The sequence below is a fragment of the Mercenaria mercenaria genome, chromosome 11 (assembly GCF_021730395.1).
Source record: "Mercenaria mercenaria strain notata chromosome 11, MADL_Memer_1, whole genome shotgun sequence".
Taxonomy (NCBI): domain Eukaryota; kingdom Metazoa; phylum Mollusca; class Bivalvia; order Venerida; family Veneridae; genus Mercenaria; species Mercenaria mercenaria.
In genome coordinates this window covers 58,978,411-59,050,499 of record NC_069371.1, presented here as the reverse complement: position 1 = coordinate 59,050,499, position 72,089 = coordinate 58,978,411, and the positions used below count along the sequence as shown (strand labels likewise).

At 34.0% G+C, this 72,089-nt stretch overlaps 3 protein-coding genes across 4 annotated transcripts; 1 reads left to right on the top strand and 2 right to left on the bottom strand.

Moving 5' to 3' along the window:
- The first annotated feature begins 9,379 nt into the window (after positions 1-9,379).
- On the top strand, positions 9,380-14,251 carry LOC123531894 (protein yellow-like). The gene has a single exon (XM_045313191.2). It carries the CDS (start codon positions 9,936-9,938, stop codon positions 11,262-11,264), a length of 1,329 nt encoding a protein of 442 aa, XP_045169126.2. The 5' UTR covers positions 9,380-9,935; the 3' UTR covers positions 11,265-14,251.
- Positions 14,252-37,760: 23,509 nt separating this feature from the next.
- On the bottom strand, positions 37,761-62,777 carry LOC123531963 (uncharacterized). Of its 2 annotated transcripts, none has more exons than XM_045313284.2 (4): positions 62,190-62,777; positions 40,268-40,327; positions 38,204-38,475; positions 37,761-37,950 (listed from the first exon to the last, which is right to left on the bottom strand). In XM_045313284.2, exons 1-3 carry the CDS (start codon positions 62,322-62,324, stop codon positions 38,242-38,244), a joined length of 429 nt encoding a protein of 142 aa, XP_045169219.1. In that variant the 5' UTR covers positions 62,325-62,777; the 3' UTR covers positions 37,761-37,950; positions 38,204-38,241. The 2 variants fall into 2 exon arrangements, with proteins under 2 accessions (XP_045169219.1, XP_053373487.1); XM_053517512.1 differs by lacking the exon at positions 62,190-62,777 and adding an exon at positions 53,290-54,057.
- A 5,483-nt stretch (positions 62,778-68,260) lies between these two features.
- On the bottom strand, positions 68,261-71,806 carry LOC123531607 (uncharacterized). The gene has a single exon (XM_045312717.2). It carries the CDS (start codon positions 71,298-71,300, stop codon positions 69,471-69,473), a length of 1,830 nt encoding a protein of 609 aa, XP_045168652.2. The 5' UTR covers positions 71,301-71,806; the 3' UTR covers positions 68,261-69,470.
- Between the last annotated feature and the right edge of the window lie 283 nt (positions 71,807-72,089).

Here is a 72,089-nt window from a genome sequence, read left to right as displayed (position 1 = left end):
CGAATTCACAATCATGTGCTTTTCAGATGTTGAAATATACCACCTGTGCTAATGAGATGTATCTTACAAATGTTTAACTATTTTTGTAACTGGCCTGTTATATTAAGGCAAAAACGACACTAAATGATCACACCCAGTATTTTATATATATTTAATATGTTGTTCACGGCGGCTGGTCCCCTGTTTCAGAGTATTTCAGGGTGCGTCCAGTAATTGCATTTAATGTATTTACAACATTTTGTTTTAGTATAATAAATATGAACAAAATATTTTAAATAATGTATTGAGATTTTCAGAAAATCAACAACAGAGCATTTTTTGTCAGATGTTTATCATTTACTCACCATTTAACTCGAAATTTCAAATTATTATGTCCGCAAATTTCGAGTAAGTATCTCGAAATTTAGAGCCCATTGATATCACACACTTGACAATTATACTCAACGAGATAACATTATTTATTTTCAGACTATTCCCATTTTTTTTAAATCATAAAGGTACACAGGTCTAAGGAAAATGAAAGAGCATTTGTACAAGGCGTATGTTATTCATTAAATCGAAATTTCGAGGAATTTACTCGAAATTGGGACTTACACAAGTCGAAATTTTAGTCATAAGTCGATATTCCGAGGTACGTTTGTGGAACGTTTAGTAAATAGCTCAAAACATCGACTTAATAGTTTGCCTCCTTATTTACAAAATCTGAACTTTTGTCCGTCTGTCAAAGGTTAAAAATGTTGATGGGCTACTACTGCTAAACACCTGAGCATTCATTGACCATTAAAAATGTAGTGGCCTGAACATTTCATCCACACATTTATTTATTGTACCTTACATATATTGACTTGAACATATACTATCATACATCAGCGTATGACCTACCTTAGCCTCAACAGCTACAGTAACTCTAGGTTTCAAACGGTATCCACGATATATACCTACATTTACATGTATTGTAAATTTTAGAGGTAGGGCTCGAAACAAGTTGAAAACCTTCCAGATTTGGTCAAAATAATGCAATATTTAAGTTCTAACACTACCATGTCACTTCCTATGGCCTCTCCTTAAAATCTACAGCTGTCCAAGAATCCCAGACCTTGAGTTCAAAAAGTAGCCAAGATCCAAAACTATACATTAATGTAGGTATGTCTACATTTCCTTGTTATATCGCGCCAACTGGATCGAACACCACTGTTAAATTGGTGACTTTTTTAAGAGCTCGAATTTTCTGATGGATGCACAAGGAACGCAGTCACATCAAGGACTTATAAATGAACTATGTCAATAAGTAACTCGAAATTTCAATATAAGTAACTCGAAATTTCTATATAAGTAACTCGAAATTTGACTTTAAGTTAATAATTCGGAATTTTGATTTACGTAATAGGAAAGTTTGAGGTTTGATATTTGAAGTCGATTTTTTTTTATTTATACAAGTCAAAACTTCGAGTTAATAAATAACATACACACTTTGTACTTATCCTCAATCATAGAAATGAATAAAATTACTCAAAAACGTACCTTGGATTTACTGAATCACTAACTCATTGTATAAAACGTGTATACTAATGTGGCGCTCACATGACGAAATATTTATTCCTCATAATAATTAAGTAAAGCTCAAAGTACTTTGTAGAAATTTAGTCATAATTTAAAGGCATGTCAACACTTTAAATCCCTTTAAATGATTGATTTCGTTTTACAAGGAAATTTTGAGTTAGGAAATATTTACATTTTATTGGTTCATATGTAATAAAGAGTTAGAGTGCAAATGTATTTCATCATTTAACTAACAAAACTTATTAGTACTAAATGCATCCAATATCCATCTTTCATTAGAATGTTGCATGTCTAAATATATACATCAAATGCAGAAAAATCCATATCAAATGTATGAACATTTACTAAATATACTTTATAAACTAATCATGTATGTAGAAATAATGAAATTTCATGCAATGACAGCCGATTCTTTAAAACAAATGCAGTTGTTTTGTGGTAGTACACATTAGCACTATGTTTTTGTATATATAAATCAGTTTTTATTTTTTGTTGTGATTAACGTCGCACCGACACAATTACAGGTCATATGGCGACTTTCCAGATTTTGATGGTGGAGGAAGACCCCAGGTGCCCCTCCGTGCATTATTTCATCACGAGCGGGCACCTGGGTAGAACCACCGACCTTCCGTAGGCCAGCTGGATGGCTTCCTCACATGAAGAATTCGACGCCCCGAGTGAGGCTCGAACCCACATCGATGAGGGGCAAGTGATTTGAAGTCAGCGACCTTAACCACTCGGCCACGGAGGCCCCTCATATAAATCAGTGTGTATTGTATAGAATCTACTGCAGTTACGTCTGATACAGATAAACTTGTTAATTCATGATATAACAATTATTCATGTCAACACATACTGTACTATTATACATCTAATTAACCATTGTATTGATATCAATGTTGTCAACAACATATTTCTCACTTTGGGCCTCCGTGTCCGAGTAGTTACGGTAGATGACCGATGTGGGTGCACACTTTGGGTGTATAGAAGTCAGACTGGCTTACGGAAGGTCGTCGGTTCTACCCAGGTGCCCAACCATGCCCGAAACAATGATCCCCGAAGGGCACTTGGGGTCTCCCTCCACCATCAAAAGCCGGAAAATTACCATATGACCTATAATGTGTCGGTGCGACTGTAAACATGACAAAACAAAAAAGAAAGATGTGACGCTTGATTTCAGAATGACTATGGCATTCTGTACAATAAAGAGAACTTAACCAGTAACTTGATAACATATTTAGTGGTAGACTTTTGATTTTTTCATTGTAAAGTCCTTTTTTTATTTGATCCATCCAATGTATAAAAAACTTAATTAATTTCTAACCAATTTGCGTTAGGTGTATTTTATTTATTGGTTCACATTACGAAAAATAAACCCGACGTAAAATTTGCATATGACGAAAAAATACACCTAACGCCAACTTTACGCGGGTTTATTTTGGTATTCAAGTATAAAATATGAACTAATAATTTCAAAACTTTTCAGTATTTTTAATACATTATTGATGTGTCTAATTTATACAACAGGATTCCGAATGTTGTAACAGAAGTCTATCATGTGGTCTGTATATGCTTGTCTTTTTTCAGTTACATGAAATTAGGTCGGCAAACGACTTTGGGCAATGGCAACACTGAATATAAAATTATATTTTTTGAATAATGATATTTCTTTTGTATAAAACAGCTTCATTAGCATACATTTAAATATTAATTACTGTGCTTATTTAAATAAAAACATATATAAATCACCTGTCAGTTGATGTAAACAGTCTATAAAATTCTATAAACATACATGGCTCTCAATTAGAACACTGTCAATGTATTTAAAGCCATATATATTTCGATATCTTAAGAGTAACATTGCAATACATAATGCAAAGCATTTATCATAAAAACAGTTACAAACCAACTTGTTGAATTTGTATTACCAAATCTATACAACACGACTTTTCAGTTCAGATTTATCAAAGTATAGAAGCAAGAAAAAAGGAAAGATTGGACGCGGCTGCCCAGTGGTAACGCTATCTGACTACGAAACTATTAGGGGTTGTCACTTGTGACTTTAATCCCCCCGATTCCAAACAATAAGAAAATATTCGGGAAAAAACTATCATGAAGGGTTGCTTAATACCTGACACACTTAGAAACCGGAGAAACATCTGACACAATTAGTCTGATAGATTGAAGAATTATTATGCCGCAAAATGGAAGCAATGTGACAAAATGAATTGCACTGGTTCATATCAATGAATGGAACATTTTGGAACTGAATACTTACCATCTTTCACAGTCGTTGCCACTGCATCTTTCTCTATCCCAGCCTATGATAGACCTCTTTGCTCGAAGCCACTTAGATCTTCCATCTCCACTTAATATTGATAGTAATGATGGGAAGGCATTACAGAAAACCGCTTCTTTGGCGGAATATACTACCCGGTAATTCTAGCTCAGAAAACTACGCCTAGCCTCGTTCTGTTGTATCGTTTCTATTCTGAAATAAAAGCTTTTAAAGAGAGAGAGTTGTTAGAGAGAGTTTATCATATTTCATTCCATTAGGCTAAGAAGCCCATGAGGACAAGCATTGTATGGTAATAATATGACGAAAAGTGATATTAACAAACAATATTCGAAGCTTAATGACAAATGTTCTTAATAGCTGGAGAAGGTTACATGTAATTTTGCTAATTATACAATTCTAATAGCAGAAGTGGTATCTACATAGACACATAATTATACGTAACCATACTACAAAAAAAAACCATTCTGCCATGTTCATAAACAATGTCGTACCAGATGTACATATACATATAATTATACATACCTCAAAATCTAAATCACCGTAGACCTTTCACGAAAGCAGATGATAATAACTTTACCGTATAAAATATTCCAATAAGTGTTAACCATTTCCCTAAAACGAACAAAGGTTAACATTTGGAAATAATATATTAATTGAACCATTGACATTTTAAAAATTTGTTTATTTTTTGTTATATTTAAAATATTGGCTTAATTACACTGATAGACACAAAATGAAGTAATGATAAAAAGTAAATGATAATTTTCAGTATCTTGAATTCTTATCTAAACAAATAGTCATTTCTAATTGCAAACGCATTTTGTGTGAAAGATCCTAGTTTTCTTATGACTGACTTATTTTCGGTTTTTATAAGATCGATTAACTTTATCATATTCTGCCGTTTCCAGTATCTTGAATTAATAAATCGTTTCCTTAAATCAACATGTATAATGGATATTCAGTTATACGCCCATCTACCAGATTCAATATTCAATCTATGTAACGATACCCTTAATCTAGCTAATGGCTGGCAGAAATGGTTTACAGTGAAATAATCCAAATATGACTGAAATTGAAAAGATGCAATGTTCTTATAGAATAAAACTCTACTCGAGTCATAAATTCTACTGTGCCAGTTTTGAACAATTTGATATGTTATCTGTAAGAACAGATCAACATTTTTGCGGCCAAGCATCATAAAAATCTAATGTACACAACAAATTTCAAACTGAAGAGCACCAGCTTACCCGATTCGGGTTATCTTCATAATATTTTTTAGCATATTATAAACTCGATATACATATTTATATTCTTTTGCATGCAGAATCTTTATCCATTACTTTATAACATTATAATAATGGATACAGTTATAGTTTGTTATAACGAGTTCACCATTTATAAAATCATTTTGCGTCGTTTTCTTGACACCTTACAATTTCTTACAAAATACAAGATGTACTCGTTCAATGGACATGTCATTTGCAAAACCACATACTTCACTACAACAATTTAAGATAAGTGTATCAAATAAATCTAGTTTGTGCACAGGAGAAATATGCGTAAACTTGCAGAAATACTTATTACACTAAAAATTGATTTTTGAGCTTGGCCTGACGATGTATTCTGAGTTATTCTAAGTAATCCACCGCAAGTAAAATCGATTCCTAAATATGAAAATAAATTTCTTTCAATTGACTCACCATCGTAAAGAATTCAATATTTCTAGGTAAGGTACCACCTTTTCTTAAAATCAGAACTTTTCTCTTAGAAGTGTTATTCTCCAAGTCTTATAATAATCACTTAAGACGTCGATACATTACTGCAGTTCTTCAGCTGAATTAGCAAATACAACAATACCATTTGCATATAATAGCAAGAAAACCTTAAACATGTTAAGTGCCATTTTGTATAAAAACGTCTTTATATACAGCAGTACATCAAAAACAAATATTTTCATCTGCACCTTCAACTTTTTCTTGCATACCGTATTCTTCAATTAATATCAGAAATGCTATTAAACGCATTCCTTTTAATTTACACATTTATTTATAAATTACAGCGCAAGAATCTTTTCCAGCACCGGTAAAAACATGGAAAAAACATGCTGGCATACAAGTATAAAAATATGTCATCACAGACTAAGCGAAACCATGTCTGCTATCATTTTGATGGACGTGCAATCCATAGTTCAAAAAAGGTCTTCTTACAGTCTTTTAAAATTTGAATAAATCTAAATTGTAACATCTCATCAGAGCAAACACATGGAATTGGCCAATTGCTCAGTTAACTAATCTCTAAATGGACAAATTCTGTATAATATACAAAATACAGAAATCCGAGCGATTTAAATAACTTACTCTAAATGGTAATGACGTTTAGTTAGATTATTTTCTTAATTCTCCAAGTTCTTATTCCTTAACGCAACTGCTAAACACTTAAATTATTTTCTGCGACGTTTTTTTAGGCTAACAATAAATTAACCTGAAATTATGCAAACATAAACAAAAAGGTATAAAGTTAAGAATATAATGTAAGACTTCCACATGCTTTTATGTGTACTGGAAAGTTAAAACATATTTTTGCATTTGTTTATGGTGCAAAAAATAAGCACTTAGCAAATGATATTTATTTAAGACATTTATGTGTCCTTTTAAACTTTTGCCATTAATAGAATTTAAGAATGACAGGCGGAACCAGAGGATTGATATTTCTTATAACTTTTAGTGCTAAATGGTCTTAAAGTATAGTTAGCTTTAGTGCTTGGAATAAAACGATATCAAGAAAAAAGTATATGTCAACGAGTTTGATTTAGATGTGTACACATTTTAAACAAACTAGTATTGCGCATGCCTTAATAAAGTGTTATTTATCATACTGTTCTGAGTTTCCAGTTTAAACTATTTCTTATTTGGTTATTACTTCAAGTGTAACCTGTCAACTTGTTCAGCTTACTCTCATTGTTCGTATTTCATCTGTTTCTAAGTTTCCTTTGTCTTTATTTCAAAAGAATAAAACACTCTTCAATTTATAACTTGTAATTTCTATTTGAATTAGTGTATTTAAAAGTCCGTTTAAAATCTATGACATATGACTAAAATTTGACATAAACTTAGGACTTAGTTGTTTCCATAAAATCACCACGTCAAATTTATTTGCAATACCACCTTTTTGTTTACCGTGACTTAATTAATTCATTTGAAAAGTCGGATGTCTTCTTAAAGGTATGTAAGGCCCAAACATTTGAAAATATGATAAATTGCTTCATGGCATATATGTAAAACAAACTTAACATGTGTGTGTCATAATCAGTACGTAGTGGTAAGTTTAAAAAAGTATTCTAAATATAGAACAGAGTATAAATGTGCACTACCACTAAATCCTAGAAGTTTTTTTTAGACAAATGACTGTTATACATGGCTTTTAATTGTGAGTGAAGCCCTTTTTAATTATTTAGTCGAATTAAATTCATTGGATGAGGATTTTCTACATTCAAAGTTAGTTACCACATTGGATATTTTTAATATAGTCAAAGAGATTTAACAAATATTGTACATTAGTGTGTATCAATATGCTGAAAACATGTTTGTTGTTTCAAAACACAACCTATAAAGATAACACCTTGAGAACTCCCGAAGTTCAGGGTAATATATCTGAGATTAAAGTAAATTGTGACCCATTCCTTTACACCAGAAAAGACAAAAAAAATCTTCTTGGATATGGATACACCTGTATGTCAAGGTTTAGAAATTAGAAACTAGTTATAACTGGTTATAATCATTTCTAAACTTCACGCAGATTGTTGTTGTTTTCCTCCATCATATCAGTAGCGTCTCTGACGTTCTTTCTCCCTTGCAAAACACTGTTTTTATACTTTTAGGTGAACCTTTCTCAGTTTACCCCTCCTAATCATAAATAAGCATGAAACCATCGAATTTGTCATCAGTTAACACAAGGTAAAACTGTACAACTGTACAAAAACGGGTCACAGATGTCAAGTTGTGTGAACAACCTATTAATGACTTGATTGCGATTGACAGAGTTGGCTTTTTTCAAGTCGCGTATACGCCTGAAATACTTACTCGTTATATAAACTGACACTAAAATGTTTACGCTGTTTCAATTAGACTCGCTCTTTTGCCGGCTCAGTTACTTCTTTACAGTAAGCAAGTAAGAGATTCTCATAAATTTTAAACCAAAGTGATTGATATATGCAGTTGATATATGCAGTTCACCCATTATTATTTATACCACATAGACTTGTACCGCATTAACCCTTGAGTAATCGTGTCTGCATTTAATGCTGCATATTCTAAGCAATATTTAGTTATCCGCTACAGTAGGCTCCTTCTACAGACCTTAGCACTTTCATTACGTCAACCATACGTTAGGTATGAAATATACATTATATTTATGGTATAAATGTACAAGTTTTTCATCGAATATACGACGCTGTGCTCACTTTAAAAACGTTTTTTGACCGCTTCAGCAGTATTCACAATGACGGTCTCGATTCATAAATTAAATGTCAAGCTGGAATTGTCGGGTTTTATTTTGCAGCGGCCACGGTTTCGGACGTTTTTATTACTACTGAGATAACTAAAATCACATCCGTTGCACTGCACATCATAATACCTTCTGCGATCTCATTATATCGAACATAATACAGATAAAATGAAAGGTTTAAGGGTTCTAAAATTGTTTGATATGACAGTTGAGTTTGACAATTTTATATTATTTTCATTTCATATTATAATAAAATGTGATGCTGCCGCTGTCTGAAAGGCGGAAATACAGATGCTGGTAGGGGCTTCTGTCACCGAGTGGTTTAACGTCGCTGGTATGGAATATTTTGCTTCTCACCACTATAGGTAAGAAACTTCAACAAGGGTGTAGAAATATATCACGCGATTAAGCCGTTAAAATCAGTGGTTCTTCTCAGATATCCCCCGTACTTAGAATAATGTTTCACCTGCGGTATCCCTTCTCTCCCATTAAAAGCTGTTGTCTGCATATGACAGGATAATTATGACCTAAATTATGTCTGTGTGACTATAAGTACCCAACAAAATAAACCTTTGCTAAAATGTTTTAAGTTTGTTTAATAACGATAGTTTGTGGCGTATCAAAAAGACTTTTCCATAAACGGATTACCTGATCAGTGAGAGAACACGTTCAAACTGAGAAAGCTGCAGCCTATTCCGTTGCATCCGTACGAATGGCTGAATGCCAATGTACTTTATAACTTCATGTTTTTGTAAAAGAAGGGGATACAAACCTCAGCTTTACGCCTAAAATGACATTTCCTTACTTTAATGTATTTTATTCAACTTTGCATATTTTGATGATAATTAATTCTAGACTAATACGAATGCTTATTTACATAACTGATGACACTTCCAATTTATATGAATATGCACATTAATTAAGCCGACTAAAAAGGAAATTTTGTCAAGGTAAACCATCACGAATAGAGTGTTGATGTATAAACTGTTGAGTCATATATTGTCTATATGACATTTGAGAAACGTAAACGAACCGTGATACTGGCGTTAACCAAGGCGGTGTTTTACGACATTACTTGTTGAGAGCAAGGGCGTGTTGTTGATTTTCATTTCACATGGATAGAATTTTGTCGGAATTACTTTGTCTAAAATCTGATTTTATACACAGGATTCAGTTTAATTAAAGGTTCTTATTGAATAGAAAATTTACAAAAAAATAACTGTTGAAACTTGACGTTTGTTATTTCATCAGGGAGTTGTTGTGTTTGCGTTAGAAAAAAAAATGCTGTTAACTCTTTGGAAATTAAGGCATTGACATAAGCTATCTGATAAGAATACAACTTCTGAACATTCCGGAGAATGATATGTTTCTTACGCCTGCGTCGACGGAAATAAGTACAGTTTCATTATCCTCGTGTGAAGGATAAACATCTGTTTTCTGTTTATTTAAAAAACAACAACAACAAAAAAAAAACATTCATACTGTGAACAAAGATATTTAATTTTAGTTGTTGGCAGTTAGGTTTTGCTCAAGTCTTTACACACATTATTATTTACTTACAGACAAACAAAATATGAATTCCAAGCAAATATTAGCGCTGGCGCTATTAAGTTTGATTTTCGATATAATTTTCGGTCATGGAGACCATGGAGATGCCGAGTCCCTCTTTCAGTGGACAACTATTGACTATAATTGGCCAACAAAGGCAGCAAGGGATACTGCTCTCAACTCACGCAAGTATGTTCCACTTAATAATGCAATTAACGGCATTCGTGTATACGATAATAAAATATTTGTAACGGTACCACGTTTCGGCGATGGCGTACCTTCTACTCTGAATACTCTAATCAACGCCCATCCACAGAAACGCTTTCTATCAAGCAGAACTGTGCTTCAGCCTTATCCCAGATGGGAAATGCAGCAAGAGGGAAACTGTACAGCATTTCAAAAAGTTCAAAATATTGAAATCGATCCTAAACAGGGAATTATGTACGTGATTGACACTGGCGGCCGTATGTTTGGATGCCCGGCAAAACTTATAATCTATGACGTTAAACGGGATGTAGAGCTCCATCGCCACGTGTTCCCAGATCAAGTTGTCTCAAGAGACACCAATTACCTAAATGACCTGGTCATGGATTATGTACATGGAAAAGTTGAGTACTTATACATCACGAATACGCGTGAATTCACAATTGTCGTTTATGATATTAAGGCGGACAAATCATACGCGTTCAAAGATGCTTCAATGAAACCTGAACCAGACAAAACAGACGTTAAAGTTCTGAATGATGTTGTCCATGTAACAAATGGTGTGAATGGTATCGCTATATCAGCAAATTTTCAGTACGTCTATTATAGTCCTATCGCTGGAACGGCATTATATCAGATCCCTACCAAGGTGTTACGAAATGCAAGTGCAGACTTTGCGGCCCACGTCAGAAAAGTGGGAGACAAACCTTCTCAGGGAGACGGTATGATAATGAGTACAAAAAACAGTCTTTATTTCTCTGTTTTAGCCAAAAACGCTGTTGCCATGTGGGAATTACACAGAGATATTGCAAAATACGGATCTGAGGGAAAGGTAATGATGGACACATTAACTTATGAAGCAAACGATCCAACGATGGAATGGGTAGACTCCCTTGCCCTTGATTCATTCGGATATCTTTGGTTCACAACAAGTCGTCTGCAATTATATCTGAACAAACAGCTGACCAATGACAGTATCAATTTCAGAATATGGCGCGCTTTTGTGCATGAGCCGAGTTATGCATACTTTGACATTAGGGCTCGGACTGGGTCAAATCACATCCATTATCATAACTCTGGTTCGAAGGGTGAAAAGTATACTTTCATTTCTTTCGTTCTGTTTACAATATTAACAATGAAAGTGTTATGATGCTCATAAAAGCGAGTTACGTGATAGGAGTTTGAATGTGATCTTTAATGTGCTAACCTTGAAGTCCTTTGTAACATACTTAAATGCACCATATCTCTGTTGATAAATAGAAAAGAAGAAAAACGTTCCACACAAACTTTTTTTTACATTAGTAGACTTTCGTGTGTTTATGGAATGATAACGGAGGTAAATTGAATTTTAACGAATTCACCGTATTTCTGTACCTGCGGATGTGAGGAGAAAGAGGTATACCATAAGATATATAGTTTGATTAATACTATAGTGATACATTATAAACTTTTGGTGCATCACGACGGATGAAGAGTGTACAAAACATCGTTCTGACGATACTACCTTTTCTATTTTTCCCTGTTATTTATCTATGAAATGAGCCATGCCATGGGAAAACCAACATAGTGGGTATGCGACCAGCATGGATCCAGACCAGCCTGCGCATCCGCGCAGTCTGGTCAGGATCCATGCTGTTCGCTAATAGTTTCTCCAATTCCAATAGGCTTTAAAAGCGAACAGCATGGAGCCTGACCAGACTGCGCGGATGCGCAGAGTGGCCTGGATCCATGCTGGTCGCATACCCACTATGTTGGTTTTCTCATGGCACGGCTCAAATGTCTTTTTTTCTCATTGATTAATGCGAAAAATACTTCTCATAAATCTGACGTATTGTTTTAATCACACGTTTATGTTTTATGATTCACTGTTGAGTTTGTTTAAATATGCCATACTCGGAATATTTGGAGCACCATGACATATCCTGTGCAGGATTTGATGCATTTTGAGATATATCAAATTAACCCAACCATCTATTATGACTTTGGCTTTTAAGGAAATTTTGGGTTGGCACAATTCACGCATGTGCTGAGGTCGCTTTTGTTTTTGTACATTGCCTTATCGCAAATAGATGCTTATAACATAGTACATAATTAATCTCCACTAGCCGCCATTTTGAGTGTCATTTCTAACATAAATGTGATATAGACAAGAGAAGAATTTCTCACAAATAGAAGTTTTTTTCTTGTTGTGACTGTCATTTTTAACAGAAATGTGATATAGACAAGAGAACGGAGATAAATATTACAGAAATCATGAAATACTCACAGAATTGAATTCTGTTAGCATACCTGTTTAGGAGATATTGTTTTAATTATAACTTTTCTTGTTTTATTGTATCATTACTGATTGTGCACAGTGGCCATTTGTTTCTGTTTTCGAAACTACGCCCACAAAAATCATTTCGCTCCTTGCTCTGTTGTTCGCACCCGATTTAACATTCCTTTAAACAAAGTTTACAGAGGGTACAACAGTTAATGCCGATGCGTTGAAAATGATTTAAATCGTTGATATTAACTAAAACTACTGTTCTTTTACTTGTTACTTTGGTAAATTATATAGTGTACGAGTATCGAACTAATTCGTTCTTTCTTTTCTCTTTTCCTTCATGTAATTTGTCATTTTAACCTATTAATACTCTTCATTTTTCATAAACAAAGAATTATCTATATTGCATTTCATTTCAGACTCAAACGATCCTGACAAAATAAACATATTCTGTCACTTTTGTAAAGAAAAAAATACCGTCCGCATAAATTTTCAAATTAAAAAAAAAATAGCATAGGAGTAGCCATTTTAACCGTTATGGTGTCAACATGACACATTTTAAATATTTGCCTGTGTAATATCGTTTCAAGTGGTCAATGTGCTAAAATATATTGGTTCTAAACTATACAGTAACTTTTACCAAGTTGCCTTTATTAAATGTAAATGCAAGTTTACCATGAAAATAGACTGGCTACCATTTTTTGTATCTTTTTAATATTTTAAATATTCATAAATTTTTATTGACACCTCTTTCACTGCATTTTCTTGTATACCAGACGAGGATTTCCGGTATTTTCATCGGTGCTGGAAAACTCCATCTTTCACCCCGGGTTGCAAGATGACTCTCGTGCTGTAAATGACTATGTAGTAATCTATAGTTTATTTCATAAAACGGAATAAAAATCCAATACCTTGATAGTTCCTCTTTGTTCCTTATACATTATGTAGTATATTTTTCGATTCAGAAAACGTAAATTTAGTTAAAATACATAACGTTACGCTGCAAGTGATAAAACAAAACCGGAACTAAACATTGTTATTTGTCTTTGAAAGGTCATGACGTCTTTCCTGTTTACGGACGTTGATTTTCCGCGCTTTGTTTAATTACGCTGCTGCTGTGTAGGAAAATAGTTCTAAAAAGATAGTCGTTCGTTGGATTTGATTTTTACTATTATTTCTTGTTTTGGTATGCAAAAAAAGATTCTATCACTGGCTGTAAGTGCAGACGGGAATATCAGGCTCTCGGGTAACTGTTTACGCGGTAACTCGGCTGAGCCTCGTTACCGCCTAAACAGTTACCCTCGAGTCAGATATTTCCATCTGGCATCTGCACATACAACAAGTGAAAGAATCTTATCTATCTACATCTACTTTTCTAGCATAATTTTGTAAGGATGGCAACTTTGTCAGGAAATAGCTTTACAACTTTCGAAATGCATATCAAATTTGATGTTTTGTCAAGACTCTTCGTCCTTGAACAAGGTGGAATGGTGATTCTTACATGAACAAGGTAAATGTAAACACCAGATCTTAACCTTTACCCTGCTATAATTCTAAAATGGACTGGTCCATCATTTAATTTAGGCAGTTCCACTTTTTATTCAAAGGAGTGTGCACTGAAAATTTACTAACTGAATAACGAACAATGTACACCATGATCAGTCTGCACGGATGGATGTGCAGGCTGATCTTGGTCTGCACTGGTCGCATGCTGCCAGCAGGCAGAAGGTTAATTCATAACTTTGGCTATCAAGGTTACTGTTGAACTTGCAGGTTTGGTCAGTTGTTAGCACTATCTTATCTGTTGAATGTCATTGTAAATATATTTGTTATTTTGATAATTCAATAAATTGACACTGTGCCATTACATTTTACTGTCTTTTTTGTGTGATCTTGTCTTAATAACATACTAGGTGTATTCCTTATTAAAGAAAATTTCTGCGTCACTTTGTAAGAATGAAATTATAGTTCATTATACCCTTGAAATTAAAGGAAAAGTCTTTTCTATATATTCAAAGACAGTTGTTCCCATTTAATTCTATTTATAACACCCAACAGTTTTTGTTGGTTTTTTTTTTAAGTCATTGGCAATATCTTTTCGAAAGTTCCATAACTCTTATTCTGGTACACGATCATGTCGGAAATGTTCAGAGGGGAGCTTAGTAAAAGCAAAATATCGGGATTTGTTAATCAACCAGTAGAATTGCAAAAAAAGGTTGAGGCCACACCAAATTGATAAGTTGTTCATCGGATTTTTTTCTGAAAAATTTGAGGCGGCGAGCGAAAAAATAATTTAAATATTTATTTTGGTTTTTGAGAAAATCAGGAGCGAGCGAAGAGCGAAGAAATATATTTGTCTTCATTTGGCTCTCGACTGACTAATAAAAACCTTAAAATAGAATGTATAGCCCTTTTAAATTAAAAAGTAAGTCCCCAGGGATTGAGAAAATCTAACCCGCAGACGCACAACAACGCGAACTCGTGAAAAAAGGTAATAACATTGTCATACAGTATACTGTAATCAAATATTGAATCGAATATTTACTGAGCTATGAAAATGTAGCATTCTTAGCTGACTTTACAAAGTTTTTGATACATCAAATATCTATGTGAGTGTTGCTAGATTTATTAAAGCTTCTGATTTGAAACTTAGAACAGTTATTTACTGTCAAAGTCTACACCAGGAGAAACAATACTCTTAAGTCTGAATCTTGACAGAGTTACGCCCCTTTTTAACACAGAATATTTTTAATTAAGTTTTATATAATGACCAATAGCTCTGTACTTTAATAGCTTCTGACTATTATGCCCCTTTTACTGGCAAAGGTCTGATTTAGAAAAGTCGAGCATGATGTCTTATGTACAGCTCTTTTTTCAAACTTCAAACTTTCATAACATATTAAATTTGTTGAAACAAAGTCTCAATTAAAGTCTGAAATGGAGATTAACGTGCATTAACATTAGTCTACTAAATGATTGGAAAATTTGAAAATCAAAACTGTCCTGAAAACAACTCGTAATGTAAATTCCTTACCCCACCAACTTTCGTATGCAAATGCTGATCATTTGGACAGGAAAAAAACAGAAAACAGATAAGTGACATGCATCAATAAGTATTTACCCTTACTAAAATAATGCAGATTGATATTATCAAACAAATTAGTATGTTTTCTTCATCCAGTTTCAATGAAATAAATCGATTTTTTGTAGTATGTAATTTGGTAAACATTTGAAGAAAATGGCGTAACTGCATAAAGGGGAAATAACTTTAATGCAACTAAATATAAGTATTAGGATTTATTATAGACGATGTGTGCGTAGTATGTATTTATTTTGATTAAAATCCATTTGAGAACAATCTGGGACTGGAAGTATAAGCATTTATACACTTTTACGTCCGTAAAAAGTAGCGCACCAAAAAATTTTGGATTGATTTTTTTCAGTGGGGCGAGCGCAAGCCAAAAACAAAAAAAAAATATTTTTTTTGTGTTTCTGAAAATATACGAGCGGCAAATCCGATGAACAACTTTTTAATTTGGTGAGGCCTGAGTAAAATATCGTGAAAAGGCACACGCCTATAAGTTTCCGTAGTGATTAATCAAGTATAATTGCGGAAATATTATTTCTGCAGTTTTTAATAAAACGTTATTGTTGTGTATAAAAACTTTAATATGGGAAATGGCAGAGGAAATGTTGTGCTTATTTATTCAAATTTGGACACGTGGTTTACTTAACAATGTTAATAATAATGTTATTTAACTTCAATTAACAATTAAATTACGGTAAATTTACCTTGAAAATGACGTTTGCACAAAAAATTTCCTTTATAATTGATAAACTATTTGAATGAAATTTACATATCGGTGAAAATAAAATTATGTCTCAAACAATGCACTGATTCTTCTAACCTGGGATTATGTTGGCACGACATATAGTTTATTGTTTCTTTAAATGTCATGCATATCTGGATGGTGAAAAAGTATTATGCACCGTTAACGTATGGGCAGTTTTACTATGGGTTAACCAGGACAAGGAACTGGAAGCGAGGAAATGGTCTCGTCTAGTGCTCAGTGATGCTGTTAAACCATTTAATTTCGTTGGCTGTTTCTGTCAATATGGCTGTTTTAAATTATGGAGCCGAAATTAAAATTATTGTCCTTGAACTTTATTTACCCATCTTTTCAGCATTGGGTAGGTAAATAGGTAGGAAAATTATTCTTTTGTTTTCGTTTCAAGTTAGGTTTGTTTTTTTTCTTTAGCGTAAATAAATCTTTTAACTGCTTTTCATTTCAAAGTTTATTGGATAAGACTCTAGACAGAGAATGTGTACTTGAGAAATATACACGGTCTATTCAAGTGCATATTTAAGCTATATAAAATATCTGCACCAAAAGAGCACCAAGATTTCCTCAAGTGAAAACTATAAGGACTATTAACCTGTCTAAGCCGCAATTATGTCTGTTCTGAAACATATCCCTACATCATTGAAATTCGTCTTGCTATAAAAGAACTAATAAATATTTGCTTTAATTAATGGTCAAGTATGCCTTTATTCACCCTTCCGGATTGACAAAAGAACATGAGAATCGTCCATAAATTGTCAGTTATTTGTGGAAAACAAGTCGGCACTGAGGAAGTATCCGATGACACTGGCTAGATCAACCGACCACCTTTATATAACTTAAATAATGTCGGTGGGACCAACGTGGCAGAGTGTTAAAGGTCGTGACTTGGAATAACCTAGGGATCAGCCACCGCTTGGGGCGTCATATGAGTTACGCCAAACGACCTAACTGTGTCACTGTGATTTATAAAATCAAACAAAATAGTAATAGAAGTACGTGTATATTATTGCAGAAGTAAATATTAGTGTTTGTCCGTTGTGCTGACTTCGTAAGATGTCCTAAATGCTTTTAAAGGGACTTACCGCAACAAAGAAAAATGAAAATTTAAGGTATCAGGACATTATTGCTATATTTCATAAAAAGGCTTTGAAACCTAGTGATGGACACGTGAGAATAAGTCGTTTCTACCATTCAAAATTGAAAAGCGTTTGTCACGGGTACCAAACTACAGGGCTTTATATAAACAGTACGCATTGGATTGTGTTGTACTTGTCAAGATGATAGGAAAACCACGGGGCTAATATTGATAAAACTTCACAGGGATGTTCCTTGGATGTTTTTAAGCTCACCTGAGCACATAGTGAGCTGTTGTGATCGTTCACCGTCCGGCGTCCGTCCATACTTTCCTTTAAACAACATCTTCTCCTTAACCACCGGACTAATTGTGATGAAACTTCATAGAAATATTCCTTGGATAGTCCTCTATAAAAATTGTTCAAAGAATTGAATTCCATACAGAACTCTTGTTGCCATAACAACCGAAAGGAAACACTTTAAAAAACTTCCTGTCCAAAACCACAGGTTCTAGGGCTGCGATATTTGGTATGTAGCATCATCTAGTGGAGCTCTGCCAAGATTGTTCAAATTATCCCCTAGGGTCAAATATGGCCCCGCCCTGGGGGTCACATTGTTTACATAGACTTATAGAGGGAAAACTCTGAAAATCTTCTCGTCCAAAACAACAGGGCCTAGGGCTTTGATATTTGGTATGTAACATCATCTAGTGGTCCTCTACCAAGTTTGTTCAAATTATTTTTCCTTTTTATGAGAAGGAACACTTATGGTGAACATGTCACACTTGACTGAGCAGGTAATAGATACAAGGGTATCATCAAATAATGGCGCCGCCATCTTGGACTCATGCATATTCATTACAAATAGCCTCTTTGCCAATGTGTGTTTACGCATCTTTAAGTCAATATTTAGCGAAATACAACTACGTAATAACAGACTTTCAAGAAACAATAATATAGGTTAAATCATATAACTCCTAAATTTAACTTGTCATAAGGAAGAATCGAGATTATTTAAATGAATATGCATCAACTAAAAATAGACTCCCGCCAAAATATTATCCGCTATTGTTTTGCTTGGTTTTATTCTCCAAAGGATGATTTTTACAGATTTCATTGAATATCAACTATATTATTTTGACGTTAAGTATACTATTAAAACATACTGTACACATAAAGTAGTTCGAGATTTTTTCGCTTGTTTACACTCTACGCACCGTCACTGTTTTTACAACATTTCAATACTTCCCTTGATTTTATCCAGAACTGTATAATGATTTTTTTTTCACTTTATTTAGCTAAGAAAATCAAACTTTGTAATTTCTTGCCTTAGATAAATTGTTTTATCAGAATTAAGCCGTAAACTTTTTGTAAGCATTTTTTCTAACACATTAGATTGTAAGAACCGGCTCATATATAACCCCCTTTTTTCCAGTTAAGTTTAATGGTACCAGAGGGTATTATTTTGTTCTGGAGTTGGATATATCAATCATGCGATGCATTTAAAGGTGAATGGCAGCACTTTTCTGTCCATGTATTATTATGTCAAGCTTTAAGTATATAAAGAAGCTAACGAACGGCCAATTTCCGATCTTTGCCACTAGGGAATGGTTCGACAGAGGATTCCCGATGTTTTGATAGAATGATGGTCTTTATTATTTATTGTCCGCTGATACAACATTTATGTAGAAGGTGTTTGATTATAATTATAAGTTAGATATATGTTTATTTGAAATAACACATTTTTAATAGATCTACTTGTTTTATTAAACATCTGTAACAGGATGCTAAAACAGATCCCTTAAAAAGAATTTTTAATGTGCGCTAGAAGGAACCTTTTGGTAAGCTAAATCTTGCCCCCCTAGGGTTAAAACTGGCTTCATTTAAAAGGCTTAGTCGTTTTTACCATTCAAAATTGAAAAGCTTTTGTCACGGGAAGCTATAAAGCTTTATATAAACAATACGCACAGGATTGTGTTGTACTTGTGAACATGGTAGGGAAACCACAAGGCTAATTTTGATGTGTTCAAACAATTGAATTCCTTACAGAACTCTGGTTGTCATGGCAACCGGAAAGAAAAACTTTAAAAATCTTCTTGTCCAAAACCACAGGTCGTAGGTGTTTGGTATTTGGTATGTTACATCATCTAGCGGTCCTCTACCAGTGAAGTGTTCAAGTTATCCCCCGTCCCGCCCCGGGGATCATATGCTTATAGACTTATATAGGGAAAATTTTGAAAATCTACGTGTCCAAAACCATAAGGCCTAGAGCTTTGATATTTGGTATCTAGCATCATCTAGTAGACTTCTACCAACATTGTTCAAATTATCCCTCTAGGGTCATATAAGGCCCCGCCCTTGGGGTCACATGGTTAATATAAACTTATATAGATAAAAAGCTTAAAAATCTTCTTGTCCAAAAAGCACAGGCCCTAGGGCTTTGATATTTGGTATCTGGCACCATCTAGTGGGCCTCTAACAAGATTGTTCAAATGATATCACTAGGGTCAAGTATGGTTTATGTAGACTTGTACAGGGAAAAACTTTGAAAATCTTCCTGTACAAAGCCACAGAGCTTAGGGCTTTGATATTGGTATGTGGTATGCTCTAGTGGTTCTCTACCAAGATTGTTCAAACCCTTGGGTCAATATATGTAACGCCCCAGGGTCCCTTGTTTTACATTGACTTTAAAGAACCATAACGCACAGACCTTAGATATTTGGTATTTATTATTGTCTAGTAGCCAACTATCAAGTTTGATCAAATCATGACCCTGGGGTCAAAATCGACTGCGCCCCAGGGTCATCAGTTTTTACATTGGCTTATATAGGGAAAAAGCCTTTAAAGATCTTTTTTGAAACCATAAGGCCCAGAGACATGCTCTAGTGGTTCTCTATCAAGATTGTTCAAATCATGACTCCGCCCTGGGGATCACATGTTTATACAAACGGTACGCATTGCATTTTGTTGTATTAAAAATACTTGTCAAGATATAGGAAAACCATGAGGCTATCTGTTTTTCAAAATTGAAAACCTTAGTAGATGTGTGGTGTATTTTGGCCGTAGGATGAGCGGATGGGCAAATTCATCATATATTTATTCTTGTCCGCTGTTTAACTTTGATGTGTTGAGAAAGGTTTATAGGTAGTTCATGGTATGACCAAGGATGTAGTTGCATATGGGGTCAGTGGCGTCAAAATCATTGAAAATAGAAACACAAGAGCGCCCTGAATACCCTGTTTCGCTCACCTGGCCTTGTTCTTACTCCAGATAACGTAGTATCTAATTTGGCCAAAAATTAAAATGAAAATTATTTCGGCCATGTTTTATGTAAACCAGGTAGAACATTACACTAAGGTTTTAAAAGATTTTACCATGTGACATAGTTTTTGACTTCAGGTATCACAGTTTTGAACTTGACCTAGATTTCATACAGACAAACATTCTTACAAAGATTACGATCAAATTAAAAACTGGCATATACAATGTTAAAGATTTTCTTTGATTTTATGAAGTGACCTAATTTTGTCCAAAGTGACCAACTTACAAATTTGTCTTAGATTTTAAACAGACAAACAATCCGATCAAGACTCGCGAAGATCATGTTGAAAATGTGGCCTTTAAATGTTAACAAAGCCTATCTACATCTGACATATCTTCCTAGTTTTTGACCAAGTAACCCGATTTTGAACTTGACTGAGAGGCATAAAGACAAACATTCTGACAACGCTTTATGATGATGATCAAGTAGAGAATGTGGAATCCAGTGTTGACAAGTTGTTGTGTTTATTTTTGCTATGATTTGACATTGTAACCGGGTTTAAGACTTCATGTAATCCAGTTTTGAACCTGACTAAGTTTTATGAAGAATAAATGTGGCTTCTAGAGAGTGAACGGTCTTTTTCTATGATTTGACGTGGTGACCTGGGTTCTGACCTCGGGTAATCCAGTTTTGAGTTTAACCTTCATTTCATAGAGACAAATACTGTAAAATCATTTTTATTCGCGTAGGACGAATTTTCGCGTATTTCGCGCTAGGACCGATGCGCGAATTTAAGACCGCGCTATTATTATTTTTTATTATATTTTTCATTGCTAAAATTGAAAATGCGCGAATTAAAGTCCGCGCGAAACAGTCCTTCCTCACGTTTGCGCGAAATTTCATGCCAGCGAATTTAAATGATTTCACAGTATTCTGACCAAGCTTTAAGAAGATCAAACAGAAAACATGACCTCTTGAGGGGTTAACGAGGTTTTCCTATTTATTGCCATAGTGACCTAGATTTTGACCTCAGATAACTCAGGTTTAAAATGACCTACTTTATATTAAAATATTTAGACAAAGTTTTATAAAGATGAGTTAAAAAATGTAGCATCTGGAGAATTTCTAGAGATTTTCGTATTTATTGACCTTGTGACCTAGTTTTTTCTTTTACCTCCCCTTAACACAGTTTCAAATTTGACACAGATTTCACAGAGACAAACATTCTGACAAAACCTTCAGAATATCAAACAGAGAATGTCGCCTATAAAATGTTAACAGGGCTTTTATATTATTTGATTAGTGACCAAGATTTTTTTACCTCAGTTAGCCCAGTTTTAAAATTGCCTTACATTTCATTAAGAAAAATTTCATGATAACGTAGAAAATGTGGTTTCCAGCGTGTTAACAAAGTCTTCCTTTTTAGTTACCTAGCGACCTAGTTTTTGATTTCAGATGCATCAAACTAATGCGGGATTTTACTCCGGCTTTTATTTTGTTTGAGCAAGTTTTATTAAGACTGGGCTAAAGTTGTGACCTCTAGTGTGTTAAAAGTCAAATTGTTGACGACACTGGATACAGGGTAATCAAAATAGCTCACTTTGAGCTTTGTGCTTCGGTAAGATAACAAACAATATCTGCCCGGTAACTTAAGCAAGGAGTGATACATTGAAGTGGAACTTGGCTTATAAGTAGCATACGGAAAATAGAAGCCTGGAAATAAATACATTTAGGATCAGCGTGGACAAGGTCAACGTTACTTTTCTTGATGTATTATTTCATTCTCTCTCTCTTTCCCTTCTTTGTGTGTGTGTGTGGGGAAGGGGGGGGGGGGGGGGGGGGGAATCTGTCTTTGAAAATATTTTGTATTGCTATTGTTTTTGTTTGATTAAAATTCCATGTCAAGCTGAAGGAGAGTGTCCCCCTAATGGTCTGGAATATGTAACAAGAATCAGAGTTATTGATAATTGGCCAGTGTTAAATGACATAACCGTTTAGCAGCTACATCTGTGCCGAAGTATAAATGACCCCAGTGATCATTTTGACCTAACGCCAACAAACCAAGCTTCAGTCATTCGGACAGATCGTCCGTTGAGATATTTTTGCCCTGATCATGAACCATGTAGAGAGGGGTGAAATCGGTCTGCCTGTTGTTTGTACATTGTGTTCCTTTCTCTTCTTAAATAACGTGTAAAACATTTCATGATGTAAATGTACACATATCAATCGACTGGACAAAAAAATGTTAGCTAAATATTCAAGTCACGCCTGTCTGGTTAAGTAATGTAAATTGCTTGGTTTAGACATTTATGAGGAAATAAGAAAAGCTGTAGCAATATCGCCAAACTTCAAACCAACGAGAATCGTTCTCGTCATAAACGGTTAAAATTGATAAAAAACGAGTTTTGAAAATATCCAGTGATATCTTGTATAAAGTGGTTTTGTGATAAGAGTACATGTTGAGTTTTTGAATAATTATGTCTTCAATTATTTATATAAGATATTACGTCTTCTTTTAGCCATATGACAACACAATGTGTTACTCTGCGGCTACTTGTATCACCAAAACGTTACGCACTTTAGTGACTGTACTAGTATAAACGTTAGGCGTTCAAGCGAAAACAATAATTTACGACGAATGCTGTTATTCAATGATATTTTGCTTTCTTTGAAAATATTTAAAAAAACAGGTTACTTCTTTGAATTCTACAACATCAGAAAAATATTAAAAGATCAGACAAAAATATGAGGGACCCCGATGCATTATATTGACTGATTTTTACTCACAACGCTGCCACAGGAACGTTATATTTATGTTACTGTTTTATTTTTATAAAACGAACCAATGTATTGCAAAATATTATGTAGGGAAAGCCTTTTTTTTCAATGCATGAATTATTAAGCCTCTTAATTCAGAAGTGCACAATTACCATACCAGATGCTACATCTGGTAAATGCATTTTGAATATCAAAATCAAATATTTCTTATCATTACATCATTTGAATTATAAACAACCCGTTTTTAGACAGAATAGACATAATATTTGAATAATTAAGTATGTGAAAGCAGTTTTAGTATGGCACTTAAGGCAGTTTAAGGAATATTTATGGCGGTAAAAAATTCTTAAAAAATGACATTCGGGCACATTAACGTTACAATAATATCAGTAAAGCAACGATAGTTTCTTGACGCTATCAAATTAAATATTAATTTATAGTAAAATTATGCTGACAATACCTGGATTATAGCATTATTATGAAATTATGACCTAGGATTTATGACGATTAAGACTATAAAACAAGTCAACGTAGTAGCCAATTGGTAAGACGCCGGACTATGAGTCAAGTGTTTGATACGCCACCTCCACAAATTTTTGATACTGATAAAACTTTGGATATTGCATGTCTATGTGCCGTTTAGGACTACAAACAACATACACATAAACTGCGATAATAACAAGTGGATGTACAGATGACATCACGAAACGTTGCTTTGTAAAAATATTTACCAAGTTCAAATTCAAGTTCAAATTTTATTGGCAAATCAGCAAATTACTTGCCTTTGGCCATTTACATTGTAATAGAAATAAGGCAAAGACACAATTTGACAAAATCATGTACACATAAATAATAATACTTTTACTAGGAAACAGTAATATTTGACAGGGTATTGTTGCGTTGAAGCATAGCTTCTTTTATAAATTTACAAATGTTTAAGAGATGTTTCTTTTCACAATTGACATAACAGATACGAATTTATTTAAAGAGGGCAAAGAAATATTGCCCAGATATTTAAGTCTTATGTCTCTATATTTGTCAAAACACAATAGAAAATGATACTCTGATTCAGTTACATTTTGGGTACATAACTTGCGTACTTTTTCATTTCTATCTGTACCAGTTATCTTCCTAATTCAATTCTTAATTTATTAGAAGACAGTCTTAAGGATGCAAACACTTTTTAGCTCACCTGTCACAAAGTGACAAGGTGAGCTTTTGTGATCGCGCAGCGTCTGTCGTCCGTGCGTGCGTCCGTAAACCTTTGCTTGTGACCACTCTAGAGGTCACATTTTTCATGGGATCTTTATCAAAGTTGGTCAGAATGTTCATCTTGATGATATCTAAGTCAAGTTTGAAACTGGGTTAAGTGCGGTTTAAAACTAGGTCAGTAGGTTTAAAAATAAAAAAAAATTGTGACCTCTCTAGAGGCCATATGTTTTAAGAGATCTGTATAAAAAATGGTCTGAATGTTTATCTTGATGATATCTAGGTCAAGTTTGAAACTGGGTTAACTGCGGTCCAAAACTAGGTCAGTATGTCTAAAAATAGAAAAACCTTGTGACCTCTCTAGAGGCCATACTTTTGAATGGATCTTCTTAAAAATTGGTCAGAATGTTCACCTTGATAATATCTATGTCAGTTTTGAAACTGGGTTATGTGCCATCAAAAACTAGGTAAGTAGGTCAAATAATAAAAAACCTTGTGACCTCTCTAGAGGCCATATTTTTCATGGGATCTGTATGAAAGCTGGTATGAATATTCACCTTGATGATACCTAGGTCAAGTTTGAAACTGGGTCAACTGCGGTTAAAAACTAGGTCAGTAGGTCTAAAAATAGAAAAACCTTTTGACCTCTCTAGAGGCCATATTTTTCAATGGTTCTTTATGAAAATTGGTCTGAATGTTTAACTTGATGATATCTAGGTAAAATTTGAAACTAGGTCACGTGCGGTTAGAAACTAGGTCAGTAAGTATAAAAATAGAAAAACCGTGTGACCTCTTTTAGAAGCCATATTTTCATGAGATCTTCATGAAAATTGGTGAGAATGTTCACCTTGATGATATCTAGGTCAAGTTCAAAACTGGGTCACGTGCCTTCAAAAACTAGGTCATTAGGTCAAATAATAGAAAAACCTTGTGACCTCTCTAGAGGCCATATTTTTCGATGGACCTTCATGAAAATTGGTCAGAATTTTTATCTTGATGATATCTAGGTCAAGTTCAAAACTGGGTCACATGAGCTCAAAAACTAGGTCAATATGTAAAATAATAGAAAAAACGACGTCATACTCAGTTCAAAACTGGGTTATGTGGGGACAGGTGAGCAATTCAGGACCATCATGGTCCTTTTGTTTGAATTATCGTTTGGTATCTTTTCTATATAATTTTCAAAGCAAAATGTTTTCTTATATTTGCAGTAGTATTCGAGTTTAGGCCGAGTATTAACTGAGGCTGACCAGTCTTGAATATATTGATCTTGTAATCTGTTTATAAACATGGGTAAATAATTAAAGGTTTCGTCGAAGTTATTTCTAATATTTGTAAAACCCAAATGATCAATAATTGAATTGATACGACTTGACCAGCATGAATTGTTTACTTTATTTAAAAGGTCGTAATAAATACTGTAGAGTGGGGAATCGACGTTCTTCATTATTTTTAACCAGAACCTATCATTAGACTGTTCTTTGCAGACGACAGATAGAAGAAATCTTCCCAATTCTCCAAATACAGCAACATTTGTAGTTTGGGATTTAACTCCTAAAACATACTTGCAAAATCGTAAATGTAATTTATCAACTTCTTTTGGGTTGTAGACATTCCAAACTTCGGAACCGTATAACAAAATGGGCAGAATCATTGTATCAAATAAGCGAAGTTTTGTTTTTACATCTAGATGCACTTTATCAACTAATATCAAGTTATGATAGGCTCTTAATGCTTGATCATGAAGACTTTTATGGCGTGATTCAAATTCCCAGTATATAAAAATTTATCTCCAAGATATGTGAAACTGTCAAAAATTTCTATTCTAGAAGTTATCATTGTGGAACTGTTTACGTTTTGCAAAAATACAAACTTTGATTTTGTTGATATTAATATTTAAACTCCATTTTATATAATACTGATACATGTATATACAATCAATTTGCGATTGAAGGCTTACAGGATCAGTATTGAACAGAACAATGTCATCGGCCAAAGGTGTTAAATACATAGATAATAGGTCTAGATCTATTAAAGTCTATGTGTTCTCCAATGTCATTTATAAATAGAAATAAATGAAAGAGGTTTGAGTGGTTCCCCTTGTTTAAATCCAAATGTTTGCTTCGACAAAGTAAAAAATTTGATCATGATGATCATTTAACAGCTTATTCTAGTCTGAATTAACTTATTCCGCAATGCATCATGATTGACGGTATCAAAAGCTCTCTGGTACTCAATAAACGTGCAGAAAAGTTTGGATTTATAGGCTAATACTTTGATGATGGCTATTAAGAACATCAGACTATTGTGTTCGTCAAACAAATGCTGTTTAAAAGTCGAGTTTTAGTGAAATATTTTGCTAAGATTCTGTTATTCATTCGGCTTATTCGCTGTCTTAGAAATATAAATCTTTTTCTTTTTTTTCCAAATTTCAAAATAGTCCATGTCACATCATTGTGATGAACTTTAAGGTAACAGTTGATTTACCCGTTGAAAGACACATCGATTTTGACTATCCATTTTTGTTGACATGTACACTAAGGATGAATGCCGAATTGCGTTGTGTTTAACAGCCAGACAAAACGGGAAATATTAAGCAAGTTGACCCACGGCCGTAGACATATCTTAATTCATTAAACAGGATTAGATTTGTGTAGAAGCTAGTCAGCGGCCGGTTTATTAAGCTAATGTTCAACATAACTTATGAAGTAGTATACCACCAACCAGTCATGCAAGAAGTAGAAAACTTTCATTTAAAAAGAGTCTCTTTTGTTTTATATATTGCAATAACTGGCTCTCAGCTCGACAATGCATTTAGAATTGTTCGTATAGTGAGCAAGGTAAAAGAACCAGCATAGGATTTGGAAGCTTCGGTCATTATCGTTGTTTTTACGAAAAATCCTGTCGTAATTCCGACCCGCCAAGACGATCCGGAATGAGAGCCCGATGTAGAATAATCTGTTACTGGTTATTCTGCAATATATCTGCACGTTATTCATTCTCATGAACTCTTTATTCCCTAATCTGCCAGGTGCATACAGCATTTGTAACGTTTCGTTAGCGACCATGACACTTTTATGATCGTGGTCTCTTTGATCAAGGGAGTTAGTATGCAAATGGCTCTTACTAAACTGGGATAGATATGGCATGACGTGTCGTTTTTTTATATGTATATAATTTTGAGGTAATTTGTCTAACTTTCTGTTTTATGTAAATTTTGCAAATGTTGACATTTTCTACGTTACCGCAGATTTTTGATATGGCTATTTGCTTTCTTTAAAAAGATAAATAAGAAAAACGTTCTTTTAATTCTCTCAAAGTTTGCAATATTTCTTCGGAACAAAATTTATACCGAAAATAATTGCTAACTCATCAAAATATACCTATTGTACTTTTGACCGGCATCGGCCTTCATCTGATGTAAGATGCACAGAGGGGTAGGGGTAGGTATTTTCAAATATTTATATAAATAGATCAAGTTTTGGTTCTGATATTTTTAACTGATATATATAATGATAAACTGAAATAAAAGTTTTCAACATAGCATATTATATTATCTAGGAACTATAAATTAAACATAAAGGAGCTAAAATTTTAAAATCCATCAGTTTTTTAAGGAGTTTTTCTAAATATTTCTCTTAGATGCACGGTGATCCCAACTTTTTTCTTTCCATTTTGAAGCATTTTTGTGTGTGTCATTAAAATAGCAAACATAGCAAACTATTTTTAAAATCTTAACCGCATTTTTTTTTTTTGTAATTTTAAATGCGTTTTTTTTTTCCATTGAAAAAAGTGGGTAGGGTAATTATGTCAACATGTGAAAATGAAAGAGATTTGTTTATGACATTCGTGCTTACATAATACTGATATCACTTGACTTATAACATTGAAAGAAGCATTTTAATTGCCTTTAAAAATAGCGTTTGCTGATAGAATTAACCTGCTATATGAAACAAATTCCTACTGCCACTATTATATACCCGCATAATGAAATATAATCTGTACATTTGAACCATGCAAAAGTACATGCATAAAAAATCAGCGACAATATTGTAAAAGAAGTTAGTATATGAAACACATTACAGGGAACATATTCCTTCATTATCTAAAAAATAAGTGCATGTACACTATTCGCTACATCAGTACATGCGCACGATTTTACCATCATCGTTACACGTTTTACGTGTTATGGCATGTAAAAACGTCATTAACTTGAACTTGCGTTGGTCACTCGGCCAAAAAGCATTCATAAATTAGTTTTGTGAGCATTTTTTATCTTTAGTAGGTCAAAAATCTGACAAGCAAATCTTTTATACAGTTTTATATCTAATGTCCTTCCCATTTATCTACATAGGCGTAGTTTGCGTCAAACTGGTATGTGACAATTACAATACCTTTTTTTTCATTCAAAAGCGACTCTTTCACACATTTTAGGAACTTTTTCTCTCTCGAAAGAATCCGTAAAATATGGCTAAAGTGACCAGACCTACAAACTTATTGATATACTATTTTTGCGAAGTATCCTGTTAAATAACCAAACATATTATACAGAAGACAATAAGCAGTTTGAAACCGTTTCAAATAATGGAGAAAATCAACATTCTATGCCAAACTTCGTGAAAAGAAAACGTTGCCGGAAAAATGTCACCACAAACTGCCTGTAGCTATAAACCAGTCTTGCAAATTATGTCTATATTTGCTTGTATTTGCTTGTACTTGTATTTGGTTATAATATGATGATGAACTTTTATGTTGAAGTTTCTGTTCTGTTCTATTTCTACAGCTTATAAGGTGCATACATAATTATCTAACCGTAATGCCCGACAGATACATGACCTCTACTTTTCTAGTCATTAAAAATGAGTTATTAGAACTCATTTCAAAGAAAGGATCTAGCTGTGTGTTACAAGACTATGAACAGAATGCATTATGTAGAATATATTTTGAATCCACACCTTATGATATTGCTGATCTGATTTTTCAATGTAGTCTTACATGGAAGGAATTTACATATAAAACCAATGATGACCTTACCGGACCAAATCTTGGCTAGGGCCAAAGAATCCAAATATGCCCAAATTTCGTAATTATGCCTTCACCGGCATATTGATAATTCGTCGACAATGCATTATTGTTCAATGCATCCTCAAGCCGTCCTGAACGTTATGAATATAGGTCTGTTAATAATGCTGTTACTGTTGTTGGTAACCAGTATTACTGTTGTTCTTTTTATACAGTAAAACAGTAATAGCAGTAATACTGTTGCTACTACTATAACTTTCTAACACTATGTATAACTTCCAACTGTAACAGCAGTAATATCAGCCATACAACTGTTACAGCGGTTACTTCTAATTTCACGCTGGTATATAACTATCCATATTACACTGGTACCTTGCGAACTTCGCAAAAAGTACATTGATGGGCAGCCTTTTTGAAGTGGAACCATTATAGAAAAAGGAACCAGATTATATCCATAGTCGATGTATTTCAGTTAAGTAACGGCGGACAGTTAACCTAACTAGTGTTTTTGAATTCTGTACCAGTACAAACCTGTTCTCCGCAAGTAACCGCCAACCTCCCCGCAAGAATCAGAGGTGAAGGACGAATGGTTTCAGACACAATGTCTTCGGAGAACAAACGTGATCCGTAGATCTGCGCTTCTCCTTATTTTCTTATCAACATGAAATGCATGTAAACATAAAACACATTAAAGAAATGTAAAGTGAAATATAATAACAAAGAAGAAAAAACGGGAAAACTACTCAACGGTAAAGGGAAAAAAATGTAATGATATTTGAAAAACATGTATTGACAGGAAAGTAAAACAAAAAACTATATTTACGCACATGTAAATAAATAGGAGACATAAAAATGAATTAGAAAAAAATCTGCTTAGATAATAAATCATTTTTGAAGGTGGTCAGTAACATCTAAGGAACATTTTATACTAGTGCGTGAGCACGCGAAAGCTATCGCGCATATGTGGGAAGAGTAATGTGTGCGCACACGAAACAAACATGTACCGCCATTTTTGAGGTAGTAATGAGTGTATGTATGACAAGAGAAAGAAGTTTGTTATAGTCGGTTACATACCCACCTGTGATACAGGAACTGGTCCCTTAAGAAGCCCACGTTGTTTGCATCACGCAGCGGGAATAGGGATCCTCCAAATTTCAATACTGTTGATTACACACACAGCCTTATGATACGTTCGTAATTTCTTTATATTTACAATGTAGTTAATTATCATTCGTGAGCTAACTAAGTATCTTTAACTTTAGGTATGCCATACAGACACGAAGAGGTTTGATAAGGGCATGTCCTAGATACCCAGGTGTCTTTGCGGGGACTAATAATTCTCCACCTACGGTGATAAATTGTTAGATATTTTCGGAGATCAGGTTTAATCAGTTAATAAATCGATGAACATGATAAAATGTATTGAATTATTAATTAGATACTGTTAAAACAAGGAGCGTTAAGCCCGACAGCAGCCAACATAAATAGTAAAAAACTTAATAGGGTCTTCTTGAAAATGTGCAGCAAAGATGGACAGGTTACTTTCGGGAAAGGGGTGTTCTTCTGCCCTACATTCAACATACTGGGCGATAGGACATACTTCACACATTATCAGTCAACTTAACGCTGAAGTGAGTACTGGACATGTTTTAGTGTGAAAAATGTCGCCTGTCAACTTTTTGAAGAAAATTCATTAATTACCACGACGTTTTTGTGTGACACATTTTGCGATTTACTATGAAGTGATTTGAAACGTAGGCACAAACCTTTCACCAGTCAGCTGTTTTACTGAATTTTTAAAAAACAATAAATCATTATAATACGTCTTTGCAATAAAGCTGTGATAGAACGGACAATTCGCTTATTTACTGTAATAGGTTATATTTATAAAACAGTCTATGAAACAAAACATATCAAATTGTGGATAGTGTAGATTTTTTGTAAAAAATATATTACTAATTTTGCAATAAATATGTCGGCGTGAAAAGTTCTTAGTAAATACGTCCACAGATGTACTAAGTACAGTTTTATTTGTGCTAGAAGTTTGAAAAAGTTAGGGTTAACATAGAAATAGCGATTCAAACACTTTAATCTTTCATTAACAACTTTTTCTCCGTTGTTCTACAGTATATTGTTTTCTTATCAACTGTTTGTTAAAGCTGGGGTTGGGGTAGGCCTAAGTATTGCTCCCCCCATCAACTGTTAGAATTGGCTCCCCGAGGCCCTATTTCTACGCATTGACTTTGCAGGTTCGAACCTACAGAAACTGCGGGGAATTGTGGATGACCAACTTGGTAAGTGGATGTGAACATAAGCCTATTAATTAAGCTGAATGATAATGTTTGATGATGCTGGTATACGTTGCGGAGGTTGACGGCAATATCAAAAGCTCAAAACTGCCTGTGTGTAGGACATATTATCTATCCACCAGTGTACTCTACACGTTCTGCTAGGCAAAGTACATGAGCTTGTTATAACACTAGACTATTCAGACATTGACTGTCATATCCCGTTAACAATTGCGTGTATCGAAGTCTTTGCAACTAGCAAAGCAACCAAGTATCTAATGTAAGCGTTAGGTTTCAGTTCTTATAAATGTTTCAAACGGTTGATAAAAGTGTACGTTTTACATTAAATTTTAGTACAACTACTGTACATGTCCTTTTAAACTTTGTACTCTTTATATGAAGACTTGTTCTGTTAACCTAGTAACACACGTTTCCTAATAACTAGAGTGTAAAATGACCTGGGGGAGTTTTTTTTTTGTTGAAAAATGAGATTTGTACACTGAACAATACTAGGAAATGTGAATAATTTTCTGACTTTGACATCTCCTTTCTAAATTATAGTACACTTTCTTACAGGTCATTTACAGTGGGTGGTTTTACGTTGCCAAACTGATATATGTCATTTTTTATCACAGAGAAACCTTGACCGAACGGTTAAGGTCGCTGAAGTCAAATTACCTGTCCTTCATCTCTCTGTGTTCAAAACCTTGTTAGGGATGTTTCATTCAATCAAGCGAGTAAGTCATCTACCCAGGTTACGGATGGTTGATGCCCTGTACTGAAATAATTACCAGTGCTACCTGTTGTCTCCAGTGCTACCTGGTGTCTGCTTTACATTGGAAAGTCGCCAAATGACTTAAATTGTGTAATATTAAATCTAACAAAACAAAACAAAATCATATTTGATAAACTACCATTTTACCTTTTTATAGAGATATTAAATATTTCTTTGTCGCTTCATCATTTTCAAATTTACATTTTTCTGTACTCAATAATAATGTTTTTAGATTATTTATAGTTCAATGCGATAAATAATTTTGTTACTGAAGTTATGAGGTAATAAGAAATAGTTAATTTTGTCGTTCTCCATTGACTTGCAATTTGGTAATATGATAACACGCCGCCATTATTACCTGTCTAATGAGGAAAATGATGATATTAAACACAATTTCGAAACGGAACCCAACAACTTCAAATTAGGCGCATTCCACCTTAAGGCGACCTGCGGTGCATACTTGTTTATTTTTTATTTTATGTATTTTTTCCCGAACACGTGCCCAGTTTCTTCAATAACTATGTCATGATCGCATAGACAAGTAAGACGTTAGTGGTTTTATTGCCAATTTTAGATAAACAAACGAAATTAAGGACAAAATAACTATGTATATTTTATTTTCAGCCTTATTTTTGTTTGTTTGCAGGTTGAGTATTTTTTTAGGGTCGACTTTCAGTTTCTGAAATTACCTGACTTTGAAAATACACAAAAAAAACCTTTCAGCTCTTAATATATAATTCTCTATTCTCCTTCGAAAATAAATTAAAACGCGTCATGAGGGTTTTAAGTCGTAAACATATAATTTAGTAGTATAGTATAAATAACTTTAATCTTTTACGTAAAAACCTGAAAAAAACTGCATCTGCTTCTCTCGTGAAGTTAAATTGGAGTTTATAACTATTTATATACTTCATGACTCCATCCAACCTCCATCCATCATTCCTTCTATATTTGGATTCCCACATTTTCAACGTTTATTTTTTTTTCTTACTTCTGTTATACCTCCTTAACAATAAAAAAGAGAGAGAAAAAGAGAAAAAACTGACGAAGCGAAAGAATAGAGACACGTATTTACTTTGTGTAGGCGTAACGTTCTATTTTTTACTAATTATATATATATATATTTTTTTTTATAAAAATCGACGCGGTATTTAGTTATTGTCAAGACTAAAAGGGAATGGGCAGGGTGAGGATCGGTCGATATACGCTCACCCGCCTCCCTTGAGGCCAGGAACTTTCATATCTGGATATTAAATGCCCCGATGCGACGTTATTTTTCCAACCTGCTACTTGTGTACAGCTTTTGATGTTTGTAGTGTCAATCTTTGATTGCTTTTCAGTGTGTACTTCTATGAGCCGCACCATGACAAAACCAACATAGTTCATGTGCGACCAGCATGGATCCAGACTGGTCAGGATCCATGCTGTTCGCTTTCAAAGTCTATCATATAAACTGTTAGCGAACAGCATGTATCCTGACCAGACTGCGCGGATGCGCAGGCTGGTCTTGATCCATGCTGGTCGCAAACACACTAAGTTGTTTTTCTCATGGTGCGGCTCAATTATATTTTCATTACGTTATACTTGTTAAATTGTGTAATTAGAAAATGAATCTCATAAAAAATGACAGGGACCTGTTTTATGATTTATAAATGTTTTCTCCAACATGACTTACAAACTGGGCTGTTTAGTGTAAACTCATCACATAAAGCACCATTCGTATCACACCTTAAATATATCACCTCTCTGTCTGACTCACTGATATTTATGATATATATGAAATAGTAACATTAAAATATAATAGGGATTTTCATATCTTTAGTACGATTTGCACATGTCTTTTACAAACAAACAAAGTTCTGCTCACTTTCATTTCATTTTGGTTTACTGCTTGACGCAAATTTTGTGTAACTGCTATTTTACTGGTGTGCTCAACAACGTTATATTTATTTAGGGATTTTGTTTTTCTTTGATGTAATAAGTTCAAAACAAGATAAAATGTATCATGTAGTGACGGACTGAATTTCTAAATTCATCTGTCTCTATAACACTCAATAACTGCAAAGAAGTTGTTTCCATTTGCAGCAACTTCAATACGTTTCTGTTCATTTGTTTCAAGGACTTTGTTTTAATTTATGAATAGGTATGCCTATCTACATCGTCAAATTCATTGTTCATTCCCTTTCTTTTCTTCATGTACTTAAATGATTGTATAGCCTTTCTCATTTCCTCCATCCCACCGCAGAATTCTTCCAGAATTTCATTGAATTTGTCTTTACTTTTGTCGATTAACAAACTGTTGTTTTTTGTTTCATTGTCATTGTCAACATTTATTGGTAAAACGACAGTAATGTATTTATTCTGGGGCTAGTAAATGCTTATTTTTATAATGATGCACTTGAACTGTTGGAAGGGACCTCCGTGGCCGAGTGGTTAAGGTCGCTGACTTCAAAGTACTTGCCCCTCACCGATGTGGGTTCGAGGCTCACTCGGGGCGTTGAATTCTTCATGTGAGGAAGCCAGCCAGCTGGTTTACGGAAGGTCGGTGATTCTACCCAGGTGCCAGCCCGTGAAGAAATAATACACGGAGTGGCACCTGAGGTCCATCAAAGCCGGAAAGTCGCCATTTGACCTATAATTGTGTCGGTGTGACGTTAAACCCAACAACACAATCGCTACACCAAATATCTCAATACCTATAATTGATACTAATAAAAGGGTTTATGTTTCACATTTGATCAAACTGCTTGAAGGGATTAGGGCCTATCTGTCAAATAGGACGTTCTACCTCACAATTCATAGTGGACTCTTCAAAACCATTCAGAATTTCCAGGACCTGTTTGACAAATGTACACATTTACCAACAACCATTTTTTATACATGCTTTTCCTGTCTATCAATATCTTTTTTGATCAATTGGATAATAACTTAGATTTTTATGCTTAAAAGCTTCTGTAAAAAAATCTCATTTTTTTTGTCAAAATGTCAGACATATCTTATTCATTCTAATGTGGCGATATACGCATCTCCTCTTGAGTGTGGAGCTCCCTATGAAATTTCTCTGAATTCCAGCTAGTGGTTGCTTAGAAATACTCTAGACAAGAAATAATGCTATAGAATACGAATGTTGAAAAATCAAAAGGGTTATAACTCAGTGAAAATCACGAAGATAATATGTGCATCTCCTCTTGGGGTGAGGCCTCATTTGATGTTTCGCTGCATTCCAGCGACTGGTTGCGACGGAATGAAATGGTGCTATAGTATAGTAATGTTTAATAATCAAAGGGCAATAACTCAGTGAAAATAAACTGACCGGAACTAAAAGAAAACATGCGCATCTCCTCTTAAGATCGAAGCTTCTTTTGAAGTTTCGCTGAATTATTCCAGTGAGTGGTTGCAGAGGAATAATACTACAAATCGTACTACAGTTTATTGCTGTTGAATAATCAAAGGACAATAACTCTGTGAAAAATGGTCTGACAAAAAGACGGAGAAGGTACGCACATCTCCTGAAAGTGAAGCTTCCACTGAATTCCGGTGGGTGGTTGCCAAGGAATACCATGGGACGGACGGACAAAGCGGCGACTATATGCTTTCACCTTTGGGAAGTATAAACATCAGTGTAGAATTTTATATCTTTGCAGTCATATGATCGCTTTAAACCTAAGAGATCCATTATCTTTTCAGCAAATAAAAGAAACATCAAAAAACGTTTAAATCAAAGCTTTTAATTGTAAGCACATTTCTTTGAAATCAAACATTGCGAGGAAACCTAAAAATGAAGACAAAATGAGTAACAGGAAATACACTAGCGTTGAAGGAGATGGGGTCATCAGTTTAGATTTAGGAATTGTACCTGAAAGAATGATTCTCTGAAAAAAATTGAAGTGCAAATTGTAGTTGAAAAAGTATTTAGAAAAAAAAATCAAATGGCAGTAACCATGGCAATAAAAAAATTGCATTAGTTCCATGATAGGTGTATCAGTGCTACATGTATACACGAAATCAAGAATGCAAAAATGCAATGCCTACTTAGAAAACTGGCAGAAGGGTAGATGATTAGAAATAAAGCTACAAGCAAAAATAAAACGGAATCAGGCCGTACCATATTAGAAGAAAACTGATAAATTCAGAGTAGCATAGCAGTGGCATATTTAGAAAACTGGGTAAAAATAGTAGAAGCAATACCTACATGGAATTTAGAAAACTGGAATTATAACAGGCATACTAATGTAGTAAATAATTTACAAATGGGGTTTAAGCAATGACAAAAATACACACTGTCTCAGCGAAGATGAATGGACTTATTAAGCTGTAACTGGAAATCGCCTGGTGAAACACTGAAAGTAGAATATTGACATGCAAATGATGGGTGGAATGTACTTGTTACAAGTAACTGGAACTGTAGTGAGAGTAGATACAGGTAGTGGCGAGGAAAATGTGTATACAGAATATAACAGTAAGTACTGAAATACGAAGAGTGCAATATACAACTGAAGTATTGATATGGATGAAATAGAAAATATGAAATGGAAGAAAGTTAAGTTAATACAAGAAGGGCTGTTTATTAGCTAAATATTTTCATAAATGTAAAAGCTAAAATGAAATATGCAAAGTTTTTTATCAGCTAAATATTTTCATAAATGTAAAAGCTAAAATGAAATATGCAAAGTTTTCAAAGATTTAAAAAAACATCTGATCTTAGGGAAAGTTTCTTTGTTTTTTTGCAAGGAATTTGAACTGGTAAGGATAGAAATTATTTTATTTGCGGCCGAAGCAGGTCCATTTGATAGATATGAAAATAATGATGTACAATACAAAATGTATAATAAATAATATAAATGTGGATAAAGTTCAACCATGATCCTCGTTCATTATGAAACTTGCTAATTGATATGAAACTGTGATAGGAATATTATATCGACTAGACACACATTATGCATACATAATACGTCATATAATATGGTGGATTCAAATAAGACACCTAGACACTTTTTTGATGACACATCATTTCTCTGAATATAGAGTAAGCCACAAGTTAACTTTGCATGAAATGTTGTCAAACACCACACCTGTATGTGGAAATTTAGTTCATAATAATTTTGAGCACAAGTCCTCTGTCGTGTGGTTTCTTTTTTTTTCTTTTTCGAATGACATTAAACTTGGAGAAGTTCCATGACTTAAGCAAAAGCCGAATTCCGTGGCTATTCAAGCGTCTGACTGGTCAGATCTGGTGAATGGCAGTGTGATATGTCATGGCGCAAGCTGGCAGGCAGGACGGATATGACGTCATGAGAATCTCTCCATGGCAATTTTTGCTGCAAAATATTTTGTTTCGATTATCAAACACCTGCCTACAGACTAATGACGGTACCGCCGAAAAATAAGATATTAGAAAGTTTTTTTAATTATTTTTTTTTTGCAATGAATTTTCAATGACAATTAACTTTTATCTTTACAAAAATTGTTTTCTTTTTTTTTTATTTTCTAACTACAGAGTACTAGTATGTTGTGCATGTAGCAAAAACTTAAAGTGGTAGCTTTAAGGGTATACATTTATGCATTACTTACATTTTAGCACCAAAATGTTACTGTAGTTACTACAAGAGTCACACTTCCGGTATATATTCTTCCGCCATGTCATGGACTACTTCCAGTCTATCGCCATCGCTACTAGTAGTCTCATTACTTGATCGTGATGCAGCACTTCCGGCGGATCTGCGCGCCCATTTAAATTCATCGCCATCCGGAACTATTCGGATTTCTTTGACATCGTTAGAGCTGTTCTTTCTTTGCAGGAAATGTCTCTTCACAAATTTGTAAAAGCGGCCATCTTTCTTTTCCTTAAAAAGTAAGACAAGTTGTTTATTTCAAATTCCTAATAAATGAATCATTTTGCAAATGAAGTACAGTTATGTATATATTCATTGCGTTTGTCAAATATAAAATTAGTTTGTAAAGTCGCTGAAGATGTGTTTTAGGTGATTGCACTGACTTTGTTGTTTGTGTAGTAACCTATAAAACGGGGATGCTGTGATATGCAGCGTAAACTATATCATGGCCATATCCTGTTAGGAATTCTTTTCTGAAAGACAATAAATGACAGGATAGACATAAAATATTTAGATATTAGAACAAAAACATGATAGACGAGGACGAAACATCTCGAGCTATAGATGAGGGACATACTCGCTTAATTAATTCAATCTTATAAGACAATAAACTAATATTGTTTTTCAATGATTATACCACTGATGTACATTAAATCATATTTGAATTCAGTACAAATTAATCACTTACATAGTTGATAATGCTAGCTAATGGTTTAGATGATAATACATTTATGTATGGAGAAAATGTCCAAGTGAATAAATGCACTTCTTAGCTTCGGTGTGGTCCGATAGATAAACCGTCATTTCACAAATGGCTGCTTTCTAAACGAATTTCTTTAAAATTAAAATCAAACACAGATGCCCATTTGTACGAGTTATAAAAACCCCTTTAAGAAAAACATGTATACTATTAAAAATCTGGTAAATAGAAATACTTTGAACACCTACATCTTACAAGTAAATGCACTTTTTCTATGCTTAATACATACTTGCTAAAAGCCAGATGCTAATTGTTAAATGTCAAATGCTTATTTCCTTTTATAATGAACAAGTGCTAACTGTAAATATTTTAAAAGATTTCTATTCCTCGACATGTCTAGCATGAAGTGTGAGTTAATGTAAAATTTCTTTAGTATGTGAACACTATGGAAGCCCGGTGCACCGTACTAATTGCAAAATGCTAAATAAATTATATTAAATGCTAAATGCCAATAACTTAATGCTAAATGCCAAATAGCTACATAGAAAACGATATGTGCCATATATTTAATGCTAAATACCGAATGCTAAATGCTGAATGCCAAATGGTATTTGCAAATTGCTTTATGATTCTCGTAAAAGTCATTAACTTAATGAGTTAATGATTTGTGTCTTTAAACTAACAAATGTTAATTTTAATTTTGCGTAAACATGTAATGTTTTATCAGTCTGATATATATCAGCAATAACATGTTCTACCAGTCAAAGGAACATGGAACACAAACTGCTTACTCTAAAATGTCTAGAAAAACAAGATAATATTACAAAGGCCAATGACTACATTTCGCAATTAACAATTAGCATTTGTCGTTTGACAATTGCCATTTGACAGTCAGTATTTGACAATAAGCATTTAGCAAACTAACTATTTGTCGTTTAGCATTTTGCATTAAGCATGACGCACCGACCTTCCATACCGGTCTGCCATAGGAACACATATCAAATTCTAACAGTCTGATACTTAGCATGCTCTATTGACCATGCAACATAGGAAAAAAATTGTTTGCTGCAGTCAACAATCGCCTGTATAATACTTTATAGACAAAGTTGAGTCCGAGGGAAATTTGCAGTTAAAAGATGCATTTCTACGGTATGTGTTATAATATTGTGGGTTTGTTAATGCCTTTGGTCATTTGGCAATCTGCACTTAATTTTAATTATTTGTCATTTAGCATTTTTTGGAAATTATCATGGCATTCCGTACAAAAATGATAATATTAGTGAGGCGTTTATTTCATTGTACTTATTTGTATTTATAACTTACGCTTTTCTGTTTCTTTGATCTGCTTTCGTCCTCCATACTTTCTCTTGTTTCTACAGATTCCTGTAAATAGAAATAAGTTAAAGTTAGAACTATTTTGGGCTTAGGCGGTACGTGGTTAAGCAAATATAAATAGCTACCCGTTATCGATTATCAAAGCGGACGCAGTGGTCCTTTGTAAACAAAGTCTGGCTATGAAACCAAGGGTTGTCTATGGGGTTGTGAGTTCGAATCCTCGCTCACCCAGCTGAGATAACTAACATTCAGATAAGAGCGCCGTATATGGGAGCTTTACACCTGGAACGCTAGTGGAACAGAGAAGATTCTGGAATTATAGCCTTGTCTTGCACTACATTTTTACTGAATTTTACTAGGAGTCGCAGTCGCCCATATGTGCTACCGGTGGCGACATAAGAAAATGAGATAGCATACACAAAAATAATCAAACATCTTGCCAGACTATTTGAAAACCCTGTTATCTCTAATTTTATCAATGAACCATATGAGCTAGTGTGTACCATTCTATTTTTTTATTGCAAAAAGTTTGAAGATTCGATGAGAAGACCATAAGCTTTTTTATTTGATACAGTGCTACTATTCCATTGAGAAAGTGTGCGGTTATTTTTTTTATAGTAAATAAACTTTACTGATTTATATATTCACCTGGAAGGTATCAAAATCCAGTTTTAAAAACCACTTGAACTTATTCCTTGAAAGAAAACTTCGGCACTTTATTTGACATCAAACTGTTTGTAATTGTGTAACCGTGTTTCTTTAAGTTTCAAAATATATATACCCGTAAGACGCATCTCCTTGACCTTAAAGTAGCTGGTCCATATATTCAAGTAAAACTGAAAATTTCTACTTTGGTAATCTTTGTGAAGTTTATATTTTGTATAAACTTATTGGCACAAATGTGTTAAGATTATACTTAATAAGTAAAATACCATGTAACGAAAGGCTAACATGCGTTGAAACACCATCTTCTGCATACATGATAGAATAAATGATGAAACCGAAACAGTTTACCGTCTATCTATATAAGAGGCGCTTTAAATAGTTTCCCAATAATTTATCAACAAGTTCTTTTCAAATAACGATAGGACAGTAAAACCTCAAAGTTCATGCTGATTTATCATCAGATATTGACAGCTAAATCAAGCATGCATCGATTTTCAATTTTAAGCCGTGATGATCTCTGTATTGTTATGAGAATGTAACAAACACAGAAACGAGCAGAGAAATGTTACTAGTTTATTTGTTTCTATATTTGTTTCTTTCGTATTTTATAAGCATACTATTAAACTCTTATTCATCAGGCTCGTTTTATTTTAACGAGACACATATTCTCTCTGTTCTGATAGAAAGTGAAATATATGTTGAAACAGATTAATAAAAAAAAAAGTTTGACGTATAATTTACAAGAAGCACTCTTTTCAAAATGATGGTTCAGAAAAGTACAACTTCAGAACTATATGTGAAGCCTCGCTCGAATTTATTCAAACACCTTTTATCTGTTATTTTTAAATTGCCTAAAAAGGATTCAACCGATTAGTTTTAAACACAAACTTACATGATAACAGGTCAATATATATTTGAGCCGCACCATGAGAAAACCAACATAGTGCATTTGCGATCAGCATGGATCCAGGCCAGCCTGCGCATCCGCTCAGTCTGGTCAGGATCAATGCTGTTTGCTTTCAAAGCCTATCGCAATTAGCGAAACCTATAGCGAACAGCATGGATCCTATTCTGACCAGACTGCGCGGATGCGCAGGCTAGTCTGGATCCATGCTGATCGCAAATGGACTATGTTGGTTTTCTCATGGTGCGGCTCATTTGTATTTTATTTTAATGTGTGTTCTTATCGAAACATTAAATTTTCAAACACGCTTTAAAGATAAATTCGAGCTCTTTTATTTGTTATTTAAAATTTACAGGTAACCGAACGAGTGTTATCAAATATTTTGAAACGCGCATCTATCTCTTTAATTGCGGAAGTGGTTAGAAAAAGAACTGATTGGGTGTTCGGAGGTTAGGTCAGTTCTTCCTTGGTTGATAGGTGCTTAATTAAATCACAACGGGACAAATTTGATCATGTGAAATGTTTACAGAGGGATGCATGATCTAGGTCCCCCACAGGGCATTGAGCCTTGGACTGATCACATGGCACATATAGGATTGCTTAACAAACGTCCTAGTTCCACATTCATAGCTGTTCAATCTTGGCGGTTATATAATTAAGTGGTCATGGAGCCTCCCCCCCCCCCCCCCCCCCCCCCCACCCCACCACTCCCTCCAACAAGTAATATTAGTGTCTTGTTAACTTGAGGGTAATCTTTGAATCATTTAGTTTCTGTCATGTAATTTAATATTGTTTTAATGCACCATATAAACATAAATACTTTAAACGGATGACATTTTTTCTGAAATACAGACAGTTTGAGCTGCATTTCAGTGAAATAATTGCAATATAAAATTTTAGTCATGGTAACTTAGGTCATACTACACCACTACAATTTTGGTCTCATTTTTGGGCTGATTTTGCAATGTGTTCGCTTGGCTTAAAATATTTTTCGTGAATCAAACATGAACCCTACTTTTCTTTTGATTTTTGTTCAGCACAGACGATGTGCTTTAGTAAAGTGTACGTTACAAACATTTGAAATGAATTCTGGAGTGTGCTGCAGCTATTTGAAGGTGTCATTCTTATATAGAATAAAGAATAAAAACTTGAGTGTGGTTATGCCTTTATCTGCATGGTTACTCCCATCAGTCGGTAAAATGCCGGATATTGGCGGAAAAGGCCGAGCAAACGAGTTATAACTGTATGCTTGTATGAAGAGACTAATTGTTGTTCTTGTAAATATCTTATTATTTAAAACTGTTTTAGACAACTAATGTCTTTAACGACAAAGTTAGTAAATTGTGACGTTATTAAATGTCTGGCACTGAAACCATTTTTGACTGTATTTTAAAATGGAAGCGGGGCTAAAGATATTTCGTCTGGAGTTTATGTCCCACTTACTGTACATAGGAGCATACTGTTTCATTTATAATTAATGTAGGCTATTGCGTCTTATAGGTCAATTTGCTCTTTTAATAAAATAAAATTTATGACCGTTTTAATGATGACAAGTCTAATTAAAATGACACTTTCGTATCAAATATTCTCAGAAATTGTACAAAGGTTGTTATTTTGATGATGTGCCCGTCATAATAGGCACATTAAACTGTATACATCAGTCCTAGTTTATTGCATTTTAATACTCTCTTCTTTGTAGAGCGCGCTTGAAAGTTTCGTGTAAACATGCGCACATATTTCTAAAATCATTCCTGTGATTTCATCATGAAAAAGAAAGGTGTCAGTGTCGACTGCCTATCACTGTCACTTTTGGCAGATTCAGGGTAATATTATAATTTATCTTGTCCCGAAAGAAGGTAAAAAATGTTCAAAAATATGAACATGTAGATGTCAAAAAAAAATGTATAAGAATAAAGGCCCAACTTTCTTATTGTAAACTATTGGACATTTCTTAATGTAAACAGTGGTTGGACATTTCTTAGATGTAAACAGTGGTTGGACATTTCTTAATATAAACAATGGCTGGACAAGTATGCAAAACGACTGCGTTATTTATCTAAGTATTTCGAGAAGAAAGTTTAAATCATTCTTTGTCTGCTTTCAAGCCTTCTGCTGTCATGCTCGTGTTCCTAAGTGTGTATCGAACGCACATCCTGTGTGACAGAAATAACTATAGATCACTGGCGTCCCCATTTCACAATACTTTAAGACCGCAGAGTTAGGCAAGTTGCTTTATGGGGTATTTATGGACATTTGAAAAGCGTTCGATTAAACGCTTTGAATACAAGGACTTATACGCCGACTGAGCATTATCGTACTATCCTGTCGATATTCTACCGACTGAGCTATCTGGCCACTTACACATGTTCTAGCCAATTTACACTGAAGTTCTATGCCATAATAAATATATTAAAACCTTAAAATTTCTAAATGATACTTATATTTGATTCTTCTGTTTTCTTTACAAAATCCACACTGACATTTGTAGCCGCACTTGGCCTATATTTCTTTTTAACTATATATCCACTATACATGAACCCTTTCGAAAGTTTTTGTTACGCCTCACATTTTAGACACTACCAAAACTTGACGACAAAATGCGTTTCATGGGCACATATGATTTGTAAATGATATTGAATGGAACGCATCGACATCAGCAACTGGTGGTATTCCTAACTTTTACAAAACTGGGAAAGATAAAATGAAAGAATGTCTTAGAAAGAGAATTCAGAGGACTCGTCTCCAAAAGTTAATTTGTTTGGCTATATTAGAAGCGTCAAAAATCAGAGTAGACAGCATTATTATACTAACGTTGAATTAATTAATCTCCGATGTACATATTTGAGGGCAAATTTCTTTTATCAAGCTATAGCTGTTTAAAAAGATGACTTTTAGTGACATATTGCGTAAACAGTGTGCTAATTGCTCGCTGAATTTGAACCTTGAAAATATGAGATATGACTTTTTTTTTTAATTTCAAAGCTGCTTCTCGTTTTGTATATGCGTTTAAGCTGTTAAAATTGATCTAAAACTGAAACAAACCACCTATATAATAGATAATTTTGATATTTTACAAGTACGAGAGATGTTGATGCACACTTCCGTTGACGTAAAAGACTACTATACAATATTTTGTCATATTACTATACAATATTTTGTCATATTAGCCAATAAGCTCGAAACAGGATTCAATTCCTTTGCAATGTGATATGACCTCGAAGGACCGGTAATGTAACTAAATAATTTACCATTCTTAGTTTATAATGTTTCATACCGAAGAATATTCCTCCGGCCAATAATCGATAGCGGTCAGATTTTCTATATAGAAATAAGAAGGGCATGTACACATTTTACTTAATAACAAAATTACTAAAAATAAGAAACCTTAGGTGCAAACATATTACCAAAGTTAAACATTTGATTCATCACAAGGTTTTTTTTAATTAAATTTTATCTTAATTTTTGATTCGTTCTTCGCATGAAGTTTGATGCCATCATTTCGTCATTTTTTCCCTTCTTTGTTTCCATATAAAATGTGCAAAAATCTCATACATGCGTTTCTTCAAAGCATTTTTTGTATAAAACCATTGATATGAAAGCTTAGGTGCAAGAACTTTCCTACTCTCATTGAATTTATCTTTTGAATGATATTTATTTCATTTTTGTGAAATAAAAATTTGATTCGTTCTCAGACGGTTTATTTCCACTAATTTCGAAGAAAAATTAACTTCAGCGCGAAGTTGTTGTTGTAGCGTCATAAGCAGACGATATTATAGTATGCCGCGTGAACATGCGGTATTGTGATCAAAAGGTTAAAGTAATGATTTAATCATTTAATGTAATTTTACTTCGCTAGTAATTCATTTTGTGTTAATATCACAAAAACAATATAAGATAAATATTGCATTTTAATATTTCGGTTCTAAAAAGAAAGAGATGCGCATTTCTTCTTATGTTGTTGTTCTCACCTTATTTCATATACATTTAAATATCAAGTGTCAATTATGCCAATTATGTCAATTAAACATTAAAAGAGATAGCTTTCCTATCGACCCTTGGATCACAAATGCAAACTGTCGTAAAAAAGTAAAATACAGAATTTTTTGTACATATTTTACTTAATAAATTTGAGTAAATAAATTAAAGCTGAAAAATATGTCCGGAGCATTTTTTTTTGTGTACAAGAATGTTTTTGCAATGCGAATAATATCTGCATTTAAAACAGAATTGAATTTTACTTCAGTAACTTAATGATATATTTTTGTTTCGTGAACATTTTACCTGGTTTCATGATCTTTTCAGTTATCATAAATGTCGTCGTGATTAACTTACTTTCATAATTTATTGTACATGTTCAATTCAAGATAATTTTACATGAAACAAATTTCTATATAGAAGTAATAAAATGCTGTATGCATCACGCATAAATACTTTTTATTGGACTTGTAATAAAACTTGCCAATTACCTCTAAATAAGGAACGTTAAAACAACACAGACGATTATAATACTGATAAGGCTATAATTGCGTTTTGAATTTAATACGGGTATTTGTTTTGTAATTACAAGGTAAAATTATCATGCGATTTTAATCTTTTGCATATTTTTTATTTTGCAAACAGTTTTCATATATTGGTGGAATATGTGTAGTTATATTAAAATGAATAATGTCTGCCTGGATACGGCAAAATACCTGTACCACGCTGATTGCCACTATCTTCTTTTTTTTTTTTTAAATTTTACAAACGTACCATAATTTTCGATTCATTAAACTTCCTATTTTGTCTATATGTTAAGAATTACTGAATTGATATACGTGTGATGTTCAACCATTTCAGATTAAAATAATTCAAAACCTACACCTGTGTAATTATAAATTGTAAACAGCTGTTTAAAAAAAAAAAAAAAAAAAAAATAACTTACGTATGTATTTTTGTGACATAAGAATGGACGTGATAGTGGCAGCAGGTATAATACATATCAATCAGACAATTTTAAAATATATTCGTCAAGTTTATTAGTATTTTGTGACTTCCCTGTTTGATATTTGTCTTTGTTTTCCTTTTTTTGGACAAGAATGTGTTATGGCCGTAAAAGTTATAAAATCGGATAAAACATGGTTCGATCTTCTTTTTTTTGTTGTGTGTGTGTGGGGGGGGGGGGGGGGGGGGGGGGAAGGGGCGGTGGTACCTAGGTCTTTTACACATATTATACTTAAAGACAGCGTTATTTAAAACAACGTAAGATCAGATCATATTTTCTTAAATATATATGTCAGATTTTATTTTTCAACGACAGCATATTTTATAGATGGGAGACGCCGTAAAAATATCAATGCTAGTGCTATATAAATATAAAAGGATGTGTCTATGGGTACGAACCTCCTTTTTTCTAGAGATTAAGGGTCATTTACATTTCAGATTTGGTGAAAATGAAAAAAATAAATAAATAAAAGACTTCATCGATATTTGCCTTTAACTTGAATCTAAATGGTTTACAGATAGCAATGTTCAGCCGATTTGTTACATTGTTTTTCGAAAACATGTTAAAATATACATTCTTCTTATATAAGAAATATGTATGAAAATAATTTTATATGAAAATATGGTTTTTATTGCTGATAGATATGGTCTATTGATATAAAAATAAATTTAATTATTATAAAATAACATGTTAAAAATGCTATGGTTCAGAAAATTACATATTAAACATTCATTTGATAAAAATGACTTCTTTTATTTCTAATGAAAAATCCCTTTTCCATAATTTGTAACTCCAGTGATAATTGAAGCTTGTTTAATTATCTTATGAAAAACCTTCCCTTTTATTACCCTTGATATTGAAATAAACATCCAGGTGACAATACCCGGAGGCAGTAGATGTCGACATCGCAATACCGGTCACCTGTTACCAATATATGTTACCAATACCAAATAGCTGTTGTCTCCCCTGATATCGATTTTCTGCAATATCGGTCATGAGGTCAATTCTTCCTCATGGGTGGAACACTATTGCACCTTACACATCAATGGCAAAACGGTTCGGAAAAGTTTGCAAACACAATGTCAAATATTTTAATCGGCATTGTCGGCATTTTCCTCCCTGTGATAGTTAGCACTATGATTTATGGTAAGATACTCCCCTTTCACAATATCAAGCTGCACATCCCTGCTGAAGCATTATAACTGAGGGCAGGGTCGTGAAGTACTGTTTAATATACGCAGACAACATGCATAAACAAAATTATAATGATAATAACTCTAATAACTGCATTAATATACATTTAAAATTCAGCCTTTATTATATCAACTAGCTCATCTGCATCATTGAATTCCTTCAATACACTGGTTTAAGTGGTTGCTGAAGTTAGGTAAGGGATGACAGTCCATCTTGTTTATTATTATTATTATTATTATTATTATTATTAAACACGTGTAGACATTCGTACATCTTTTTAACTTTTAGACTTTGGACAAATTTTGTAGTCATATTGCTAAAATTGTCAAATTTACTAGATACCAAAGTATTTGTATTTTTAGTATTATAGTATTTAAGAGAACTAATTTTTTTTTAAAAAAAGAAGAAAGCTGTATCAGTTTTGAATTTGTCGGCCTCAGTTTGATTCATTATCTATTCAAACAGGCTATCATATTAACTGCCTTGGTGTGCGTATAAATTATCACACATATGTCATTTGTTTAACTATATAGGCTTCAAAAGAGACATAATCTGTTAAAATGTCATATTTACTGGAGAGAAAATATTTATGATGAGCTCTGTCAGAAAAAAAAGTTAAAAGAAAATAACGCGAAGTTAACGAGATTGTTTTTTTTTGCGTTCTTTATTTCATAGAACCCTTCGTAACAGTTGTGCCGAATACATGTAAGTATTTTGAATATATAGATAGACAAGTCGATTTGTAAACTAAAATAAAATGTTCCTCAAAGTATAAAGGTTTATGGTGTTGAAAGGAATATCTAAATTTCGTTGTTGTTTTTTTAATTAAAAGGTTTGTATCAAAAAATATGTATAAGAAAAAAAAAAGAATTGTTAACGCATTAATGCATTAATCATACACGGATTTCTAGATTTCATAATGCACCTTTATTTAATAAAAAGGACGTTCATAGAATGCTTATCTTCAGTATTTTTTCAGTACACATATTCTATGAGAATACTAATACACTTACGAAAATCATCGGATAGCAAATGATTCCTTATAGGATTGTAGATATAAATATAATTTTTTTTCACGTATTTGAAAAAAAAAATGGCATCGAAACTATAAATGTATTGCTACAATAAGCTCCAAAAACTAAATATATGAACGATAATAAATTACCAGCAACCAATACCCTTACCACAAAAAGTTGGTTTCCAAAATATGCAGCACATAAAAGTACCCACATCAGTAAAATCAAAATATCCACAAAATATCCACATCTGATAAAGAATAAAACTTTTATTAAGAGGGCGATGTCATGGAAAAGTTACCGACAGTTTGATGCTGTTGTTTTGCTGTTGTTGTTTGTTTTGTTTCATTAAATTTAAAAAATGTTTGAGATCCGTTTTGAAGAAAATTGAAAACATATATCATCTGAAGAGATCTACCACAACTTTTTACATAGTATAACAAGAGCTGTCTCCATAGGATGACACATGCCCCCGATGGCACTTTGAATGAATAGTTATGGCCGATGTTAGAGTTTAGGACTTTTGACCTACGGACCTGGGTCATGCGCGCGACACGTCGTCTTAGTGCGACACACATTCATGCGTAGTTATTTTAAATTCCATGCATGAATGACAAAGATATGGACCGGACATGCCCATCATTGCACTATCATGAAATATGACCTTTAACGTCTACGTGTGACCTTGACCTTTGAGCTACAGACCTGGGTCTTGCGCGCGACACGTCGTCTTACTGTGCCACACATTTATGCGTAGTTACTTGAAAATCCATCCATGGATGACAAAGATATGGACCGGACACGCCCATCAATGCACTATCATGAAAAATGACCTTTAACGTCTAAGTGTGACCTTGACCTTTGAGCTACGGACCTGGGTCTTGCGCGTGACACGTCGTCTTACTGTGTGGTACACATTCATGCCAAGTTATTTGAAAATCCATCCATGGATGACAAAGATATGGACCGGACACGAAAATTACGGACAGACCGACAGACGGTTCAAAAACTATATGCCTCCCTTCGGGGGCATAAAAAGTATATTTTGACTTTTTATGTGCATTTTTTGTGTATATTGTGAAAACGTATTTTGCTGAAATTCGTTTTAAATAGTCTATAATATATTCTAGTAAGGTTAATAACTGGTTCTCCGACCTCTATTATATCAGTTACCGTGAGATAATAAAGTGGGTTACCTCCATGGCCTAAACATAAAAGGAAAATAAAAAAAAATGAAAAATGCAAAGTTTTATACTGCAACTGGGTACTTTGTAAATGCATTCACCAAATGCCTCTTCACAATTTAATATTTATATTTACTACATCACTTTATAAAAAGTTATTGCATTTTAAATTAAGGAGTATAATGTTTCATGAATTGAAAAAAAAATGAAACAAATATAACTTGAGGGAAAGTAATGCAAAACGTGCATGAATCTAAAATATGATGATGATGATGATAATAATAATAATAATAATAATAATAATAATAATAATAACACCTTTACTTTAAGAAAGTGACATATTAAGAGTACATATAGTATACATAAATAGTGTGCAATCGATAAAAACTTCTCGGATGTCCATTTGCTAAATTGCTTCATATATGCCAAGATACTTCTATCCGTGACGCATACAATGTCTTGCACTTCCGGTGAGAATATGACATGTCTTTTCGTAGGAGGTGCAGCCTTAAAGTTAGTCATTAGAGACTATAAATATCCAATGAATGTTCTGTTTTTGATTCATTTGCATCAGAATGCATCAAGATCACGATTTAGAATAAATTTGATCTCTTATTTTGAATGTAATATTGCTGTTATAAAATGCACGTCGGGAAATAAAAGAAGCGAGTTCGCATGAGATGATTGTCTACTTGTAACAACAATAACAACATATTATGGGTTCTAACTCTGATGTGGGCATGACATAAGTATGCTTAGGATAAAGAACTGAGTTTGGAGATAATGTGAATTAATCAGTCAGGTGCTAGAGCTTTAAAACTAACCACAAAGGTAAGTGTTAAAACGACAGGCCCAGAGACCGATGAAAACCAAATGCTAGTATTCGGTTTTATACTCTTGGATCCGAGACCCGAAATGATCAACATTTTAAGCAAGAAGTGTAGACCATGGACACAAAATAAAGTGATGTGTGCATATTTTCCAAAGAATCAAGAATTCTTCCAAAACCGGACAGAAATGTAGCATACTTTTCTTTATAGGCCTAACTATACTAAAGGAACCAGCGTGGGAGCCATCTGGTCTAGTCGCGTAATGGCTGCCAGGTATTTGAACACTAATTTTTCACTTGGCATGGCAACAGAGTTCTAAACTGAAGCTAGTTTCTGTTTAAATTTCATTGTGGATGTATTTTTGACATTTTGGTAGGAAAATGGGAGAGCAGGTTGTATTTGGTGAAGTCAAGCTCAATTTTAGTATGAGTAGTACTTCCAGGTCACAGCAGTGTGATTTTGATGTCAGTTTACAGTAAGCAAATGTGACCAGAGAAATCTCTCTTAGAAGATACATGACCCCTACTTTTCTCTTCATTTTATATCAGTTTTATCATAACTCTTTAAAATGAGGTAAGGATTTGTTCTCTGAAATGGGTCTAGCTATGTTTGGTAGCTCTTTGAAAAAGGTCAGTTTTATATAGAATATATAGGGAAAACTATTTACGCCATTGTGACCTATAAGAAAATGTGGGCAAAAATTGAGATTTGTCCAGATATTGATATAAATGAACTAGTTTGGTCAGATTTTGGTAAAAAATGAGCATTTCATTGAAATTTTGCTGCAAAAATTGATAAAAACCCAAAAAATCACATTTTCACTGTGTTGGGTGTATTTTTTTTAAAAAAAATGCACATTTACACTCTAAATTTTGCCCATCTATACCTTTCAGAGGGGAAATTTGGTATATTTCAAAGTGTTAGTGTGTAATTTGCTTGCAAATTATGGTAAAAATGTATGAAATAGGGCAAAAACCAGCTCTGGCTAGAAGAACTGGTTAAAATTTATGTCGCGACATCATTTCTGAAGGAAAATTGGCGCAGGGACCCGCATCACTGAAAATACCATAAAACCTGGAAAGCTGAAACTTGGTATTTTTCATGCAGATGTGTTACTGGTAATATACAAATGAAATTGAGACTATTACAGAAAAACAGTTTTTCTTATAGGCCTAACTATACTAAAGGAACCAGCGTGGGAGCCATCTGGTCTAGTCGCGTAATGGCTGCCAGGCATTTGAACACTAATTTTTCACTTGGCATGGCAACAGAGGTCAAAATTGAAGCTAGTTTCTGTTTAAATTTCATTGTGGGTGTATTTTTGACATTTTGGTAGGAAAAATGGGAGAGCAGGTTTTATTTGGTGAAGTCAAGCTCAATTTTAGTATGAGTAGTACTTCCAGGTTACAGCAGTGTGCTTTTGATGTCAGTTTACAGTAAGCAAATGTGACCAGAGAAATCTCTCTTAGAAGATACATGACCCCTACTTTTCTCTTCATTTTATATCAGTTTTATCATAACTCTTTAAAATGAGGTAAGGATTTGTTCTCTGAAATGGGTCTAGCTATGTTTGGTAGCTCTTTGAAAAAGGTCAGTTTTATATAGAATATATAGGGAAAATATTTACGCTATTGTGACCTATATCAGCGTAAGCTATGTATTTCAAATACTGTAAACTCATTTGATTTCGCGGGCAAAAAAATAATGGTTTGGGCCCAAACAGCTATTTCGTGGGGATACGGTTTCGTGGATTTCAAATTTTGATGATGAGATTAATGGGAATTTTACTTTTTAGATGGCATTTAATTTCGCATACTGAAGAATTGGGCAAAAATCGATTCTATTATCTTTCCTTGTTTATCGAGATCAACACTATACCTTGTTGTCTCCCTTAGACGGATATTTTTAGCGAGTGTGGCAGACCGTTATGGTTCGGCTATCTCCGCTTATCACATCACGGGAGGTGCCGATCATCAATAACAAGGATTATAGATCAGAGATCTACAGTAAAAACGTGGGAAGTGGGGAATTAACGCAAGCTCTAAATCCACGAAAATTTGTCATCCGTGAATAATAATGTAATAATGATTTTACAGTAATAGGCAGACTACAAGTAATGCATATGTGATATTCATTTGTTTGTTGTTGTTGTTTTTTTTCTCAGGAAAACAAAATACTTATACAAAAATAGGTGCGTTTTGTCATTTGAACATTTGATAAATTCTAACTAATTACCATAGGTAGAATAAAGTTGTTATTCATAACAACAGATCTCTCCTCGATTTGCGTAGCACAGGCTAAGTTAGGTTTGGATTCACCCGGTTCATCAGTACATCCTGCGCCTTCATTACTTGGATTATTTTCACCATTTCCGATACCAATCTCTTTATCTTTCTTAATTTCATATAACTCTTCATCGGTTACTTCACTAATCCCAGTTTCCATGTTTTCATGTTCAGTGCACATGATTTCAGGTTCAGCGCCCACGTTTATAAAGATTTTCTGTCAATAATTTGATCTATAGGAAAGTAACTTTGTCAGGAAATATTTCAATGTAAATGTGTGGTTTCATGTCTGTCAATTAAGCCTACACGTATACTTATCGGTTCGTTAAGAAGGCTCAATATCACGTAGAAGATATTTCAGCACAGTACATACTAATACTTTTATCCTTTCAATTTCAAGTTTATTCATTGTACAAATCCGAGAGAAGAATGTTCATTAACGATAAATGAGCACTGAGAAAATAACACCCTATGACAATTTAATCATAGTCTCTCGTACATTTTAAGCAATTATTATCCTTCAGGTTGAAAACTGACATGGCTCGCACAAATATATATATCAATATGCTCAAGAAAAATCAAAGTCTTTAAATGGTCTCCGAACTTCCAACTGAAACAACTTCTCGTTCAACCCGCGTGCGAAATGTAAACAATATAAACGATGAAACGTGATATTTACGCCATTAAAATCACAGCCAAACAGGAATGCTACAGATCAATTCTGGATATCGAGCTTGCACGGAACTTGATGCTTTTCAGAAAACGCTTAATCGATGCACATCCAGGCTTCTTAATTAAGAACTCTTCCTTTTAGGAGATCAGCCTGAATTATTTATTAATCTCGTGCATGTACAGGTAATATGATATATAACGGATAGGACGTTGTAGACTTTTATTGTTCTACCCGGTACCAGTGATATATAGCATGACAGCACGCCAAGACGTACTGTGGAATAATTCAATGCATTCAATCTTACATGCAGTTACTATTTTAGATATTATTGAAAACTCACATACTCTTTAACAAGGTCGTCTCAGAGTTTGTAACTGACCCTATAAACTGTATGTAAAGTTTCCAAGTCAAGTACAAAAAAAACCAAAAAAAAAAAACACAATATATAGAAAGAAGTAAAAATTTTGAGACACTCAATTCAATTTTGCTTGGAAAACATGTCAGGTACGTGTCAATATAGTTCAACTTTCGTCTGCAATGAAAACCGAACATTCTGCGTGTCATTTTCTGGCTGAGGCTGCGTCCAATATCCGGAAATTTTGCGATATATGTGCAGGTTTAAGCTCTCGAATAATTCTTAATTATTGTTCCGACAGTGAAGATGACACTAAAAATAATAATTTTATAAATTAAACCCTGCTGGTTTTCCTTAATCCCTACCTGTTCTGTAACGGTTCTCATTTCATAGATATGTCTTCACCATTGCCATAGTTCAACATTTTTTTAGAAAAAAAAAGGTTACAAACCACTAAATTATTATATGATATAACCGCGTCAAACAAATTCAGTATATTATAGGAACATATAATATACCTACTAGTATGCATTTGTTATTTATATATGCCTAGAACCTCTACAATATTGTAATAAGATATTCACGTTTAGGAGTTGTGCAAATTGATACGTGAATGAAGATTTAATATGAAAATGAATTCGAATATGATACCTTCGATGAATAAAGATCTCGTTCAGTGGACACGTGAATTAGCAGGATTTAAGATGCAGTGATGCCCATATTCTGGGTGAAATTTTTCAACAAGTTAATTTCCACCAAGTTTGGCAAATAATGTGTATATGACACTGAAAAGTGATTAAGTTGGTGAAAACAAATGTTACATATTGGCAAAAATGCAAGAAAAATGTATATTTTCTGCATCATTTCAAAAGCGTTGCAACGGTTTACTGCCTTCTACATAATATTTTTGGTTATTATAAAAATATCTTGCAAAAATCTTATGTTAATAAGTTTGTACAACTGTCAGAGCACTCATTTTTTATGGATTGTTTAGATAAACTATTTTTCACCTAAAATGTGTTGGTTAGTCCCCTTAAACATTTTTATTCTTACGCAGATAAGAAATTTTGCTAACGATTCGACCCAGCTTTTCTGCAAATTAACTGAAACATAAAATTTTGAATTTTGCCAAAAATACATGTTTAAACTGCCAGCTTTTTTCTGCTTAAAAGGACTTTGAGTGTATTTTTACACCATAATGACCTTAGGAATGGTAAATAGGTGTGTGTATAATGCATAAGTGACATATTTAAACGTATGTAGATGTTGGGTTTAATGGATGCATTTTTTTGTTGTTGACTTCATACTGTCTCGTAGAATAAGCATGCATCATAATTAATCAGGAATTAGATGAATAGTTAAGTGCGAGTATTTCTGGTATGATCTAATGGTAACAATGTAAACCTTTGACTGTCTACCTTTTTAATATTAATATATCTTTTTTATGGCTTAGTTTTATTAAATTTTGTACCTTGCAAGGTCCTTTCTTTTTGCAGTTAAGTAGGCATACCTTTGTATAGTTTGCCAATTACATGCTATTTGAATTCAATATTGTATGTCATCTCAATACAAAGACAATTATTTGGATTTCTTAGCAGTGATTGGTAGATATCAGATTGACGTATCTCTTTGAAAAATAATAACTAGTCTTTCCTTTGAGTGATCAAAACAATGCCTTAAAATCAGTAATCTCTTAAGTACAACTTACTTGTCCATACTTTGGGAGTAATAACTTTTTTTACCTCTGTGGGTTCGAGCCATCATGCGGATAAGTCATCCAGCATGCTTGCAGAAGCTCTATGGCTCTTTCCAGCAGCAAGACAAGCAGTGCATAGAATAATTCCAGAAGAGACCTCTTGGGTCTTCTGCTACTCTTTAAGGGAGAAAGCCGTTACATGACCTGAATTCTGTAAGTATTATATATCCACAATATTTTAAAGCAAACAGATATATTATGTACACGTTTTTACAAACGTGTTATTGTATGCCTAGCTGTGAGATGGAGAAATGGAGAAAGACTTGATGTTATTTTGATATCACTAATGATGATGTGGTCCTTATATTGTTCAATGGCACAGTTTAAGAAAAGTGGTGATTTCAAGCTGTTTTGGTGGAGGAAGACCCAAGCATGCAGATGGCCTACCGCGTTAATTCTCCTTAGTAGAACTCAAGTAAGTCGGATGGAACAACTGCATCCAGCATGGTTTCGAAATCACAGAGAAGGGCTACAAGTGTTTCGGAGTCAGCGGCCTTAATCACTCGATCATATATACCCCATGTAAACCAAACTATTAAAATGTAACATACGATACAATATAAGGAAATGTGTTGAGTATCTTTGGATCTATTCAGATGTTACAAGCCATAAATTTTGCAAGATACTTCGCTAAATCATTGTTTTAAACCGCAACTTTAACCTTATGTGGGGGTAAATGATTGAATGCCAATGACATATCAATACTTAAGAAAGACAAAAGCTTAACACACATTAACAATTTAATAGATATTTCATTTTGAAATGCGGTTATCATTTCAAGTGATCGAGCGATTATTTTTCTTCTTTTTAATCACTTTGTCTCTTATACACTGACGTACATTTTTTATCGATTTGTTATTTATGAATTTGTTTTGTATTTTTACAGCATACCAAAGCAGGAATGAAACAAAATAGGTTTCTAAACTAAATGTATTTAGAGGAAATTGTCTGCGCCTTTTTGAACCCTAAGCACTATATCTAAATAACGAGGAAATTACAAGCTAACTTTTTTCTGGTCTTTGTAGAATTATTACATGTAAAGGTACGTTTGTAAACACATTCCTTTCCTGGGTTCACAGCACACATGTATATCGTTTTTCATTGTAACGTCAAAGGGGATGTTACACTATTTACTTAATGCAAAATTAAACGACATAATATTATTGATAGACCGCTAAACTCATATTTTTCATGATAACGTGTAAAGAAAGTAAACAAATGTAGCCTGTCTCACAATCACATGCATAACTTATCCCTAAATCATTATATACAATGTAAGAATTTGCCTGGTACGCATTCTGATTGATTACAAGAAAATATGTGTTGATTGATCACCATAATTTAAAAATAGCTTTTATAGAATGTTCGCTAAAGGAAAGAGAGTAGTTTATTTATCGTTTTCCAACCAGTATACCTTGTCTAGATAACCATTAAATTGAAATAAGTATACACTGGCACTGTCGATGTTCTGCGCATGTGCAATTCTACACAGGCAAGGACTTAATGCGTTTTGCTACTAATTAACATTTAAATGCCAGCTCGTTTCCATCTATAAGTAATGAAACTTTGGATAAGTATGCTGCATACATGAAACCAATCTCTTGCATTCAGAAGAGAAATAAGACAAAATGCTTACAGAATAAGGTTGAATTCAGTTTTTTTATATGTTCTCGTCTTTTGGGATAGTAGAGAATACATTCAATATTTGAATACTAGTAATAGAGTTCCTCCATTTAAAATGATAAACTGGTGCTGGAGGAAGGGGGGGGGGGGGGGGGGGGGGGGGGGGGGGGGGTACATTACCTTTCATGAACAGACTGAATCGAAACGAATCTGCTATAATTTTGCTTGGTTGCGATCTATGCCTCCAAAGAGTCTTTGTATAGTTTTTGTATTTACTAAAGACAATTTAGCACGAGAGTAGTTACAATATTTGATCACACGCAGCGATCCCTTGGGTGTATTGTATTAGTTAATCTGTTCTGTTTTGTATACAATAGGTTGGACGAAATGTTAAACCAAAGTCAGAAATCGCGATGGCTCCTAGAGATAATGATACATTGTAAAATTTATAGGTCAGTCATTTAACAAGACTTTGATCCATTTAAACATGCTAATTAAGACGTTTTTAGAAATTTTAAGTCAACATTTTATTGTTTACAAATGCCTTAAGTATATTTATTTTGTACAGAAATAAATGGTTGAAGATTTTTGTTTAGTTTAGAATGGTATTGTTTTAGGAGTGTTTAAACAATTGCTTTAGATTTTGACCCAGCGTGGGATTTAAAACAAGGTCAATTGAAGAAATGCTTTATAGAGATTTTTATAAATAAAAAGATGCATAAAGAAATAAACATTTTAAATAAACAACACTGAAAGATGCCTCTCTGCACGTTCTTCGTAAAAATACTCAAGTAGTGTATGGCATTTGAAATCACATCGAAACAGTTGAGGACATACTGTAGGGTATGGCGACTTTCGGTGTAGGAAGACAGCCGAATGACTTCCTCACATGACAACCTGTGTAGCTGCTCGAATCTACGGTGGTGAGGGACAAGCGAATCGAAGTCAACGATCTTAACCACTCGTACATTTGAAAAAAGGAGAAGATCCATCAATTTTATCTTCTCATTAACATTTCAGAGATGTGGCGGGTAGAGTGTCGGCCCAGTTGGTGCCATGATTTCTTCAATCATGGATGAAGATACTCTAAAGCAACATGATATGTATGGAGCTCTTCTAACGTTAAAGAAGCCGTAGTAGTGCTGTGTCAAACATCTGGTCTGGAGGTTGTGGGTTCAAATCTCGGCGAAAATAGGCTTTGACGACGTTCTGCATGTCTTTAGTTAAGCCGAAATATATCTTACGCTTTGAACTCGCGGTTGAAATGACTCAATTTTCCTACAAAACATTTTAATCCTTTCACGGTTATCTTAAATTCATGAAATATAGTATACAGTTGTAAATAATATTAGGATCATTGGGCTTACAGCATAATCCATCTTAATCCATGAAAACTGAATGATATTGAAGTGGATATAATACGTGAAAAGGCGTATGTATTGGATTAGGTACTTAAACTACGTAAAATTTTGTCAAGAAGAATAATATTATTCCATCTGATTTAAATACCAGAATTAATCGAATATAAAATGTAAATGTTATTTCATGTTAATAAAACTGTGGTCATAAATTAGAATTAGTGATTGAACTTTCCACCTAGTTAAAGTCATGCGGTGCAAGTCAAATACGAAGAAAAATAAAATTATAATCCTGTGTATGTAGAATTTGGGTTTGCTTGGAGTGGGCTGGGTAGGGCTCATTTTTTTTCTAATGTAATGACTTTTAAAAAGTTAAATTTTGATACATATACGCAGGTTCACATATTTTTGATAATTGCATCACAGAAAGTAAGACTTGGGGTGGTGGGAAGCTGTCTTTAAGAGCTATAGTTTTCTTTCACGTGACGTCAGTTTTACACAAAGTGCCAATTCACCAAATATGTCAAAAAAGTGACAGATAAAAAGAACAAAGGTGAAACATTCCGCTTAAAATAAATATTTTCAAACAAAAAAAAACTGAAATTTGAATCTTAGGAATTTGAAAGACAACAGAAAGGTCACGTCACCCGAGCTTTCTTTACTTACTCATTGTGACAATAAGGCTAATAATAGGTATTTAGACGTAACGTAATATAATGTTATCTGACGACAGTAAAGAAAATTTCTCTTTTTAGATTAATCACACGCAGGATACGAAGTAAACACACCATATAAATATAGACATGTTTAGATAGTATTTAACGTGATTAAAATAGTAAATGTCTCGTTCTATTATTCATGCTTTGTAAATAAAGTAAAAGGCTTATAAAATTGAAACTATTTAAAGGCACTGTGACTCAAAACGTCATCGAAATCTCCACTGATACTGGTAGAAATGACAATTTGCTATAAACTACAAATTTTATTGAAATAATCTGTATGGCATTGCATGAAGCTCTATTGAATGATGGCTTAAAGACACACTGTATCAAACATCTGTTTATTATCACAGAAGGCGGGAAACCATTTCTGGTATGACACGTCCCTAAAACTATTCCATTTCACGGACCAAGCTTTGCACAGGACAAAATTTGTATTACTTACAATTTCCATTTGCTTCATGATCACCCCCACCACCCACCCCCTGCTAGTTTTGGTTATGACAAGAAAGGATTATTGAATGAGTTATGTTCGGACACTCCCTACCAGTTCCCAGCCTTGTTAGATATGGCAAAAAAATACAGAAAAAGGTTATTAGAAAGTATACTTTGCATGTTTCTAACTTTCCAGAACAGCTGTCACGTATAATGTCTTTAAACAAAGGAGAGCGGCCCATACATAGACAAGCGGTCTCTATACAACCACAGAACCGGAAAAGAATGTTTAAGTCTCTTCTCAATCATTTTTGCCTACACAGGAAGGAAAGTAAACAAACCGTACTAAAAACAGACATATTTATAATAATTGTCTTTAATCATTATTCATGCTTTGTAAATTTTGAAATAACTACAGGTAAGACCGAAGAACGTTTAAATACCTCTGTTTCTGTGGAAACCTTGTAACTAAAACAACAACAAAAAACAAAAACAACAGGTAACATTTGTGTTAAAGATAAAGCTTGTTAAATATCGTACAATAATTAAACCCATTTTGATTGAGACTATTTTTTTTTATATTGATAGATTTTAAAGACATATTTCGAACACGTACAAATCGGTGCCAGTGATTATAGATAATTGGTACTTTACCGATTTCAGTGAGCTTGAATATGCTTTGAGAGTTGATACAGATTATAGAACTTATTTCTAAAATGTTCCATATTTTACCCTAAAACTATATTTAAAAAAAAAATAATATTAAACTTAGGTTGTCAGTTTTTGCTGCATGACGAGTTTCACATATTTTAGTCTTAACTTAAAAAGTATTGTTTCGGAAGTACCTTATTTAAAACTTGGATCTTAAGTGCGGACTGAAAACTAACACAACGCATATCGCAGACCGTACTAGACGGCATATTTTTTGCATATCCATTCATAGGCAACAGTCATATTATCCACATATTAACTATAGCATGAATTCAGTTCATACAAAGAAAAAACCCTTCACTTTCAGTATATAATACATGTATTACAATCCCTTTTCATGACAAACGCGTTTCAATGTGTTTTACATACATATATTCAGATAAAGGCAGCCAAAAAAAAAAAAAAAAAAAAAAAAAAAAACGCCGGGAAATGTTTAGATTCAGGCATGTCTAGCTAACTTTGCCTAACTAGCCCTTTATAAAAAGTCTGGTTGTTTCACGTGCCCGGAGTACCGAAACATGCCTGGATCCCCTTCCTGGGGAGTACCAGTACTGACCTATACATGTAGTTGGGCGGGAGACACAAAAGAGCATGTTAGAAATTTCTAGTGCTGGATCGGGATTCAAACCAGAACTTCAAGACTGACAGTCAAACATATTACCATTGGACAACCAGGGCCCAGTTGTTCGAAACTTTAACAGGCGATTAAGCTAACGGTTGATTAACTTTTAGGGTTATTTTTCAACATTTTAGAAGACTTAGAAAAACAAATGTATGAGTTAAGAATTATGAACTTTGAAAAATCTTTACAATAAAATCAAAACATCATACTAGATTCTCCCATCAAGACTAGTGTTTTGAATCATAATTTAACCAGCGGTTACAACTGGGCCCTGGTGGTCACTTGCAAAACATGTAAAATACAACAGGTCTTTATACAGAAATATAAATTTCATATGAAACAGTCAATCTCAATAGCACGAGAAATTCGTGACTGGAGAGTATTATCATAAAAAACACACCAACAAAGATTCTAAAAGTTAAATTTTTAACATTCTATTTCAATTAAACGAATAGGTTTTTCAAACGTGTAGAATTATTTAGCTATCTTCAATTTCCAAAGACTTTTGTGAGGCCAGAGTTTTAGTTGTTATCTTTACAGGGTAGGTTATGCAATTATTGGTGGAACATTTAAATAAAAAAAAAATAGTCTTACGTACCGGATAAGTGGAATCGGCAGTGGTAAAATACTCCAGTCCAAGTTTCACAACCAGTGTTCGATCCTCTGTCTCCTTTCCTTTCTTCATTTTTCTTTGTCTTTTCACTGTCTGTCCCTCTACTGAATTATTTGTCATCTAGATAGCACTTATAGTTTCTCAATGTTAAATATTTTTCAGGTTTTCTGCAGTGTGTTGCTGTTGCTATATTTATTACTTGTTATTAAAGACACATTTTGTCATACTTCGATTGCGGAATACGTCACTTCAAGTCCGCGGGGTTCAAACTTTCAAGTAGATCAAAATTTTACAACTTCTATAAATTCACGCCGAGTCCAAGGGTCTATTTCCGAAATTGAAAAATCTTAAAAATTCGCACTTAACACGTGTTAAGATAAAAATAAATTTTTATCAGTCTTTTCAAATAAAATGCAGTTTACTTTAAATGCACTCTTCTCTCACTGGACGCCCATTTCTATTTGACTTCTATTCTTCAAGTGTTGACTTTTCATTGACTAATACGTTTAATATAATCTCCTTTATTTTTAAACTGTTGCGATTTACCGATACGTGCACCCCCACGAAGGTTAGCACGGGTAGTAATTTCAATGAATGTCTGTAAATTTTCCAATCGCTTTAAGGTCACATTGACAAAATTGGCAGTTAGACTATATAAGACTAATAAACGCGCCAAAAACAAACACATCTATTTCAATATAAAATCATGTTTAATATCTTTTTTGTTTTATGTTTACAAAACTCCGGCCATGTGATATAAAACTGTGTATATATAGCCAAGGAATGGAAAAAAGATGGTTACAAGCGGTTTTACAATGCATGTATACGCGTACGTGTATGCGCAATTATTTCCAATACAAAGCATCACTTGTCAGTTACAATGATCCCGTGTTGATAATTTCATAATTCATATCACAACTTGAACATAATACAGTGTATGAATGGTTTTGAATACAAAATGTACGATTTATAACTGGTACATGTATTATCCGTTCGAACTTCCCGCTTTCCCGAACGAAACTATGACAAAGTCGTGGTATGTGATAAAAGATGGGAGTATAACTTTTGCTGTTGCTGCAGTGTAAGTTGAGATAAGTCAAGGTGTGCCCAGTCCACGTAAATATCACTTTCATTTCATTTCAGTCTGATATGATATTCAGTGGACGGACGGTCAGTGGAGGTAACTAGACTCACGGATTGAGACAAGGGTATACCCTACTCCGGGTACATAATAAACTGACTTGAACACCAGCGTACATTCCATTCTAATAATGCTCAAGTTCTATATTTGTAGCGAAATGCGGTCTACGGATATTCCCACGTTGAACAGAACTTAGTAGAAATTAAATCAGGTCTTTAAAGAACTCTCTTCGAATAGATATTTAAATGACGTGAGAGCATCTGGGTAGAACCATCTGCCTTCCCAGAAGTCAACTGAACGGCTTTCTTACGTCAGTCAATTAGTTACATATTGAGACCTGTTCAAAGCAACCGCAGTGAGTGGCAACTTCTCAAGTGATTCGTAGGGATTTGACGTTTATCTTTTTGCTCAAGCAGGCCCACATTTGCGCTATATTTCGTTGGCTTAATTTCAAACATTGGGAAAAAATGATCCTTGGGAAAACTATACTTCCGTTCTTAAAGGAACAGCCCTCAGTAACATCCCTAACCCAGTTCAGTTCAGCTGATATTTTGTAGAACTTAAAACATGAAAAAACGTATCTCTGTGCATCTTTTATCACACCTTTATACTGCCAGAGTAACGCGGTATATACATTTTATAAACAAAGTTCAGACTATACGATCAGCTTATAGAACTTAACCTCATCTCGTCTTGATTTCACTTTGAAGTATTGACAAATGGGGAGAGAAAAAAAACCACTTAGATGTAAATGCCGACATGCATAGAAGCAATCGAGTTGTCGCTGAGTCGACCAATGGGAGGTGTGTCGTGAATCATTCTCTATCTTTTCAAACCATGTGTATCAGTTGTGAGTTACTTGCGGAGAAGAGGTACTTGCTGGTGCGGGATCGAGAGGAGGCTGGTGACAAACTTAACTGACTGTCTTTCTCTTACTGCAATTACAGCTGCAAAACGGCGTAAGCCCATATGAAACAAATTGAAGATATATATGGACATTTTGCTTCGAACAAACGAACGCACGGACTGTAGGCGTACATTTTAAAGTAAGTTATGATAAAATCACAAAAAAATATGACTACTTTCTCATTTTTTATTCAAAAATATTTCTAAGCAAGGGGATATAACATCTCAAAACAAAACATTCAAAAATTGTAACAAGAGTTAACTTCCTTTAACGAAATGGTAACATCTTCAACTGTACAATGCATTTCTTTACATTTAGCTAGATGGTATTTTACATCATATCTTCATATATGTTTTAAGCGCTGACGTTAAACTGAAAATCACTATGGGTAGCTTCTGAACACAGGTAAGTATATTTTTGGAGGAATGTCTTGAAAGGCTCACTGCTGATTACCTTTAAATCTACATGTTTACTATCTCAAATTGTCTTAGATCTGTTTATCTAGTGTTTGACAGCCGCATAGACATGTAATTCTGTAGAATGATGAACAACCCTTGCAGAAAAAACCACGGACTTACAGAAAGGCAAATTAACTTAACCGTCAAAAACATATCTTAACTGGAAGACAAAACCTTTTCCCTCCTTCTGGCAAAACACAATCATGTTCGTTAAAAATCGTTAAAAAATCGCTTACAAAGACACACAACTTTGCATTAAACTGTAATAGAAACATGTACATGTATACCTATTAACATATACTCTTTACAAGGCAATGCCTTAAAAATAAACTAAATTTTCTTCTAAAAGTTCTTTTCCTGCAACATACAAAAACTTAACCAAAAACTGCTAATTCAAAAAAGGGGCATAATTTTGTAAAAAAAGCAGAGTTATATAACATGTGCACTGCATGTCAGATCATGACAGTGAACAAGTGTGTGAAGTTTCAATCCATTCCCATTAGTGGGTACTGAGATACCAGCTTACATATAAATTTTTTTAACCCAAAACAGCTATATCGAAAAAGGGGCATAATTTTGTACAAATGCAAAGTAGAGTTATGGAACCTGTACATTGCATGTCAGATCATCACAGTGAACAAGTGTGTGAAGTTTCAATCTATTCCCATTTGTGGGTACTGAGATACCAGCTTACATATAAAACCTTAAGAAAACATTTCTAAGTCGGAAAACGGGCATAATTTTGTAAAAAAAAAGAGCAAAATAGAGTTATGGAACCTGTGCAGTGTAAGTCAGTTTATCACAGTAAATAAGTGTTACTGAGATACCAGCTTATATACAAAAACTTAACCAAATCGGGACGCCGACGCCAACGCGGACGCGGACACCGACGCCGACGCATGGGTGAGTCCAAAAGCTCTACATATTCTTTGAAAGTCGAGCTAAAAATAACTAATTTCAACATGCGAAATTAAAATGATGGAAAAATATTCGCAAATTATGAATACTGGAATATTACTGAAATACCAGCGCATCTATCAAAATCAGGATTAACATGAAAACAATGTATTCTCATAAACGTAACTTGGCTGGGAGTTTATTTATGTTATTTGTAACAATATACAGCACACAATTCTCTGTTAAAGGCACGCGGGCATACAATCCTCAACTCTCCTAATAAAAACATAAACATCAATAAAAAGGAAGAAATCCAAAAGAGATTCTCTTCCAAGTAAACAGGAAAATTTGTAACTCTTTTTTTTACATCTGTTATCTGCTACTACATAAAGTACAATTTCAAGTTGTCTTAAAGCGAGTATAGTTTATGAATTATAAGAAAAGCATGTACAATGTATATAATTACTTCAGTTTCTTCCATAACCCAGTTCAGTTCAGCTGATATTTTGTAGTACATAAAACATGAGCAAGAGGGTCATGATGACCCTATATCGCTCATCTGTTAAACATGGCATTGGAATCATCAAGAAAACCATTCTGACCAAGTTTCAAGAAGATAGGGGCAGAAATGTGGCCTCTACATTGTTAACAAGCTTTCCCTTTGATTTGGGTTGTGACCTAGTTTTTGACCCAGAATGACGCAGTTTCGAACATGTCTAAGGAATCGTTAAGATTCATGAAGATATGGTCAGATATATGGCCTCAAGAGTGTTAACAAGCTTTTCCTTTGATTTGACCGGGTGAGTGACCTGGTTTTTAACCCCACATGACCCACTTTCTAACTTGGCCGAGGAATCTTCAAGATAAACATTCTGACCAAGTTTCATGAAAACATGGTGATAAATGTGGCCTCTAGGATGTTAACAAGCTGTTACTCTGATTTGACCTGATGGCCTAGTTTTTGACCCTATATGACCCAGTTTCAAACTTGCCCTAGAGATCATCAAGATAAACATTCTTTGCAAGTTTGTATAAAATTAAAGCATAAATGAGACCTCTATATGGCTGAAAGGGCCAAAATAGAACCAAAATAGAACATTGACTGAAGTTGTGTGAAAGTGTGGTGAAAATCGAATGTAAAATGTCACTTCTATCGTGTTCACAAGGTCAAAATAACAAATTTTGGCTCTTTAAGGGGTCAATCAGGGGCCGTAATACCGGAACCTATGATTGGATCAGCAAGATTCATCATGGAATCCAAGATCTATTGTTGTTGACGATATTTTGAAAGTTTGTTTCAAATCAAAGCATAAATGAAGTCTCTATATGGCTGCAAAAGCAAAAATAGCAAATTTCGGCCCTTTAAGGGAACATAACTCTGGACCCCATATTGGGATCTGACCAGCTTTGGAAAGGAACCGTAATATTATGTCAATACAAGATGTGTGCAAGTTTGATAAAAATTGATTGCAAAATGTGGTATATATCATGTTCACAAGAAATTGCGAACGGACGGACGCACGACGAACGAAGGGTGATCACAAAAGCTCACATTGTCACAAGGTGACAGGTGAGCTAAAACGTATCTATATGCATCTTTTATTACACCTTTATACTGCGAGAGTAACGCGGTAAATAAATCATCTAAACAAGTTTCAGACTACACAGGTCATTTTTAAGAACAGCTTGCAGAATTAAACCAAATCTCGTCTTGATCTTACTTTGAAGTATTGACAAATAAGGAGCGAAAACAACAGCTTTGAATGCCGACATGTATAAAAGCCATCGAGATGTCGCAAGTCGTGAATCGTTCTCTACCTATTCAAATCATGTAAGTTGTGACTTACTTGCGAAGAAGAGGTACTTCCTGGCATAGAATCTTGGAAAAGCTGGTGACAAACTTATCTGACTGTCGTTCCCTTACTGAAGTTGCAAAACGGCGTAAAACTCATATGAAACAAATTGAAGATATTCTTACTTTGAACAAACGAATGCGCGGTTTTGATAAACGTATATGGTCATCATTCTCATTAATTATAGTCTATAAACGAGGGGATATAACGTCTCAAAACAAAACGTTAAACAGTGTAACAAGAGTTAACCTCCTTTAACGATATGGTCAGATTTCAACTGTACAGTGCACTGAAAACGGATGGTATTTTACACTGTGTCCCCAAAGCCTTGAAATGCTCACTAATGGTTACATTTTCTACATGTTTACTGTCTTTAACTGTCTTAGATCTGATTTTCTAGTGTTTGACAGGCACAGACATGTTTTCTTAGATGGATGAACAGCCTGAAAAAATCTCTCTTTTGCAGAAAAAAAAACATGCAGAAAGACAAATTATCTAAACCGTCGAAAACATATCTTAACTTTTACCTCTTTCCGGCAAAACACAAAAATATTAATAAAATCGTTTAAAAAATCGCTTACAAAGAAACACAATTTTGCATTTAGCTATATAACAGAAACATGTACATTATATACCTATGAACATATCTTTAAATTATTATAAAGCATTGCATTAAAAACAAACTAAATTGCAACAACCAAAAATAAACGATGGAAAACTATTCGCAAACTATGAATGCTGGAAAATTACTAACGTATCGATCAGCTCAAATTAACATGAAAACAATGTCAAACCAGGGCAAGAAATATTTTTATGTTATTTGTAACAATATACAGCAGCTTCTGTAATAAAAAAAATATTGTTTTAACTTACAATTCTCAACTCTCTTAATAAGGCCATCATATGAAAACAACATAACAAAAGTAATAAAAACATAACAAACATCAATAACAAAGAAAATAAACTAAAAACTTTGCATTTTTCCCCTTAAAACCTCTCCACAAATCCTCCAAACGAGATTCTCCTCCAAAACAAGAGGTTGCAATTTTGGAAACTACTTTTTACATCTGTTCTCTGCTTCGACGCAAAGGACAATTTCTGGTTGTCTTAAAAACAAGCGATGATTTATTTATTCCAAGAGTAACATGTATATCACAACTTCAGTTTCAGTAAAATAGGAATTGATACCTTTTCCTCCTCAAATTACATCTTCAATATAAAATATAATATCAATATGACAGATCTAAACAAATACATGTGTATACATTCCGTTAACAATGAGATTATGCAATATTCGAGTCCTTTCACCGTATATCAAAATACAAAATAGATGTAAGCGGTTTCGTAAAACACATGTACAAGACGATTAATAACAAAAAATATCATCTAAAACGACATAAACTATCTGATTTTTTAAACAAATAAACAGATATTTTATATGTACACTGAGCATTTGTCTCTTAAATGTATGATACATTTCTACCAAAAACAAACATTAACACTGACTCAACGAACTGACAAAAATAAGTTTTATATACATGTAACTGAATTACAAAATGTGAATTCTAAAATCAAGTCTTTGCTTAAAATCCATTTGATATCAATACGGCACTTATATGAGCATTTTCTGTGCCGCCATGTTAAATAAAAAAGTAAATTTTTCGGTCATTTTTGAACATTTCAATCAATCAAACTTAAAAAAAGTGAACACTATTTTACGAAGGAAATAAAACGTTTTGTTTTAGCATTCGTTGATTGAAAAATCATGATATAGCAATTTAAGTCTTGAAACTGTATCCGAAAATTTCAATATATTAAAAAGCACATTCTTATGAATTAATGCTATATTTCAATTGTATGGAAGAGCTATTATATAACATTGTAGTCACGCGAACAGTGTATTTATCTTTATGTACCTTTCAGACCAATTCTAAATTCCAGTGACTATCCGCAAGGCTATTGAGAAGAGTCTGTTAGGTGAAAATGAACAACGTGGGTAATTTAGACACCTCAAAGTTCGCTAAATGAAAGTCCCTTTTCATTCGCCTTCTGTGACCCACCAGGAACAAGACCACTTTCAAGAGCACGAGACAAATCCGTGCCATGCGCATGAGTAACATCCGGTCCTTGGCCAGAGAGTAGCTGGGATATGTTTTGCTGACCAAGGCCAAACAGCAGCAATTGCATCATTCGGTACTGGTGATCTCTGTCCTCTCGACGCTGACGTTCTTCCATCTCAATTTTGTTGCGCTCAACCTCAAGTTTTCTCATTTCCAAATTAAGTCTCATTCTCTCTAAATCATTCCCCGCACTTGACTGCTGCGATGCACTTGGCTGCTGAGACGCTGATGCAGTCTGCACTGCTGGTTGTTGAGAAAAGGGAACAGTCCACTGCCCACTCTGTTGCTCGTACTGTTTAATTACGTTGTCTCCGTTATCAACAACATCCGCTTTCTCACTTTTCACATTTATTTCATTGTTATTTACTTCACTAACACCGTTGTACGGCGGAAGTTGGACATCATTATTACCGGAAGTTGGCGTCACATGGAACGGATAGTTCGGTACTGTTGGCAAAACAGAAATTTGCAAAGGCTGCTGAGCAAACTGGTTACCTTGGTTTAAACTAACAGACTGTTGTGGCTGTGCTTGCTGCTGAAGCTGGAACTGTTGTTGCTGCGGTGGCAATGGTGGATACCATATGTTATTTGTTTTTGGTGTACTTTGAGCGCTAACAACGGACGATAATGAATTCTGACCTTGAAATTGGGAAAAGCCAACAACGTTAGATACGCTGTTAACAATGTTCGCTTTTTTCACTAAATTCGGATTTTCACCAACAGTAAGTTTCCGTCTTACTGGCTGTTTCTTGCCTTTGAACTGTGCTCCACGCTGTTTCCGTTTCTGTTCCAGATCAGCTGCCAGCATCCCTGGGGTGATTTGTGCATTATCACCACTGATAATCTCAAGCTTATCAAAGTGCCTGCAATACGTTATTGTCTGGCAGCCTTCACTAATCTCATCTTTTGTTATCTTATAAGCCCTCTTTAATGTGTGTATTCTGGTTTTACACTGTTCCCAAGTTTTTTCCCACCCTTGTTCTGCCATTGACCGAGAAATCAGCCTATAAACTGGAGCGCACGTGACCGACTCATCCCCACCTTTTTGTTTAATTATTTCGGTCTGTTTAGCCCAAACTTCCATCAAATATTCAGTTTCGTCGTCCGTCCAAGCTGAGCCTCTTCTCCGACGTTTTTCTCTCATTTTAAAACTATTTGATAATGATTTTGACGAAGTGATTTCTTGAGAAGCGATGCTACTTCCGGGTGACGGTAGAGGAGAAGCTGTGGAACTTCTGTTTGATGAAATTCCTGGAGACGCTAGACTTGAAGTTTCAGATTTTACCTCAGTCGTAGAAACGACAAGATTTGAACTTTGAACTTGTAGAGCTGGCTGGGCTGAAACAGTCCCATTATTGATATTATTATACTCCGCTGGTTCAGTCTTTTTCATAGATTCAGAATCAAAACGAGGTGAAAAGTGTTTATCACTAATATCGGAGACGTCTCGCTTTGCTATGGGAAGCACCAGAGGTGATTCTAGTTGTTCTTGCAGCTTTGATTTAACTTGACCTTCTCTTACCCCGTCAATGTGTGTCGGCTGCACACAAGTCTGAACCATATTCCGCGTCCTGTCTACACCTTCAGAAGACACTTTATTTTCCACCTGTGGGATTTCGGGTTTAGAAGTTAAGTTGCAATTTCCTGCTGTATTGTTCATGTTTCTGTCAAGGTCAGCTTTCGGTTTTGTAAGAGATTCATAAAGAATTTGAGATTCCATGCTTTTTAGTATTTAATGAGTAATCTCTACACCAGTGTGCTAAATAACTCATTAATTACAACATGCCTTTAATAATCTGTCCACCTTGTATGTGTTAATATCTCTCGTTTAATCCATCTAAATGTTAAAAGCATTTATTTCGCATTAATTGCAGTGTTGTAACGTCAGATTTGTAAGATTAAATCTGTCCTTCAATATGTCGTATATTGCATTAATTAAATCCCATTCGTAAACACACACATCCTGTCGCGATTTTAAAACCCGTCCATCAACTTGAAATATAGGTCACATGTCACTTTACACAAAAACCTAGAAGTTTCCAAACGCTATAAAAAGTTTCTAAAACTTTGTCAAGTTCTGTAACAATGTTTCTATACCCACGTGTTAAGTGTATATTTACATATTTCCGATAGTATTGCAGTATTTCTTTCCATAGATAATTACCTACATGTGTGTAGTAGACTGTCGTACTGTAGTAAATCAGTGTCTATTTTTAGATTGCCGTAGGTAAATACTACGCCCCGCCGCACAGTTACTATTCGCCGCAAGTTCGTAAGCTAGTACCTCGTACAATCGCCCGGTGCGTATCCGCACTCCAGAATTCAGAATTCTCAACAAAAGGACAATGCGTGCGTGCGCTTAGAGTCTTATCATTACAGAATGTTTTAAATCTAGAAAATCCTCATCAAATATGTTTAACTTGACAAAAAAATGAAATAAGTATTCAAATAGAAAATACCTTTATCTAGAATAGTCATTTATTAAAAAAAATCTTACATTTCTTGTTTG

Excerpts from the sequence above, each read along its gene's own strand:
- LOC123531894 (XM_045313191.2), top strand. The coding sequence starts at position 9,936 with ATGAATTCCAAGCAAATATTAGCGCTGGCGCTATTAAGTTTGATTTTC.
- LOC123531963 (XM_053517512.1), bottom strand. The coding sequence starts at position 53,520 with ATGTGCACTGAACATGAAAACATGGAAACTGGGATTAGTGAAGTAACC. Across the intron at positions 40,328-53,289 it reads ACAACTTTATTCTACCTATG|GAATCTGTAGAAACAAGAGA; the intron begins GTAATTAGTTAG and ends TTCTATTTACAG. Across the intron at positions 38,476-40,267 it reads GATCAAAGAAACAGAAAAGC|GAAAAGAAAGATGGCCGCTT; the intron begins GTAAGTTATAAA and ends TTACTTTTTAAG.
- LOC123531607 (XM_045312717.2), bottom strand. The coding sequence starts at position 71,300 with ATGGAATCTCAAATTCTTTATGAATCTCTTACAAAACCGAAAGCTGAC.